The 60,948-nt window shown below is 40.6% G+C and overlaps 1 protein-coding gene across 1 annotated transcript; it reads right to left on the reverse strand.

Moving 5' to 3' along the window:
• Positions 1-49,551: 49,551 nt before the first annotated feature.
• On the reverse strand, positions 49,552-55,204 carry LOC127657177 (gap junction delta-2 protein-like). Its single transcript, XM_052145851.1, has 2 exons — positions 54,912-55,204; positions 49,552-53,467 (listed from the first exon to the last, which is right to left on the reverse strand). The coding sequence occupies exons 1-2, from the start codon at positions 54,980-54,982 to the stop codon at positions 52,609-52,611; spliced, it is 930 nt and encodes a 309-aa protein (XP_052001811.1). The 5' UTR covers positions 54,983-55,204; the 3' UTR covers positions 49,552-52,608.
• Between the last annotated feature and the right edge of the window lie 5,744 nt (positions 55,205-60,948).

A 60,948-nucleotide genomic window follows, 5' to 3' on the forward strand; every position in this document is an offset into this window, starting at 1 on the left:
AGTGATCAGACTTACGATTTACACATGGCATACGATAAAACTAAAGAACAAAATCTACTTAAATTGCATAAGCAAAACATAATGATTTGTCATTATACCGACTTTTAAGCTGCACTACCAAAACGTCCTTCTTGGACCATATTTTAACATAATTCCTATGTTCAACTCATTTCAGAGGATTTGTATACTTTGCCCAAGGCTAAATTATAAAATGAAATGAATGGAAAATTCTGGAATCTTTTACTCATTGCTTTATCATTAAATTGTTGTTGTTGTTGCCACTGGACACAAACAGAATGTCAGAATGTCTTAGCTGTGGCTCAAATAATGAGAAAATCCCCATAAAAATGAGTAACAGATCCAAATTTCAGTCTCCAGTCCAATCTGCCGCAACACGTAAATCCTGCACTCGTTCAAACATTTAACGCTTAAACGCATGCCTCGGTCTTTAGAGTTATATATATATATATATATATATATATATATATATATATATATATATATATATATATATATATATATGTTTAAGTTTACTATAACAGGATATATATTTCTTTATGTATTACAAGAGAAGTTAGTACTATATTCATACAAATAAACACTATATGATGTTGATTTTCTGTGCAACAATGAATTATCAACAATGGTGAATTATCAGTATTTTATATGCCTATACACATACATAATATACAGGTTATTTCTTACTCAAGGTGGCACTGATGTTTCAGGGATTGACATGATTTACATCTGGCATTACAATTTGATGAAGTAACTATATAGCAAGTGTAACACGTGAACAATATGATATGACGCTTGTCATTTGGGTGTAGAACTGAAATTATGTATGTTGTGCATCTATTGAGACTCAACAAATGCTTTAGAAAATACACATAAGCTACACATAAGTTACACATACATCACACATGTGTAGCTCAATATGTGATTGACAGCCAGTTGCATCTCATGAAATTTCAGTGTGAAAATAATGAATCATGTTCTTAATTTGTCCTGATGTGCTGCATTATCTCTTTAATAAAACATCAAAATATATAAAAATATATTTGTATTGTTTTCTAATTGTCTTGAAAATATTGTAAGAGTGTTTGGGGAAATTAACATGCATTTAAGAGGTAAAACTGGCAATTCTCAACAAGTTACAACAGCGATGTGATCAGTGATGTCAAATGCCATTGACGCTCACGTGTCATGTGACCAATTGCAACATTCTAATATTTGGATCACTGATATATATAGAGAACTGGATTGCTCATGACGTCATAACAGTGAAGCCACAGCGCCGCCATATTACTATGCCAAAACATTCCAATGTCCCTAATGACTTATTAGGAAAACATTAGTCATTCAATCACCAATTTTATATCTGAAATCTGCATGTATGTCCCTACAATGCAAACGTCCTACACATGTAATTATTTATTTATTTAAAGTTGGCAATTTGTCCTGTTTCTTGAACGCCAGAGCGAGTTATGTGTATCTATATCAAACAGTATCCACCTGAGGCGAGATACAAACAGACATTTTCAGACTTATTTATTGTGATCATTGATGTGTTTGTTCAGAAATGTGTTTCATCAAAAAGTGCCTTTTTGGCATGGTCACTTGAATAAGAGCGCGCACTCTCCCTCTATCACACGTGCAGCCAGTGTGCAGAGGGAGACACGCAGGTTCAAATGGCATATGAGCACATATTTATGGCATGTATGCTTACATAAAGTACTTCAATATGAATTAAAGAAAATCCCAGACATTTAAGGCCATTTAGAACTCCTAAAGCCATTTCAAAGTCCCTTTCGGGGTAAGGATGTATTGTCACCCTAAACAAGCAGATATTTCAACTTTCCCTACTTACATTACAACTTGTGGACCGTATTCCCGCTTCCCTTGATGATCGTTGTGCTGCACTGATAGACTGAACATGTCATGGCATCATGACTGGGCATGTGAATGCTCGAAGTGTCCTTGGGCAAGACACTGAACCCCAAGTTGTTCCCAATGGCATGCTAGCACCTTGCATGGCAGCTCTGCCGTCATTTGTGTGTGAATGGGTGAATGGGTCACAGTGTAAAGCACTTTAAATACCGCTAAGGTTAAAAAAGCACTATATAATTGCAGACCATTCACCGTTGGGGAGTTTTTTGGGGTCAACTCCGATTCCCGACTCCGGCTGACTCCTCCACTCCATTTATTTTCAATCAGGATAGTGTCAAAATTCAGGGCCGTCACCAAGGGTGACCAATAGTTGGCAGTGCCTTCCCATGTGACATATTTTCACACTCCAAAATTGCTTGTCAGTCATGAGCGGAAAATCAGTGGAAATATAAAAATAATAAGAATTAATTTTCACTGATCTGTAGCTCAATCCACTTCTTTGTAGGGTATCCAGGTCAGGTTTGGGGAATGTACAATTAATTTTAAATAATCGTAATCAATCATTAATCATACGGTGTGAACCAGATAACAATACATACAAAAATGCCCCAAAAAGGGCTTATATAGTCCAAGAGTCTGCTTCAAATATATATAGATAATTAAACACCACGAATTATAATTAATTAGGAATATACATTATATGCAGACAGGCTATATTAATTTTAATAACACCTTAATGGAATTGACCCGTGGGCTACCGCAATCAGTCAGTTTGTCCAGCGAACTGCTTTGCTAAATACTCCTGATCAATTCTCCAGAAGGTTTATTCTTAGTTATACGCTAACTCATCAAAGCACGTTAACTTACTTTGATAATATCAGCTCGTAGCTTTAGATCGCACATTAAAGAGGCTTTGTTCTATGACCAACACACACAGACAACCAAGCGTATAATTGGGTTTAATACAAAGAACTAGGATATATCACAAACTTAACAAACATTTAACATATAATAAACATAAAATAAACAAAATAAACACAGTAAGGGAAAGTAAAGAATTATTAGAGGTATGGCAAACTTATTTCAACAATTAACCCTTTGGAGCCAGAGAGGAAATTACACACTGTGATGCATTTGAATTTCAATGGAATAATACTTGCAAAATGGACCTATGTGAGACCCCTCCGTTTTGGGCGCGAGTTGGTTTCTTTGTTCTGCCAAGGCTCTTCATTTGCATACTTATGACCGAGTCCTGGATGTGGTTTGAATCACTCAAACGATGGTAACACATAGCAGAATACGTTTTAATGTGACCATATATATATATATATATATATATATATATATATATATATATATATATATATATATATATATATTCGGCTAGGACAAGTCGTAAGGTTTAATTTGATACCAAGAAACGTGTATTTAGTACACTTAAAAGTGGATATACACTCTTAGGCTATTAAATATACGGCCTCAGAGTTTAAACTACACAACAAAACAAATTTCAACTGGTTTTGATCTAACATCAGAAATACACAACATACAGGGATTACACATATTTCTTTAAAACTAGACATTTCTAGGTTTTAAATGAAAGGCACACACATTTTTACGTTCAAAGTCTCACATGGCTTTTCTCACATGGTAAAACACGAGGATTTGGGGGTGTCACATGGAAGGGAGGTTTGTCAATAGTTCATTGTACTTCACAGACTAGTTGGCGCTATTTCAGTGATTAGAGGAGCTTTAACAGTGGGTTCTTTGTGTTTGGAATCGCTAAGTCCATGATTATCCATTCATATGCCATTCATAAGTATTTGTTGCCCCTCGTCGACCTGGGCAGAGGTCCTACCCAGTCAATTTGGAGGTCTGATCATGGGAATGTGACTCTCCTGCGTTGCAGTGGAGCTATGTGGTTTGGGTTTGCCGGTTGAAACTGGCAGCAAACCAGGCATTCTCTGACATATTCTGTCACATGTTCCTGCATGCGGGGCCAGTATGCCACTTGCTTCAGTGTCTCATAAGTGGCTCTGGCGCCGTGGTGTCCGGCACATGGTGCGTCGTGGGCATAACTTAGCATGACCCCCCATAGGCACTGTGGCACCACAAGCCTTGGCGCTGTGATGTCATCAGGTGCATACCACAAAATGTTGTGTATCACAAGCAGCATGTGCTTTATGCCATGCAGCCGTCTGAGGCACGGGTTGTCAGTGAGGTCAGATGGCGCTAGAGGGTGGTTGGTGGGGTCTAAGAGGTGGTTCAGGAAAGTCTGTATGGATGTGTAAGAGGCTTGCATGTCCGCTATGTCGTTGTTTGACATTTGCAGAGCCAGCGTTAGAGGCTGTGAGGGTGGCACTGTTGCAGGAAAAGTTATTTTGCTACGGGTTATCACTGCAACGTTCAAGGTGGGTGGGAGGGTTGGAGGTGACCATAGAGTACCGTGCAGTGCGCCAGTCTTGGCAAGTGCATCGGTTTGGTCATTCAAGTCTTTGTCAAGGCCTGGCTGCCTTGAGTGTCCTTTCACCTTCTTCCAGTAGACAATCATGTTGTGATTTCTTGTGATGTCATCACATTCTTGGAACAGGTGTTGGTGTTTGATAGGCTTGCCGTTCGAAGTTTTAAAGCCATTTTGTTTCCAGTTTGGAAGGTGGCATGTGAAACTGAGTCTGGCGTAGTTGGAGTCTGTGCAGATCAGGAGTTCTCTGATGTTATGGGTCGATGCGATTTGCAGAGTTATGAGAATGGCTGCAACCTCTGCATACTGTGATGACTGCGGGCCCAGCTTGAAGTGTTGTGGTGGGCACGGCAGGTCATTTACCCATAATACACCTGCTCCTGCTTGACGAATGCCCTCTTGGTTGTAGGAACATCCATCGACGTAGGCTGTGGGCATACCTTGGCACGCATTTTCTACAGTACCTGTGACAGGTTAGTTGTTGTTGTTGGGGTTCTTCCACATCCACCGTTGCAGCTGGTGTGTTATCAGAGCAGTTCTGGCAGGCAGCCAGGCCGTTACCCAGCGTCGACTTGTGCTTCTGCGCATATCGTGCCTCAACATTGCACCCCTGGAGGGCCATTAACCACGTGGCTATGCGTGAATTGGTGACCACGCCATCTCGGATTCGCTGGCTGTTGAGGAACATGACAGGCTGGTGGTAAGTCTCTATGATAACTTTCTGGGCTCCAATGTAGTTGGAGAATCTCTGGATGGCCCATACAGTGCAGAGCAGAGCTTTTTCACAGTCTGAGAATTTACTCTCGGGTGGAAGAAGTGTCTTGCTGGCATATGCGATTACTCTTTTGTCTTGGGCATGCTTTGTTCAGGAAAATGTTGAACTCAGCAGGTGAGTTGGCATAGCCGAACGGGCACCAGTTGAAAGTGAATTGTCTGTTGCCGAACGTGAAAGCTAGCTTGTGCTGATCTTCTGGATGCACTGGTATGGTCCAGAATCCAGAGGCCACATCGAGTGTAGAGAAGATGGTGGCTCCTCTGATTCTGGGCATTTCCTGCTCCAGCTGAGTCATGGGCCATCGTGACAGTGGCACCTGTTGATTCAGTTTCCTGTAGTCAATGGTGGGTCGCCACTTGCCGTTTGGTTTGAGGACGGGCCAGATGGGGGCAGAATAGGTGCTGTTGCATGGACGGATGACACCTTTTTCAAGCATGGATTCGATGATCTCTTGCACCGGTTCGTGTGACGCGATGGGGATCTTGTACTGCCTGACAAAAGTGGGAGGAGCATTAGGGTGCATTGGGATGCGCACGGTGTGGAGCTTGGTGAGACCACAATCTAAATAGTCTTTGGCAAATGATGCTTTGAACTTGTAAAGGACTCGTCTGAGTTCTTGTCGATCTGCATCATTATTAATTGCGTCAGCGTCTTTTAGAATTTGCTGAACTTGAGACTCAAATCCTGGATACGGCTCCTCTGTCGGTGTGTCGTCTGTCGTGTTGGCAGGCAAAGGTGCGGCAGTGTCATCAATCTCGCAGGCAGGCTGTTTGGAGACTGTGTATACTGCAAGGTGTTGGTCCTTTGTCAGTTCTGTTCTGCATACCTGGTCTTTGTCCACTGGCATAACTGAAGTTATGGAGATGATCTTGAAGGGGGTTGTGAGCACTGTGTTGTCTGTGTGCCCTTCGGGTATCATTGAAGCTGGGATGGGCCCAATGATTGGTAGTGTTAGTTCAAAGTCATGAAAGTCGTGGCTCACTAGCCATCCTGCCCGGTAGGCTTTTGGAATTGTGATGTCCATTGCCGTGCAGTTGTTGAAGAGGATGTAAACAGCACGGGATGACACTTCAGTGAGGGGCGTTCAACGCATTCGGGTGAAGGTTGAAAGAAACCCAGCGTGTGGTTTAGGATTTGACCACAGCGCATGTTGAGCCGAACAGCGACCCCTTTGGTGTAGGCTGGTACTACAGTTTCCTGTTCGTTGACCAAGGTGCAGACCTCTGGAATGGTCTGGCCTGACCGGAGGTTGGCAGTGTTGGTTGGAATCACAGGAGGCTGTAAAGTCAGTGGGGCCCACACGACCTCATTAATAATGTCTACATGAGCGTTGAGGCGAATCAGAATGTCTGCTCCAATGTAGACATCATGGGGCAGTTCTGGAAGGACCAGGAAGTAGTGGGTCAGACTTCGGTAGTTCCACTTCAAGTTCAAAGCGCAGATCCTTTTGGCAGTCACCATTGTTGATGGGCATGAGTTCAAAGGAAAGCGGGTGCGCTTGCTGGCAGATGGAAGGTTTGGTGTGTCTTCAATGAGAGCATTGTATAGTGAGAGACTGATGGCTGAGTTGTCTGCCCATAGTGCAAGTATGATGTCAGTGGCAGTTACACCATTCAAGTGCAGGTCAGCTGTGACCTTGGGGCAGAAGGAATCAAAGTCTTGGGTGAGCTGAAATGTGCAGAGTAGCTAACTTGAATCTCGCTCTGGTGCTGATGCTGTGTCCCTGTGGCTGGCTGTGAGAGTTCCCGTGACCTCTGTGACCTGTCAGTCTGGTTCAGGTGTTCGGGGTGGCTGAAGAGGGAGAGGTTCACGCACGTGAGCCCAAATCTTCAGCTGTCTGAAGTCCAGCAGGGGCTCGAAGCGGTCTAGCAGATCTTTGCCGATGAGGAGGGGATATGTGTCCATTGGTGAGATGTACACAGGGTGTACCAGGCTCATGGGACCAATCGTTAGGTGAATGGGAGCTACCTGTTCAAGCCGGATGTCATTTTGGCTGTATGACTGGACATTTAGCACGCAATTCTGAGATTTTAGAGTTCGATTTTTTCTCTTAGCTTCAAATTTGAGTCTTTCAAAAAGTTCAGCTGATATCAAAGTGAGGTCTGCTCCAGTGTCTACCAGGGCTTCGAGTCTCACCTCATGTTCCACAGTGATGGTGAGATAGAGTTTTCGTGCTACCCCTTTTTCGATCAGATTCCCCAGGAGTTTTGGTGTTGGGGCTTGTGTGGTGATCGATAAGCAGTTAGGGTCGGTCTCGGGTGACTCGGTGCAGAGACACACAACCAAAACAGCACTTTCTGGTATCTTAGGGGCTTGGTCACTGGTGTGACGGATTGGGTTGTCCGCTGCAGGATGTGTGGTTGTCAACTCCAGTGAGTGGGTGTCGCTGTCACTTGGTGATGTGATAGCTGGTTCGGTAGTCTGTGTCCGAAGAGCGGTGCTCTGGGTGCTTGGTTCCGTAGGAGGGCAGTCAGGAAGGGTGTTGGGCTCATGCCTTAGGCTTAGTCATGAGGAGTCTGACCTGTTCTCTTTGTCTTTCTTGTGAGGTGTTCTATGAAGAAGCTCTTTCAGAACCTTCAGGATCTCTGCGGTCTCCGCCGTGGCCTCACTGTTTTTCTGTGGGGTAGGCTAGGACTTGGACTTGCCGGAGGCATGCCGAGAGGGGTTCCGCTGTGGGCTGTCTGGGCTTGACGTTCTCGTCGACGGGGTTCGGTTCTGTCTGGGCTGTCGGTTGTCTTCCCATGTGGCTCCACCCTTTTGGTTGTGGGATGGCCGTGGGCTGTCGTAGAATCTTCCAGAGCGCCCGCTCTGGTGCTTAGGACGAGCACCATCACGGTTGTGCTGCCCTCTCCTGTCATGGAACGGTCTTGCCTCAGGGTAAAAAGGTCTGTTACTGTGATGCTGTTGGACGCCCTCTAGTGCCAGCTCTGAGCACTGATCAGTGACAGGGCAAATGGTGGGATTTTTCAAAGTCTTTTCAGAAGCAATCTTCTGCTTGGTGAAAGCTTTATGGGCTAAGTCTCGCAGCTGTTGGGTAGTCATGCTACGAGGGCAGGCCAGGACCCCTAAGTGATGGCTCACCGTGGGATGCAGGTTCCGGAGGAAAAGAGTTTTGAAGTTGAAATCTTCTTCCATACCAGGTTCGTTCCATGCTCTGAAGTAGCCATGCCGTGGTTAGTGACCAGGCTTGTGTGGGTGGGCTCCCACCCTTTTGTTGCTCACGGGGGTTCTTGGAGGCTGGCTGGTGACATGTTGAACGGTGGGCTTTCACCCCCCTTTTCAGCTCTGAGCTCTTGGCTGAAAAGCTTGAGCCCACTGGTCAGGGGAAACTCTGTGGTGTGCGTTTCCCTTTACTGTTCACTTTGCAGTCTATAAGAATGTTTCAGTTCTCTGTGAACAGTGTCAAGTTCATATTGGAGATGGTCTCTGTGCTGAATAAGTTCATGGATTTCAGCTCGGCCCATGTTCAGGTGCTTTTCACAGGCTTTGGCTTTAGCATCTCTGTCTTTTAGTGCAGTCTCTGCTCTTGCAAGGAGAGACTCGCCTTGTTGCAGCTTTTCGTCGAGTTCCTCTCTGGCTTTTCTCTCCGACTGTTCTCTTTGGTCTGTGTCTCGGAGAAGGTTTTCCAGGGCATTTTGAAGTCTTTCTACTTCCTTTTTCTGTTCTGGGTCCATTTCATCCTCTTCCTTTCGCTGTTCCTCGGTCTCGAGGCGTAGCTGATCTAGACGACTCTGAGTTTTGGCTTGGTTCCTACGGGCCAAGGAGTTTTAGCGCTGCGGCCTCCTGCTCCAGGTCGAGGTTGCTTTTCTCATTTATCCGTGCCTGGGCGACGAGATTGTGGGCAAGACTTCCGATGATCTTGGTCCATTCTTTGTGGTTGTAGCTCTGTGTTGGATCGTGGGCCATCAGGCTGTCCAATTCGGCGTCCAGTTGCTCTCGACCTAGGGGCTGTAGGTCCCTGGCGTCCTTGGGTAGGACGGTGTTCGTCATTGCGCTCAACCAGGCCTCAAGGTGATCCCAGTGGGCTGCGGGACTGGACGAACGGGACATACTGGCTTACTGTAGGCGAGAGAAAAGAACAGCACACACAAAGAGGCCAATGCAAGTATGCGTAGGGTTAGCGAGCTACAATGAGGTGGCTATTATAAGCCGTAATTTTGACTAACTGGGGTAGACAGTTAGACAGTTAGGTGGGCCGAATTTCACGGGTCAGTGCAGGTCTAAATAAAGGATTTGACAAGGCCGCTGCCCACAAGGGTCATCTGATGATGCGGGCTGCCTGTTTGTCTCTTTATTCAGTTTTCCTTGATGGCTCTTGTAGGCTCTGTCTTAATGTGAACTGGAAGTACACACTATGACAGGACAGAACAGGAGAATAAAGTAGAACACAATTAATGTTAGGAATAGATAGGCAGGAGAAAAAGGGCCTAAGTCTACCACCACTGCTAGGGTTTATGATAGGACCAACAGGGTGGGGCGCTATCGAGGTATAAACCCTAGGGAGATGGTGTGGCTTAGGGGAGAGAAAGACAAGAAATGGGCCAAACGCTTAAATGACCGGGGGAATGTCTACTATTATGTGGCCTATACTGGTGGATGGATTTTACCTTCTTTTAGTTTACCTGGGGTGAATCGAGGTCACTCTGCTGGGGACCAGCGCGTGGTCAGTCTTTCCAACGGTTCCAAACACTTGACCGCAGTGTCCCCGGGCCCTCCGTTACTATCACGGTGCGCCCTCTCAAACAACTTGACTTTAAACACAACCGGCAACACCAAGGTGTCAACTGTCAGGCGGCACAACAAGATTGGATTTTCCCTAGAACCCTCGTAAGAGTGGCCCCTCTTCAGGCCCTGGTTTAGGTAATTATTCCAAACTTGCCGTGTGTGTCGACTGACGGGGTTGACTTTCCTTTGGAGTGCCAAATTGCTGATGTCGTTGCGTGCCGCACCAATGAAAAGAGACAGAAGAGTCCGAGATTCACATACGGCCAGCGTCGGTAACGCCGGTCGGATAAACCAGCTCGCTGGGAACCAACCGGAGATGACTGTCGAATCACCACGGCACACTAGGGAATTCTACCTACAAATACAGAACAGGATTTAGCAAGTGAAAGTCCTAAAGTGAATTAAGGCTTTCTTGTTTAAACCAAATTGAGTAATTATGTGTGTAGAAATAACAGGCAAAAGCTTTACCAAATAATGATAAATAAAGAGGAAGTTTGATAATGATGTTAATTATCAAAACAATCCAACCACAAGAAAAGAAGTAAACAAGGCAGGATGAACAAACAAACTTAATTTAAATTAAATTTAAACTTGTTAAACTCAATTTAAATAAGCGTGAAAAGAGATGTCAAGTAACATCTAAGATAGTAAGGATACAGTCGTAATAAAGTATCAAAGAGGGAAAAAAAAAGAAAAAAGAAAAATAAAAAAAATAATATTAATAATAATTAACAATAATTAATAACATTAATTAATAATAATTGAAATGAGAAACTTAATTCAAATTTACATTCGAAATTCGTTTGTTTCAAACCAAATTTGAATAAGTGTAAGAAAAGTTAGAGATCAGAATTATATCCGATGATAATCACGATTGCTGTAAGATATCAGTGATAGCATCTGAAATAAACCCAACTGGAAATTAACCACTTCAAAACAGAACGCAAGGAGGAAGGAAGTGATAAACCGACTTAGCAGGGGAGGCCCCAAAGGCATGCTCCCCCCCAAGTGGGATATCAGCAGCTGTACTGAGACACTTAATTCAATTTTAAGTTCAGAAATGATTTTTTTTTTCAACGAAAATTCAACCAAGTGTATTCAGTCAGAGGCAGGAAACTTTGGCTAAAACCAAATACTTGTAGTAACAAATTCAACGAATGAAAATGTTTATAACAGTAAACAAAACAAAAACCATAGCCAACAGAGGGAATGAAAGTAGCTGTTCAGATAATTCAGCAAAGGAAAATAAATGGAGACCTATTTCGAGAATGTCCACACGATGGCGTACTTGTGCTCGCACAAAATGACGTCATGGGGTGGGAGTAATTTGCGAAGGAAAATTAAATAAATATATATGACCTGTCTGCTAATGTCCACACGATGGCGTACTTGCGCACGCGCAAGATGACGTCATGGGGTGGGAGTAACTTGAGAACTAATCAAGCACTTACAGGCTGCCCTCTAGTGTTGGTCAGCGGTATTACACCCTATATTTCAGTGTGATTTCAAATCCGAGAGAGAGTTCTCACGCTTGGATTTCCTGCAAAATCACAATTATTCAATTGAAACCTCGGCGGGTCTGTTTTTTCTTTTTTTTTGGTGCTATGCTTCACATAAACGGCGTGGCAGATTTTTTTCCTGCACTACAAGTAAATGTGGACAACAGGAATTGTACGTCTGTTATTCGGCTCCCATATACATCAGAAATATAGCACTTATTCAAAATGTATTAGGTTTTCGATTGATTAGCTACGTCAATGTAAACCAGGAGTTAATTTTATAACGTTTATAATCTCAGGCCTTACTAAGATGAGAAAAGGAGCATCGCTTAGCCCATCTTTTTATCACCCCAAAAGAAGAACGTCGTTCTGAACAGGGGATTTTGTAATATTAAAATATAGCGCGTCTTTACAGAAGCAATTTTAATATTATGAACTGCAGTTTACTTTATCACTCAACAGTGGCAACAAATGTTTAGACATTATTTAGCAACTTGTTAATCGTGCTGAACTGGGACGGGCTTTTTTTTTTTGCCTTTCAGTTCGGCGCGCTCGCGTACAAAATTAACAACAAAAATACATAAAATTGACAATGCATTAGTTCACAAAACAAAGCTTAAAATGTGCCCGCATTCTCCACCATTACGTAGGGTATCCAGATCAGGTTTGGGGAATGTACAATTAATTTTAAATGATCGTAATCAATGATTAATCATACGGTGTGAACCAGATAACAATACATACAAAAATGCCCCAAAAAGGGCTTATATAGTCCAAGAGTCTGCTTCAAATATATATAGATAATTAAACACCACGAATTATAATTAATTAGGAATATACATTATATGCAGACAGGCTATATTAATTTTTAATAACACCTTAATGGAATTGACCCGTGGGCTATCAAGAATCAGTCAGTTCGTCCAGCTTAACTGCTTTGCTAAATACTCCTGATCAATTCTCTTGAAGGTTTATTCTTAGTTATACGCTTACTCATCAAAGCACGTTAACTTACTTTGATAATATCAGCTCGTAGCTTTAGATCGCACATTAAAGAGGCTTTGTTCTATGACCAACACACACAGACAACCAAGCGTATAATTGGGTTTAATACAAAGAACTAGGATATATCACAAACTTAACAAACATTTAACATATAATAAACATAAAATAAACAAAATAAACACAGTAAGGGAAAGTAAAGAATTATTAGAGGTATGGCAAACTTATTTCAACAATTAACCCTTTGGAGCCAGAGAGGAAATTACACACTGTGATGCATTTGAATTTCAATGGAATAATACTTGCAAAATGGACCTATGTGTGGCTGAGCAAGGCTGCGTGGATGTCGCGTCTCCGTGGCGTCCTTGAGATGGGCTTTTCTGTCTGTGTTTCCAGAGCGTGGATTTGAAACTCACTTGGAGAGAGAGTTGAAGGGTTGTTCCGAGAAGTTCGAAGCGTCTTAGGAGTAACTGTTGAATAGTTGACGAGTGTTCCGGAGGGTTGCAGAAGATCGGGGGAAGAGAGAAGTTGAAGTAAGAGGAAAGAGATGTAAGGTGAAGTGGGGGCAGCAAAAGAGAGAGTTGAAATGTTCAGCAGAAGAGCGTGAGTCAAAGTTGGAGCTTGACTTTTAAGGCAGGGAGGTCACACCTCCTTTGGGAGAAGTGACCCAATGAGACCCCTCCGTTTTGGGCGCGAGTTGGTTTCTTTGTTCTGCCAAGGCTCTTCATTTGCATACTTATGACCAAGTCCTGGATGTGGTTTGAATCACTCAAACGATGGTAACACATAGCAGAATACATTTTAATGTGACCATATATATATATATATATATATATATATTCGGCTAGGACAAGTCGTAAGGTTTAATTTGATACCAAGAAACGTGTATTTAGTACACTTAAAAGTGGATATACACTCTTAGGCTATTAAATATACGGCCTCAGAGTTTAAACTACACAACAAAACAAATTTCAACTGGTTTTGATCTAACATCAGAAATACACAACATACAGGGATTACACATATTTCTTTAAAACTAGACATTTCTAGGTTTTAAATGAAAGGCACACACATTTTTACGTTCAAAGTCTCACATGGCTTTTCTCACATGGTAAAACACGAGGATTTGGGGGTGTCACATGGAAGGGAGGTTTGTCAATAGTTCATTGTACTTCACAGACTAGTTGGCGCTATTTCAGTGATTAGAGGAGCTTTAACAGTGGGTAATTTGTGTTTGGAATCGCTGAGTCCATGATTATCCATTCATACGCTACATCTTACTGCAAATTTTTCTGTAACTGCTGGTCAATTTCTCTTACCCAAACCCTAATTGTTAGTGGAACAGGAGAAGCTGACTCTACAAAGCTTTCATGCCGATGGAAAAACAAACCAAGCACATATTCTTTATCAATTCACTTCAATAATTATCAATAGGCATAGTATGGAGACATAATCAAACAAGAAAATAACCATTGTTTTTAAATTGAACATACACTATGACGAACATCCGTTGATGCTTTTTAAACACCTCAACGGATTAATAAGCAGTGGGTTTAATTAAAATATTTTGGTGTGGTTATTGCTTGAAAAATATCTCTAGCTTACCTGTACATTTTATATAATAGTGTTTCCAGTATGGTTGCTCCAGTATTATATGTTCTAGCGATAGCCCTGTGAAGATTGCAGTCTTTATCGCACATTAAATGTAGTTTATATATTCACTTAAGAGTTTTTAAAATGTGTAAACTCCTTCTATTATAACAGCACACTTTTATTATGACTGTTCAAATTTACCACATGTGCTATTCACAAAAAACTTTCCGTCTTTGTCTGTTTTGCTAGTACTATTCACTCATCAGCACCAAATGCCTTTAAACTCTGTGACGTCCTCTGCCGGAAATGACCTCTACACGACTGCACTGAATATGCAGGATTCTAGTTTGAAAACATGGTCGGTTGATTATTTTGTATCTGAATTCTGAACGTATGCGTTTGGTAATGTTGGTAATGTTTTCCATTTTTCAGTGGAGTAATTGAGTCATCTCAGTCAGCACTTTCATACGTCTGCGTGTCCTGAACTCATACGAACTGAAACTGTAATCTTAAGGCTCTATTCACACAGCCTATCAATATGGAAATGTATACATAATGATACAACTTCTCATTAAAGGAAATTGCCAGAGCAAAATTTACCAGCATTTTCAAAAGGGTCTTGTCCACACTTGACCTCTAACTGGAGGTCTGGAAAAGGCTGTATGTATGAAAGGGGCTAATAATGTTGTAAAAGTTTCGATCACACACCCACCAATGAGTGTCCCACCAACCAACAGGTATTTTTAGGGGATGTGATTGGTTCTTAAGAGCACTAATTCATTCATTTGAGCCAATCACAATATCCAGTTTGTAAAGTTACTGAGTCGAACAAAATAATCTATTCCCCTATTAGAGTCGATTCAATACTAGGACGAGTCAGAGTCGAAGAATCGACTGTTTGGAGTTTGAAATTGCCTTCAGCGATTAAAAACCTCAAGTTTCAGTTTTTATAGTGCTATTTTTATTATTTGTGGAATCAATTATTGTGACTACTTTTATCTGCTTGTTACATGTTTTACAGTATACTGTTCAGAATTGGTTATGTTTAGGGGTAGGGGTGGCGTCAGGTGTCCCAAAATATCTATATAATAGTGTAATAAAAATAAAATAATAGTGACTGTAAATGTACATCTTTCATATTGTTGAAAAAGTGGTAAGATTTAGGGGTTAACTTAAGGGACGTAAAACATCATATAAAATCTATTTATAATTTAACAAAACATATTGCCGTTAATCTGCATCAATCCTTAGACATGTATCAGCAAAGAACATCTTCCATTCTAATGCTATGAACTAAGAAGCATTTACTTCACAGTATCACAATGTGTGTGTTTGCTAATGTTGCTTTATTATATGCCATGTTTTTTTCATGCAGGATGGCAGCAGTGGTGATGCACAGCTTTGTGTAGCACCCCGTTATGCTGCGGTAAAAAATGCACAAATCAATTTTCTGGACTGGATTTATAAAGGCATTACCATCTGTATAACTCAGCAGGGTTCACATATTTACGTGACTGTGGCAATGAAGGGCAGAGTATGTGTGCTTTAAAAGGGGGTTGGGAGTCGTGGTTTAAAGGCACAGTGCACTTAAGGTGATCTGATTTATATTAAAGATGATGCCACACAAATGACTTGTGAATCTTGTGCTGCATTTCCTTAATATGGACGGAAAAACTCACCCTGATTAATGACTAATAAATATTCATTACAATTACACAGAGTACAACAGAGCAGATTGTTTTGAAGATATTTTTCATTCTTACTATTTAGACAAAACTGCCTGTCTGGGTATTCTGTGCAAGCAGAACATTCATTGAGCAGTGTACATTCTGTTGTGAAATACATACGTCTGTTCTGCTGCAGACACTGAGATGAGATGTGCATGTGTGCTTGTCTGCATTGTTCACTTCATGTCTTGTTTATTCTAAGCATTTAACCCATAAAGGACATACACAAAATACAATGGCTATAGTTCACCACTATTGTACTACATGCATAACTGTGGTCTCTTTTGAAATTACACACTTCAAAAGTTTGTTGTTCAAAAGTCATAATGAATAAAAGCTCAAATGTATTGTAAAAGTGATTAGCAATTTTTTAAATATTAAATAATATGTAACACTGACCTGGTTCCATATAAGCCACTTGTCTGATAATGTTCTATTTCAAACTTTAAAACTGAGTGTTATAGAACATTTTCCAAGACCATGTCATGTGATTATGGTCACATATAGCATTAGCCATTAGCAATAGCGTCATGAATGCAGAATGTAAACACATTAAACATTACACGTTATCCAGTCTCTTACTTCCACTCATAATAAAGTTGTTATAACGGAGACTTTTACTGATCTCAAGTGGTTTCCTTTCACAGAATGATGTAGAAAGCAGATTATTTATAGAATATCTGATAGCACCTATACAACCATATTTAGAAAAAGAACCGACCTTCTGTGCCTCTAGCTCTGTGGAGGATTACAGCTCACCATATGAGAGTATTAGAGTGTGTCAGGGCTTCAAATCGTATAATTTTGTGGAAAATGAACATAAATGAAGAAATAACTCTTGCAGTAACATTTCTATTGTGAAACAGTGGCTAAATATCAAAGCTGGAGTTTTAGACCTTTCTAATGACGTATAGTTTTTCACGATTAAATAAGTATTGTATGGTAACAACATACAGTTAAGGTAAACAAAACTGATCGTGAGGCCATCTTTGATCCCTGCGTGGCAAGAGATGTATGTGGAATAAAAAAAAATTCCATTTGACTTTCTAGAGACGACACAAATAAAAAAACATTTTTAAAAAAAGTGTGTGTGTGTGTGTGTGTGTGTGTGTGTGTGTGTGTGTGTGTGTGTGTGTATATATACACTGGCAGCCAAAAGTTTGGAATAATGTACAGATTTTGCTGCTTCGGGAGGAAATTGGTACTTAAATTCACCAAAGTGACATTCAACTGATCACAAAGTATAGTCAGAACATTACTGATGTAAATAACAGCACCATCACTATTTGAAAAAGTCCTTTTTTAATCAAATCTAGACAGCAGCATCACTCCAACACCTTATCCTTGAGTAATCATGATAAATTAATCATTTGGTACTAGAAAATCACTTACCATTTGTAACGTTTTCCCACTAAGGAAGGGACAGGAAACAGCATCAGCTTCAAGGGTAAGCTTTCTTTTAATGTGTATTTTGGTCTTTTACAACAAATGACATCACAGTTAATTCTTGGCATTGGTCTCGGGCTCTCTCTCTCGATGTTCTGTGGCTGCTGCTTTTTATCCGCTCTCCTCACGCTACTGCAATTAGACACAGGTGTTAGGCTTAATTTAGCTCAGGTGTAAGCGCCCTTACCGCTTTTCTCTCCCGGACAGGCGCTTGACCACGCCCCCGCTGCCACATACCCCCACCGCCCGACTCAGGCCGGGGCGTCATCCGGCCTGCCTACCACTCCCCCCCATTCCTGGAGAGGGAGTCAGCGGCAGCCATCTGCACCCCCGGTCTGTGGACCACCTTGAACTTAAAAGGCTGGAGGGCCAGATACCAACGGGTGATCCGGGCGTTAGTATATTTCATGCGGTGGAGCCACTGCAGTGGGGCATGATCTGAGCAGAGGGTGAAGGCCCACCCCAGCAGGTAGTATCGGAGCATGAGGACCGCCCACTTGATGGCCAGACACTCCTTCTCTACGGTGCTGTACTTGGTCTCCCTCAAGGAGAGCTTCCGGCTAATGTACAGCACCGGGCGTTCCTCCCCCTCCACCACCTGCGAGAGTACGGCCCCCAGCCCTCTGTCTGAAGCGTCCATCTGCAAAACAAAAGGGAGAGAGAAGTCAGGTGCATCCAAAAGCGGCCCCCCACAAAGTGCAGCTTTAATCTGTGTAAATGCCTGTTGGCACTGCTCCGACCATTGGACCGGATCTGGAGCCCCCTTTTTAGTGAGGTCAGTCAGCGGGCTGGTGACATCCAAATAATTAGGCACAAACCTTCTGTAATAGCCAGCCAGCCCCAGGAACTGCCTCACCCCCTTTTTGGTCTTGGGTCTTGGGCAAGTCGCAATCGCCGTGGTCTTGTCAATTTGACCCAAGTGGAACCCCAGATACCGTACCTCCACACACCCAACCGCGCACTTTTTCGGGTTTGCTGTGAGCCCCGCCCGCCGCAGCGACCTCAGGACGGCCCTCAGATGTTGCATGTGCCGCTGCCAATCATTGCTATAAATGATTATATCGTCTAGATAGGCAGCGGCGTAAGCAGTGTGCGGTCTGAGGATCCTATCCATGAGACGCTGAAACGTGGCTGGTGTCCCGAACAAACTGAAAGGAAGCGTCACGAATTGGTGTAATCCGAACGGCGTGGTGAAGGCCGTTTTTTCACGGGATATTGGTGTCAAGGGGATCTGCCAATAACCCTTCTTTAGATCCAAGGTCGAATAAAACCGAGCAGTACCTAACCGATCGAGCAGTTCATCAACCCGGGGCATTGGGTACACGTCAAATTTAGACACCGCGTTGACTTTTCTATAATCCACACAGAAACGTATAGACCTGTCGCTCTTGGGAACAAGGACGACCGGGCTAGACCAATCGCTGTGGGACTCTTCTATTACTCCCATCTCAAGCATCGCGTCCAATTCTTCCCGAACTATTTTCTTCTTATGTTCGGGCAAGCGATAGGGGCGGCAACGTACCACCACGCCTGGCTCAGTCTCGATGTGGTGTTGTATGATGTTTGTGCGGCCCGGTATAGGAGAAAACATGTCTGCAAATTCCTTTTGTAGTTCAGAAACCTCTGCGAGTTGGTGCGGTGAGAGGTGGTCTCTACAAGGAACTGGGGTGTTAGGATTGTAGGCTTTGTTTACCTCCGGTCCGAGCTCCGCCCTCTCCGGAACTACCGTTGCCAACATCACGGAGGCCACCTCTTCTCTCCACAATTTCAGGAGGTTGAGGTGATATATTTGACGTGCGCCCCCTCTATCGGTACGTTTAACCTCATAATCGAGATCCCCTACTCGTCGTGTGACCTCAAAGGGTCCTTGCCACTTGGCGAGCAATTTCGAGCTCGATGTTGGGAGTAATACAAGCACCTTATCTCCCAGTGCAAATTCCCGTAGCTGAGTACCCCTGTCATACAGCCGGCGTTGGCGTTCTTGAGCCTGGAGCAAATTCTCCTGTGTTAATTGCCCCAGTGTGTGGAGTTTTGCTCGAAGATCAAGAACGTATTGAATTTAATTTTTACTATTAGAAGGTCCCTCCTCCCAAGCTTCACGGATGACGTCAAGGACCCCGTGTGGGCGTCGCCCGTACAGCAGCTCAAATGGGGAAAACCCCGTGGAGGATTGCGGAACCTCTCGTACTGCGAATAACAGGGGGTTCAGCCACTTATCACAATTCCTAGCGTCTTCATGCACGAATTTACGAATCATATTTTTGAGCGTTTTATTAAATCGTTCCACCAGTCCATCTGTCTGAGGATGGTACACGCTAGTGCGAATCGACTTAATGCCCAGTAGTTCGTAAAGTTTGCGAAGTGTTCATGACATAAAAGTAGTGCCTTGGTCAGTGAGGATTTCTTTCGGACCCCACCCGGAGATTATCTTGAAGAGTGCCCCGGCAACACTACGTGCTGAGATGTTGCTCAGAGGCACTGCTTCCGGATATCGCGTTGCGTAATCCACCAGGACTAACACAAAGCGATGTCCGCGTGCCGTCCGTTCTAATGGCCCGACGAGGTCCATTCCAATTCTCTCGAAGGGGACCTCAATCAATGGAAGGGGGCGCAAAGGCGCTTTTGGGGTGGCCGGTGGGTTTACCAGCTGACATTCGCGGCACGCCGCACACCACCTGCGGACGTCGCCGCCAATGTCCGGCCAATAGAAACGGGCTATTAGACGGAGAAGTTTCTTCCTTTCCCCTAGGTGACCGGCCATTGGATTATAGTGAGCCGCCTGGAAAATCATTTCCCGGCGGCTCCGTGAAATCAACAATTGTGTCACCTCCTCCTTCGTTTGAGTGTCCTGCGTCACTCTGTATAACCGATCTTTAATAACTGCAAAATATGGATATGAAATAGCGACGCCCGGCCGGAGTTGTTGACCATAGATTACTCTCACTTGGTCAAACGCGTGCTTAAGGGTTTCATCCCGCGACTGCTCCAAGGGGAAGACCCCCTCCGAGAATTCCCTGAGAGGAGGGGCGACAACCTCGCCCCTTCCCTCGTCATTCGGAGCAGCTGAGGATGGTCCCTGCTCCGCCTCCCCTGCCAAAGCATCGCACATCACACATCTCTTCACTTTCATGCAGGACCCATCCGCACAAATTCCCTCTAATACATTTCTAAAATTCGGCCAATCAGTACCCAAGATTAGCGGATGGGTGAGGCGGGAACTAACTGCTGCCTCCACACTATGTTTTCCTCCCCGGAATTTGATCGCCAAAGTCACCATGGGATACTTGTGAACATCCCCATGCACACACCTCACCCTCACCCGTTTAGCTGAGCCCAAAGCCACGGGTTGAACCAAGCGTTGGTGGATGGTGGTCTGGTTACAGCCTGTATCCAACAATGCCTGGTATGTACCCCCCTGGATCCTTACCGGAATCCGGTACGCTCCAGCCTGATCAGGGGCAGCCTGCGGGACATCGGAGACCCGCACCACCGTCCCCACCTCCATCAGCGGACACTGATCCCGGAAGTGTCTCCGCATCTCCAGCAGGCTGGCCCAGGCGCCACGGCCGCACCTGTGCTGGCGGGCGCCCCCACCTGAGGAGGAGAGCGGCTGGAGGACGGGGAAGGTGTAGGCGGATTCTCCAACGGCCGGGAAGTTGGTCTCGGGTATCCTCCACGCCTGCGCAGGGCAGGAACGGGCCCTGGGGAGAGAGCAGAGCGAGAAGGCACAGGGGAGGGGAAAAAAACAGGGGAAGACACAGGGGAAGGGGAGAGAGATAGAGAGCTCATCCGCTCTCGGAATCGCCGCCATGTGGTCCTCCGCAAGACGAACGGCTTCCTCCAGCGATGCCGGGCGGTGGCACTGGACCCACTCCGCCGTTCTCCTGGGCAAGCGCTGAACAAACTGCTCCAGTACCACCTGATCGACAAGTCCGTCGACGTTGCGGTCCCCCGCAAGCAGCCACCTCCGACAGGCATCACGGAGCCGCTGGGCGAACGCAAACGGGCGGTCGGACTTATCCAGTTTCATAGACCAGAAGAGCTGGCGATTTTCTTCCGGGCTCCGACCAACCCGTTGCAGGATGGCTATCCTCAAGTCTGTATATGCCAGGAGGTTTGTTGCTGGCAGTTGTTGCACCACGAGTTGTGCTTCCCCGGACAGGAGAGGGACTAGGCGGGCTGGTCTTGTGGCCAACCCCAAATTTCCGCTGAACGTTGAAATAAATCAAGGAACGCCTCTGGATCATCTGCCGGCCCCATCTTCTGCAACGCGGGCGGGGGCAGTGTGGCGCGGGTGTCCGGGGTCGCGGCTACGGCTGGAGCGGCCTCCTGGCTGAGGAGGCACGGATGGCGAGCCGGTCCTCTGCTTGAGCCCGCATGATCTCGAAAACCGACGATCCTGGTCTTGCCGGAGCTCAAGCAGGGATTGATGGTGGCTCTGATGGAGTGTAGCGAGGGACTGGAGGACTTCCGCCAGCTGGGAGGACTCTATGGGGCGACTCTGTTCAATAGCTTGGACAAAAAAAATATTCCTTCTTTTCCCAGGTTTCGGCTCCAGTGTAACGTTTTCCCACTAAGGAAGGGACAGGAAACAGCATCAGCTTCAAGGGTAAGCTTTCTTTTAATGTGTATTTTGGTCTTTTACAACAAATGACATCACAGTTAATTCTTGGCATTGGTCTCGGGCTCTCTCTCTCGATGTTCTGTGGCTGCTGCTTTTTATCTGCTCTCCTCACCCTACTGCAATTAGACACAGGTGTTCGGCTTAATTTAGCTCAGGTGTAAGCGCCCTTACCGCTTTTCTCTCCCGGACGGGCGCTTGACCACGCCCCCGCTGCCACACCATTATATCAAACACAGATGAAAGATATTTGGTTCATTAAATGAAGCTCAACATTGTCTTTGTGTTTGTTTTTGAGTTGCCGCAGTATGCAATAGACTGACATGTCTTTCTCTAGTTTGAGAAATAGACTCCTCACATGTCCTCAGCTGACAGCTTCATTGAATTCTACCCGCTCAACACCAGTTTCATGAACAACAGTAAAGAGAAGTCTCAGGGGTGCAGCCTTATGGGAAGAATTGCAAAGAAAAAGCCACTTTTGAAACAGAAAAACAAAAAGAAAATGGTCAAGTGAGCAAAGAAACAGACATTGGACAACAGATAATTGGAAAAGAGTGTTATGGATCTTAACCCCATTGAGCTTTTGTGGGATCAGCTATCTGGACAAACTGACAGCTAGAATGTCAAGGATCTGCAAAGCTTTCATTGCTGCACATGGAGGATTTTTTTGATGAGAACTCTTTGAAGTAGTTTAAGAAGTTCTGAACATGTTTTTCAAATTGTAATAGTAATTGTTCATGTTATTAATGTTCTGACTATACAGTGTGATCAGTTGAATACCACTTTGGTGAATAAAAGTACCAATTTCTATCCATAAGAGCAAAATCTGGACATTATTCCAAACTTTTGCCCGCCAGAGTATAAAATGAATAGGGAAGATGCAGGAACAACATACCACGTAAAACTGCCTTTATATGCTACTAATGGATGTTTTTAATATTATGACATGCTTGATTTAAACATTGGGCCTATCTGTCTGCACATGACACATTTTTAATTTGTAATTATAGGTGCAATAAATGTTAATGTGTAATGATATGCACATTACACGCGTATAAAGATGCACGGCGTACGCGTATAAAGATGTAAGGCTTACCTACCATCTGTTTGTGTGTGTTTACATCAAGTCTTTATATTGCATTATGTTATCATTTATTCATATCAGATCTATAATGCAAATAACATTAGTAATATTTTTCTGTTTATATATGCAGCTACACATATAAGCCAAACCTTCTTGGTGCATGTCTGTGCTGTATAAATTAAGAACGTTCAGTAAACATTTAAAAACCTTTTTCTTCATATTTATGAAAATAATTATTAATTGTTCTAAAATAATAGAATCGTGACCACATTTTAGATTTCATTATGCATTGTAATCGTTAGATATAGAATAATCATTTAATTGAAGACAGTACAGCCCTAATAACCAATTAAACAGCAGAACATGCAGTATTGTGGATTTGAATAAAAAATTTGACATCACTAACCTGGCAAACTCGGGCAAATCAGGTGATTATTTAGTCCTCAAAAGTGCTCAGTGTATCAACCCAGAACCATGTGAGCATGACTCTGTTCCCAGGCTTCAACTCGAGGAAGTTCCATCAAACCAACCAATAAGATTTGTGTTGTGTTGATTGAGAAAGCATTTTCCAATTTTGTGTGCTATATGAGTCAGAAGGTTAGAGCACAGACTCTGGGCAGTTACACCAGAGTCCAGAGCTAGAGAAGAACTGCAAGAACAGAACAGAAGAGATGATGAGATTTTGCTTAGATCACTGATGTTACACCGGCAGGATGTCCTTTAGAACCGTGTTGCATGGAGATCTGATCTTGCCTGACCTGGCTGCCTGTATGCAGATATGCCTGTATGCAATCAGCTGTACTGATCAACTAACTGTCAGTGGACAGGACTAAGTACTGTAACTTTTCAGGTGCACACAGAGAACAGAGGATGAGCGTACGTTGTCATAGTGAACAACTGCTGACAGTGTAAGAGCCTGACATTTGCTCTGTCTGATTCTACACACTGTCAACATTACCAGTGACATACTGTAGCAACAGAGCCATGATAACCAGCAATGTGAAAGAGGGGAGTGCAGATGAAGCAAAACTTAAATATGTGTGTCTTTGTGTGTGGTAAGGGTTATCATTTCAAGGTATGTGATTTCCAAATAATGAACAATATCGAAACTAATTAGCATGCTATACATTTTATAGTTTGTCTCTAATTTGTTTAGTTTTTTCAATGTTTATTTTCATGTACATTTCTGTGATTTAAAAATTATACATCTGTAACTGAATATTGTATGTGGATATTCTGTAATTTTAATAGGCCTATGTATATTCTGGACTGTATTGAAATCTATGTATATTTGTATATAGAGTGGTGGTGGTGTAGTGGGCTAAAGCACTATACTGTTAAACAGAAGGTTTACCAGAAGCCACCACCATTGTGTCCTTGAGCAAGGCACTTAACTTGATGTTGCTCTGGAAGGACTGTCCCTGTAATAAGGGCTCTGTAAATCGCTTTGGATAAAAGCGTCTGCCGAATGCATAAATGTAAATGTAAATGTGTATGGCTACAATATAGAATATGAATATCACAAATAAGTGCAAGACCTTTTCCATCCAGAACCAGAGCCATTATTAACTAATAGTCAGATCTAGCACCACAACTAAAGGTGGAGCCACCACGCCTACTCTTGTTACTCTTGAAATGTCTTCAAAACATTAAAATGGTATTTGATTCGGACTTAACCCGGAGTCCAGTTGGTCCCTTTTCAAAAATATACAGTGAAAAGCTGTACATCACTCACTCGATATTGTGTCGATGTAGTGACACTAGGGCTCGAACTTGGGAGCCCCAATCACCTCTGATATTTGAGAGAGTTGGCAAGTGGAATTTGCATGCCTCCGGACATACGGGTATAAAAGGAGACAGCTTGCATCCACTCATTCAGATTTGTTCTTAGGAGCCGATAAGTGAGAAAGCTTTCCACTGGCATTCCTTTCACCTCTGCGCGTGTCTAAAAGCTGTTGGATATACGGCACATTTTGCAGTGGGTTCTCCCTTTTTGCACAGATAAGTGCAGAGAACACACCTGGGCACTTCGGCAGCCACACTAAAAGTGTTTACTTTCTCTAAAAGTGTAAGCACTGATAGAAAGCGTCTTTTTAAAGATGCCTTCCGTTTATGTGCAGTTCCTGGGTGTAGTCGTTATCTTTCTTCCTCTGAATCGCTGTCTAATGAGAATGCGTTGTAATCACGCTGAGAGAGCATTCGTGGATAGTTCATGTTCTCACTGTGCGAACATGACCATGGCAAAGTTGCGAACGCTGCTTTCTTTCTTTCTTAGAGGGAAAGCCACTCCAGCCACTCCCCGCCCTGGTCCTTCTGTTTACATGCACAAGGTCACGGTGGCTAACTCTGAGGGCTATTTGGGGGCTTCAATGGGAGCATTTCCGCCGGGTAAATCCCCACGGACCTCCCATTCCCCAGCACGCTCAGACAAGTTCATGGATGGGTCAGGCGGCTCGCTCCAGGGCACGCTTAATGTTTCATTCAGGGCTCGAGAAGAAGATGAGGTATCGACCACAGCATCGGAGAGTGGGCTTTTGCAGTCCGCCGCTGAGGACTCGGCCGGGCTCCCACCATCTGGTGCGATCACCCAGTCAAAGGTTGATGCGGAGCTGATGGCCATGCTTGCCCAGGCTGCCATGTTTCATCCCGTGTGTTAGCAGGTACGAACAGGTAAATATGCGAGCAGCTGGCTGGTTGTATCGCATGCACTCAGCGCCTTTCCCCTCCCTGAGGGCATAACGTGTGCTTTTTTGTCCACATGAGTTTGTCCAAATTCGGCAGAGGAATTCCATGCCTGGCCCAGTACTCGTGAAGTATGCCCTGTCAGGTCAGTCCCTATACTTGGAATAGGTGCTCCATATATGGTGGTTCCCTGTCGATAATCCGAAAAGGTCGAAACAGCTGATGGGACCTATTCCCATCGTCTTGTCCCCTCTTGGAGTACGAGGGACTATGCGATTTATGTGGGGTATTGGGAAGGTTATGATGGGGCTGTGTGCACTTGTTACTAGGCACACGGTAGCCTGCCTGCATCTGCACCGCTGATCCACGTAACACAGTTCAGCTGGTTGTGGCGTTTGTATAGGAACCCCTAGTGTCACTACATCGACACAATGTCGAGTGAGTGACAGATAGGGAATGTATTGGTTCCATTCCCTGATGGAGGAAACAAGATCTTGTGTCCCTCCTGCCACAACACTGACTAACCCGCTGAAATGGCCAGGACTATGTCTCGGCTCCTCAGCACAAACCTGAATGAGTGTATGCAAGCCGTCTCCTTTTATACCCGTATGTCCAGGGGAGTGGCATGCAAATTCCACTCACCAATTCTAATTGGCCTTTTCTCAAATATCAGAGGTGAATGAGGCTCTCAAGTTCGACCCCTAGTGTCACTACATCAAATCAACTTCTCGTTCCCTCCTTCAGGGAACGGAGGTTACAACAGTAACCAAGATGTTCTATTGAGTCGGTTCTTTTCAGCAAATTGGCCAAACAGGTTAGCAAAAAGATCTGAATCGATTGGCTATGATTTGTTCATTGGATAAAGTGGATATTCTCCTACAGTTAATAAAAGACTGCTTTTTTGATAGGTAACTTTGAGAAACTTCCATTGGTGCTGTGTCTTGTTAATAAAGGGGCTGTTCACACATAAAGTTTTGTTGCGTACACCCATGCTATTTTTCAGTTGTTTTTCTATGTAAACATGCTAAACAGATGTCTTTGACCATTGCATTATTTATCTCTGTCTTTTTGGCATCTCATGCAGCAGTGCCACATTTTGTTTTTCTCGAGACACTTGTGTTATACTCTTTTGTCTGATAGTACACGTACAACACCCAGATGTCTATTTGATGTGTAATTACATCTGGAAGATGTCTATTTTACATTGTTTGCTCATCTGCGATATTTCTATAAGATGTAGGTCATTAAGTATGTCTCAGATGTCAAGAAGTCTTTTCGCAAATTAGATGTTTACGATTTAGAATGATTGGAAATCTGATCTTTTTAAGATATTTCGCAGATGTTAGATACTTTCCAGATGAAAAGACATCTCAGAGATGTAAGTGTGCTAACTGGGTTCGTGCTTAGCCATTAGTTACTTGAGTGCTACACATACTGAAGAAAATGTAAAAATATTTCTCTCAATGTCATCAAAATTTAATGGTTTCTGGAGGGGGGAAAAAACGGTTTATGTGCATACCTGTCACTCATACCTGAAATGAAATCTTGCTGGCAAAAGTAAGCAGAAATGCTTACTTGACTTACAATGAATTAAATATAGTAGTGCAATTGAGGAAATTGTTCAATTGAATGTAAATATTTATATCAGTTCCTGTATAAACATTGTCTTATGTAATACATTATTGTTTGGTTTTTAGGCCCATTCATTATTGTACAGTAAAACTGCATTTAATTAAGCAGAAATGTTAAAATAATACATTAGGTTTATTTGATATGCGCCTATAGATCTTTAAACTATTTAATACATTCATATAAAACACTTGTCTTAGACTCAGCCTTTACTGGACACCGTCTTGACACGGACTTGGCCCTCTCCAGTCTTGGTCTTGACTCAAACTCAACCTAATCTGGCCTTGGACTGGACTTGTCTACCTTCACTGCCTACAAGTACATGAGCATTGCATCAAACCCAATTCTGATCCCAGTTTCGGTATCGGGACATCCCTATTTTTTGTTTTTTTTAACCATCAAATAGAAAAAACAAATGTAAGGAAAGCAAAATTGAATGGATTCCAGGCTTCCTTTTCCAACACAAACACATGACCTGTGAGCAGAACAGTGCAGTTTTACAGATATACACACTATTTAACCAGTAAAGCGCACAAGCTCCTCTCAGTGCGAGGTGATTCTGTGACTGTAGTCGTGAAGCAGCAGGTCACTAATCCACAGGGATTTACCTCTATTGGGGCTTTCTGCTATTTTTAACCTGCAGGAGAATGAAGACTGTAAACCACCCTCAGTCAAATCTATCACACTCCTCCCTCATACACCACCTGAGAAGGCTCGAAGGTTTATGATCATATACTGTAAACTGAGATGCACTTGTGTATTGTGTGTAGAGAAAAAGTATATACTTCATCTTCAACGTACATCAGACTTTTTCAGGTATGATGAACACAAGAAGAGAAAATATGGGGTTTTCTTAAAGGAATAGCACACATAAAGTGAAGATTTTGTAATTAATTGCTAACCCTTCTTCCATGGAAGAAAAATAGGCGATGTTCAAATTAATTAAAGAATATCGTATGCTGTTTAATGATGTACCATCACAAACTACTGTGGTCAATCATTACATTGATGTTGGTGAATGCATGCCCATCAAACCATATCGTGTAAATCCACACAAGCGCTAGGTTATGAAAATCGAGGCAGAGTACTTGTTGAGTCACGGCTTTGCAGCATCAAGTCAGAGTCCGTGGAGCTCACTGTGCTTGCTTGTACCTAAACCTGATGGCTCGTGGCAATTTTGTACTGATTTCCATTAGCTAGTTCTGTTACCAAATTAGATCTGTGAACAGGATACTGGCAAGTTCCTTTGACACCCCGTGCCTCGGAAATCTCAGCATTTGTGACCCCTGATTGTTTCCTTCAGTATACGTCCATGGCTTTTGGCATGAGAAATGCACCAGCAACATTTCAGCGGCTGATGTTGAAGGTACTATCAGGTGTGTGAAACTGTGAAGTCTATTTAGACGACATAGTTATTTACTCTGCAACTTGGGAGGAACATATGCAAACACTTGAGTTGGTGTTTAAGCGATTGCTGGAAGCTCATCTTACCATAAACTTAGCCAAATGTGAATTTGCTAAGGCAAGAGTGACCTACCTTGGCAAACTAGTTGGTCAGGGCCAGGTGAGGCCTGTGCAAGCTAATGTAGAGGCTATTGTGGAGTTTCCAAAGCCAAGTAATAAGCAGCAGCTACGTCGTTTTCTGGGAATGACTGGATATTACCGTGGTTTTTGTAAGAACTTTGCTACTGTTGTCACACCCTTAACTGATCTTCTTAAAGTGGAACGAAAATTTGTGTGGGATACAGCGTGTGAAACTGCATTTATTTCTGCTAAAGATCTGTTATGTTATGCTCCTATGTTGTCTGCTCCAAATTTTGACATGCCTTTTGAGCTACAGGTGGATGCTAGTGGGGTTGGTGCTGGAGCAGTACTGCTGCAAGAAGACAAGGCGGGAATTAAACACCCAGTATGCTACTTATCGAAGAAGTTTACATTTAAATTTTTTTACATTACAGATCTTTAGCAGAATTAAATGCAGTTTCACACGCTGTATCCCACACAAATTTTCGTTCCACTTTAAGAAGATCAGTTAAGGGTGTGACAACAGTAGCAAAGTTCTTACAAAAACGAAACTCCACAATACTTCTCGAAGAAGTTCACCAAGTGTCAAAAAAAAATTATAGTACCATCGAAAAAGAAGCCCTAGCCTTGTTGTTGGCACTGAAAAATGTTGAGGTCTACCTGTGTGATGGTAATATGGCTCCTATTATTGTATATACTGACCACAACCCTCTAGTTTTCCTGTCCCGTATGGCAAACTCAAACCAGAGACTAATGAGATGGTCACTGATTCTGCAAGAGTTTGTGCTTGATATAAGGTATTAAAAAGGAGCAGATAATGTAGTAGTAGATGCTTTGTCAAGAGCCCATATTGATGACTAACACACTTATGAAAAAGGTGTGAATTGTTTTTTTACAAACTAGGATTTTATTTGGCAAGTTTATAGTTTGTAATTGCGGGTGGGGGTGTTACATCCAGAGACGTATTCAAATGGTTGGTTTTAACTGTGTTTTTTTTAACGTGTTTTTGTATGCTTTTTCCTGTGTTTCTTCCTCTTTTTTTCCTTTGGCTCCTCCTACTCCATCTCAGGTAGCTGATTGTCTTCAGCTGTGCCTGCTTACCAGCCCAGACAGAGGTAGCATAAAAGCAGAGAAGAAACTGCCAGAGGGAGAGAAATGTTCCCACAAGATCTTTCTCCAGAGCATTGTCTTTGTCCTGCCCAGCTTGTTGTAGCAGATTGTAAATTAGTTGTTGAACATGATAACTGCCTAACTTTCTACTTTGGGTATTGTATCTTTTTTTTTGACTGTTGTAAGTATCTAACATGTGTTATTGGATGTTTATTTGGAAGCTGTAAGGAGGTGGGTGCCATTTTTGTTGTACTCTTTTTTTTCCTGTTTTGAGACAAGGAAGGGAGCTAGAGTATTATTGTGTTAATTTTCATTGTAGTTTAATAAGAGGTTTACTACTTCAGTTAGGTTTGTTTGTTAGTTATTTTGGCTTTGCCCTCTCCTGAAGCCATTGCTTCCATTTTCTTGTTTATTCACAATGCCTTGTCCTTTATTGTCCTTATTTCTGTAACTATAAATAAAGACCTTAACAGTAATTTGTTTGATTGTGGTGCTGTGGCAGGGCTCAGGCTAATGCTCTTTAAACTTTTTTAATCTTTGTTGCGTCCGTTTATACCCCAAGACTTATTTTGGGATGTAACAATTGGGCTCATCTCGCCTCATGTAGTAAATATCCCAAGTTGGAAGTACAAACAATTGAGCAATTTTTTTTTAAAGGCCCCTACTTCCAGAGAAGTTCTTCATTCAGGGGTAAGAAGTTCTAAACAGCTGCAAATGTATACTGTTTCTGAACATTCAGACACTGGTCACACTGCTGTGGGAGGTGTTTAGAGGAGCATTTAAAAATGATTACACTACATGCAAAACCTAAACTAATGTACATTACAATGTATTATCAATCACTTTATGCCTCATTCTATGAATAGAGTTCACATGAGGTCAGTAAAAGAAGCTGTTTTATCCACTCCAAGATTATTTAAAGCAATACTATACATATGCGGTAGAACATCTGTAATTAGGCTTCAGTTAACCGTAACCATAGTGGAATAACCAGCTGAGATTGATCTCTCGGAGTAGACTATGCTCCATTTTGTTGGATTGTTCTCATTGAAGGTCGAGGTATGTATGCAACATTACTCAATGGCCATGAAATCATTTGCACTCTTGAAACATATGACTGAGATACTTGTTTGGACAAGAACATCCTTGAAGCACAAATTGAAATCGGCGTCAACCTTTTCTCATCGAGTCTGCCTGCAACCATTATTTGTCCCAGCATCAAGGCTGTGGGATTTGTTCTGGTGACTGATACACAACATATCCATATTTTGTTACAGGGAATGTACATCAGCCTTGCTCATGGGCACAATGTGATGGTTCAAGGATCACTCCTCAGGGCATCAAACCTACAATCTTTACCCCTATGCTACACTACCCCACACCTTAAAGATGTTTCACTTATTGTCTACTGGCAGCTTGTCATTGCTTTCATCCTTGGTGAACTTGTGCCCAGGATTAAAAAAACATACACTTGAAATTTGGTAATAAACATTAGTGGCCCTTATATTGCTCCAGCTGTGTTGTATATAACACAAATTTCAGTCAGTTGCTGGTTTCACCCAGGACTAATTGAAACCATTGAAACCATCTCATTCTCCCACTATTTAGTAATTATATTTTAGGATAAGATGTCGGATAGATTCTTAAAAGGTTTATAAATGTAAAATATTTACGAATCCATTATAAATATATTTGAATCCACATATCCATTATTAATATAATTGTATAAACTACTATCTATATATATATATTGGCAGGGCATTTTATGTGCTAACTGGGATTATTAATTGACTGTTTAACACATTTTTTAAAAAGGATGCAATTAATATTTTTTTTTCACTTCCTGAAACTTCCATAATGTTTTACCCAATTTCCTATTAGTATATATAAATATGCTCAACACGACAGTACATCCTACCACAAAAAGCAGATTTTGTGAAGCAGTGCACACTTATTCAAGAAGCATGACGCATGTCCCGGGAATGTGTTTACCGTAGGAGAACGGAGATTTCCCCCACAAGTGGTTAGCCAGGTGTGGGATCTCTTCACATCACTTCAGCCACCACTGATACACTGTAGATACACTAGTGAGGTTGACAAATGAATGTTTTGTGTTATTGGATTTGCTGATTGTTGAATGATATCTGATGAAGCAGAGAGGATTACAGGGATGTTGAGTAAATGCATTAGATGAAGTGCTGTAATCTTAACCCTAATCCTGTTTGGCAGTGTTCTGATTGTCTAGATCTTGTGAATCAGTAGAGATTCACATTCCCCATTTATTTTAATGATAATAAAGGACTCGTTTTTGTCACATTGACTTATGAGCATATGTTACAGGAGCAAATTGTACTTGTAAAACAAGGAAAACCCATAATGCTTGTTAGCTGTATCCTGTTCTAAGTACACTACAGTTGGTATAGATGCACTCACACATACACACAACTATAATCACACTCAGAGGCACAGTGCTGCATTAAGTACCAAAGACACCGTAAATATGGGTGAGCAGAGATGCTGGAGCTGTTGGAAGGTTGCCAGTGTTTTGGAGGTCTCTCAGGCCTGGGTTTGCCCTGCACCTCTCTCTAGACTGCCAGAGTGTTCCAGATGCACTGCTGGAGCCCAATTAACTTTAAAATTAACTGCCCAGCTATGTAATTACAAATACATAATCACTTTTCTCTTTACTATATAGGGACCTTGACACAGAGGACCAAATGCACACAAGAACTACAACGCCCAATGAACTCGATGGACCCCAATTCCGATTAACCAACCTGTTCTCATCATATTGTGTTGCCATCTCAAACATTCTCTCATGATGAATATGACAGCAGGCACTCGTAAACTACATTGATTTGAACAGGAAATCTGCAGGTTAACCAGGGGACAAATTAGGTGTGTGTCCGCAGTGGTGAGGCTTAAACAAAGCTCTATCATTCACTCAGCCCACTAGAGCTTCAATAATAATTGGGTTAAAATAAATGGGGCATGATTCTTCAAGCCTTTACAATATGGGAACCCCAGCCAACATAGATCAGTTCCTGGATATTAAAAAATGCAATAAGGAGGCTGAACTGAAAAGAGTGAGACTGCTGTTTTAAAGATGATGTACTGGCGTGGAGTTTTGGGATGTAGTGGATGTTTCTGAAGCACATGCCCAAAACATTAGGCAAAAGTTCATTTGATCAGATTATCAGTTCATAAACACTTACTTTTCACCCTGTTCCTCACACAATGCTAAACTCTTTTACTATAGCGCATGACTCGTACGGTGATACGTTTTCGTTGATGACACTTGGTTAGGTTTAGGTTTAAGGTTTAGGGTATGGAGATTAGTTTTGTTGATTTAAAATTCAATGGTGCATTAACCTTAAAAAAAAAAGAGCATTTAGCACCACACAGTGGACATTCACCTTGAAACTGCGGTAACGTGTGTACCACGTAATATCATGTGGTGATATGGAGTTAGTATTATGTGGAGTACTTTTATGGTACTTGACAGCAACAGTTCATCTTCACGTTCATTTCATTTAAAGTGCAGCATGAACGTGCAGCTAAATATCTCTTTTTGTGTTCTGCAGAAATTCATCCAGATTTAGAACAACATGAGGGTGTTGTAAATACTTCTGGGTATCTATCCCTGCTCAAACGTTCACCTGCTTTCCTCTCTGTTCCTGTTCTGCATTTCATCTGGTGTTTATCGTGTCCTCAGTTTTCGTCTGCAGTGGAGATCTCTGCCAGACTCCTGCTGAGGGTCCAGATGAGCAGATCTACAGGAGTCTGAGCTGCAGATTCAACACAGATTAACACCTCTGCATTGCTGTGCATCCTCCAAATGATGTCTAAACTGTAAAGAGTGAAACTGTGCAACTGTTCCTTTAAGGGTCCTCGTTTAGACATAAAAAAAGTACTTTCTTTGGCATGACCCAATGTAGTTAGCTCATATTAAATCATATTTTTGATATGATTTAAACCATTTACTATACATTTTACAACATGAAGCACTTTTTAGATGACCTGATAAAACATTTTTACTGTGTGTGTATATTTATGACATAGCATAATTTATTTGGACCTGTTAAATACAGCACTAAATAAATCCTTATTTGGATTACATGGGCAGCAAATGCAGATTGCACCATTAACTTGCCTGAAGTAAAGCATTCAAGGGTAACACTTTCTATGAATCCCATATTTGTAATGCATTGTAAAGAATTCATAATGTCTCATAATACACCTTATAATAAGTTATAACTTCTCATAAATAATAGTAATAATATTTATTAAAATGTTCAGAATAGCACATTACAAATAGTACTATACAGTACGCACACTGTGTACAGTATGTAAATAGAATACTCATTTGCAATATAGAACAGAACACACTGTGAGGAAGACCGTATCCCACAATGATCTGACCTTCCGTTTCCAGTGTGACAAATGAAACAGCAGTGAAATCACACAGCGCATGTCCAGTTCTCTTTTTCTTTGGTCTTACTGTAAGGACTGATCTTGTATCTGATGTATGTCTTTTACTAAGGACAGATTACAATTTAACTTCTTGTAATCAGATTATAGTTACTGACTTTCAATTACGTTCATTACATTACATATTTCAAAAAAAATATTTAGTTGTCCAGAATACATTTAAAACCTGAATTGTGTCTGTTTGGGTTTCTGGGACATTGTCTCCAAAAGAACACAGGATTTTGTTTCCAGGACAGAAGGTTCAAAAGATACGCACAAAAGAAAAGTTAACAGTATATGGAGGAAATATGGATATTATTTTTAGGTAACTGAGTGGAAAAACGAAAACTTTTGTGAACATTTTTTTTAAAGTAACTTAAGGAATTGGTAATGTGATTACTTTTCCGATGAACTAATCAGAAAAGTAATCTGATTACAATTTGAGAAAAATCCTTTAAAGTTGATTACTATTTTTGAACAACTGACCCAACACTGTATATTCAGTCCGAAACAACAGCAGCGTCCTGTTTAAAGGATTAGTTCACCCAAAAATGAAAATTCTGTCATGATTAACTCTATAACTCCTATATGACTTTTTCTCTTCAATCAGCCTGATCTCATTACTATATATAGCTTTTTATAGGTGACATTTAAGCATACATACAGGGTTTGTGGATAGACACTGAAACTGATTAGAAAAGCATCTAAAATGTAAATATTTGCTATGGTGGATGTAGACGAGATCGTTAAATAAAAGGCTTGAATTTGGGTCTATTCTTTACACAGCTATCTGAAGACTTGGATAATAGTGAATTAATAGAACTGATTACTTTTGATTGTTTATGGTGCTTTTGTGATTTATTTTATGATTTTTTTAGCCGTATCATATTCTGAAAACTCCTTTTGAAGTCCCATGGCAAACAAAATGTAATTTAAATATTTATTTAATTTTGATTGATTTTGCCCTCCATATAATACGGCACCAAAAATCACACAGAACAGAACAAAACCATTATAGTATCAAATTCGGTAATTGTGTCAACTGCATTAATAAATCAATTTTATGCCATTGAACATATAATAAACCATCTCATTGATTATAAATAGGCTACACTAAAATCAACCGCTTATTTCAATATTTAATTTAATAAGTATTTGTAAACATTTGTATGTCTCTAAAGTTGTTCATATGTAAAATAATGACAATTTATTTGCTGGCAAGTAGGGATGGGAATCGTAAGCCTTTAATGAGAGTATGGAAAGTAGGGAAACTCACTGTAGTAATCAGTGGGCATTTCCAAACCAGGATGGGAGTTTCTAAACTATCCAATGAAAGAACAGGATCGGCATTTCAGAAATGTTACCGGAACAGAACGTTTTGAAAATCAATATGTTCCGGTATTTAAAAAAAAACTTTTTACTCACCTCAATCCAGGTGGCAGAGGACAAGTCTCAGTTGCCTCCTCTTCTGAGACAGTCAATCCACGCATCTTATCACGTGACTCGTTGTGCATGACACTGTGGACACTCACAGCATGTGGAGACTCATGCTACTCGCCACGATCCACACACAACTCACCACACACCCCATTGAGAGCGAGAACCACTAATCACCACCACAAGGAGTTTACCCCATGTGACTCTACCCTCCCTAGCAACCGGGCCAATTTGGTTGCTTAGGAGACCTGACTGGAGTCACTCAGCACGCCCTGGATTCGAACTCATGACTCCAGTGATGGTAGAAGGTTCCGGTATTTTTTTTAAACTTGGCTCCCAACTAAGAGTGTCAAGCCCCAAAAAGGACAAAAAACATACAATTTGAATATTTGTCTCAGCCACTGCTTACTCATAAACGATTGGATTTGAGAGTGAATCACAAATTAAGTGTCATTTTGTTCATCACACAAAGTGTGATGGCTTCAAAAATACTTGGAATATAGTGCATGATGTGTTTACTCGTGTTTTTAGTTTTTTCGTTTTTTTTAAATCTCAGTAGCAGCAAATGCGTGTCTTGTGAGACTTTTGCAGAACAACACACATTTACATTTATGCATTTGGCAGACGCTTTTATCCAAAGCGGCTTACAGTGCACTTATTACAGGGACAATCCCCCCGGAGCAACCTGGAGTTAAGTGTCTTACTCAAGGACACAATGGTGGTGACTGTGGGCCTCGAACCAGCATCCTTCTGATTAACAGTTATGTGCTTAGACCACTACACCACCACCACACAATATGAAATGCATAATGTTTTCATGCAAATACATAGTAGTTAAAAACACCGAATACAAAGTGGGTCCAAAAGGAGTTGTGTTTTCACAATGCTTAAGTCACGGCTTTATTAATTTACCTGGATGTATGGATACAATTTTAACATATATAGTAGTTCTTATGGCAGAAAACTACAATGTTTTGCTGTAAACGGCAGCAGTGCTGACGGGGAGCTCATGAGCGTCTTAGATGTGACAGTGGTGAGGTTCATTAATCCATGTTTTCGGGGCCCATCAGTTCTGTACCAGCATTGCCTGAGAGTGAGCTCAGAGTGAGACGAGCACATGATTCAGCAGATTTACAGAAGAGATGAGTCGAGAAAATACACTTACTGACATGCTGCATTGTGGGGATGCGATCAGCACTCTTAAAGCATAGTTTTGTATGGTTATGGCAGGAAAGAAGTACTGAGAGTAACCAGGGCAAGTGTATTTGAGTAAATATGTTCAGACATTTGATTTATTTAGAAGCATATTTAGAAGGATTGACATTGAAGCCTATCAAGATCATGTCACATTTTCACAAATCAAAAGAAAGAATTCATAAATTATATTTTTTTCTTAAATAAAATGTAAGATGTGAAATTTAGTGGGGCAGAATGGGGCAAAAGGCACACTTTAGCTTTTTCTTTTTGGTCACAAAGTGTATCAAGGTGTAGCTGACACTCGCTTTAAATCTTATATTTTAGAACAGCCATGAACTGATCTTGAGTGTTTGAGCCCTCTGACTACAGAGAACACTTTATAACTCAAGGCAACACCTTGAACTCTTCATCATGTTCCTCAAATCATTCCTGAACAATGTGTGCAGTGTGGAAGGGCACATTATCCTTCTGAAAGAGGCCACTGCCATCAGGGAATACCATTGACAAGAAGGGGTGTACCTGGTCTGCAATGATGTTTAGGTAGGTGGCACGTGTCAAATTGACATCTACATGAATGTCCTTGGGCGCTCAACGCCTTGTCGCCGGTTTGTGGTTTGTCCCTCCTCGGAACACTGTCGGTAGGTACTCACCACTGTTGACCGGTGGCACCCCACAAGCCTTGCCATTTCAGAGATCCTCTGACCCAGTCATCTGGCCGTAACAATTTGGCCCTTGTCAAAGTTACACAGGTCTTTACTTCTGCTCATTTCTCCTGCATTCAACACGTTGACCACGAGAACTGATTGTTCTCTTACATCTAATCTACCCAGACCTTGACATGTTGCCTTGATAGGAGATGATCAATGTTATTCGCTTTACCTGTGAGTGGTCATAATATTTTGGCTCATCCGTGTAAAAATAGAACATTTAAGGTTAACTTTTTTCAGTGTGTGACAATAGTCAATTTTACAGTTTTGTGGACATTTACACAAAAATATTTGACCGCAAAAGGCTGTAATTGATCAATTAGATCAATATTTTCATTCATACATATATAGAGAAAAGCTGGAATCAAGGGGGATAATGTGTTTACAATAAAAAATAAAAATGGTTCTTCCTTTAAATCTTTTGTTAGCGATTTTAATTGTGTCCATCTAAAAATAAGGTATTCACATTTTTTTTTACAATATTTAAAACATTAGCATCTGATAATAAAAACATTTCAAATGGAAGCAAAGAAAAATGACAAAAGCAAGTGAATGTTTTCTCTAAATTATTCATAGTGTTTGTGGCACAGATGTGCACTGTGCCCTCTGGGATATCCAGGCAGATGAAAATCAATCATTTGCAATAGAAAAACTCTATAGACAGATATAAAATGGAAGGAAGCCTGGCAAAGGTGATCAGGGAGTTACCGTACGGCATAGTGTTACAGTAAGTACCTCCGCTGAGTATAATACGGTTGTGCTGCTGTACCGGGGCTGCGGGTGATTGATAATGCTGCCCCTGTGATGCAGCCTGCATTAATTCTAGCCTGAACTGGCGGGGAGGAGTGGGCTGATGGGACATGAATCACACCATAAAACACAATCCAATAGCATAGGAGGGCAGTCCATTCTGCACAGGCCCATAAACTGTTGCTCTGCCAAACTGGACGCCAATGAGGTCTATTAGTGCTCTTGAAACAGTTTCGTTCACCTCTGGTTATTTCTGGCTCATTAAGGAAAATGCATCGGTCTTGTATACAATGCTATAATAAATGGGTCTTGTACTAAGAAAATTGCATGGATGTAATGATTATGGCTATTTTATGATATAAAGTTAGTACATGGTAACACATTACAATGTAACAAGGTTGTATTCATTAAGTAAGGGATAATCAAAGCGGAGCAGAGTTATTTTGCGATAATGACCAGCTAACTGTACATTTTCCAACTTACTACACCGCTTACCTAACCCGGGCTACCTACCTTAACTGCACGGTTTACCTAACCCGGCCCAAACCTCACGTGAGTAGAAAGAGAGCGCAGAGTCTCCAGAAACAGAATTCACCCTCCAGTTTGCATCTGTTGGTGTTTATAATGTGAAACTGACCATCTGACCACTCATGATCCCACTTATTACAAGACTACTTAATAAATAAATATAATGGACGTGAAATATTGATTTAGCTGAAATTATATGATCTCCAGAGTCTCTAGAAACAGCTAAACTCCACCTCCATGTGTGTCAGACTTCAGTGTAATAATCATTCATCATTCTTCTTCACAGAACAGAAATGAAGATTTTTATAAGCACATTTCAGCTCTGTTTGTCCATACAATGAAAGTGAATGGGTGCCGTGAAGCTGCTGGCTGTTTGATGGTCCAAAAGGCATATTTAGGCATCATAAAAGTAATCCTCCAGTCAATCAATTAATGTCTTCTGAAGCAAATCCATAGGTTTGTGAAAGAATCAACTAAGTTAATAAATCCTTTAACTAAGGATAATAAATGCTGCTGAAGAAAACATTGTTTGTTAGTTGATGATGCTTAATGATTCATGTAAAAGTAAAGAACATTATTGTAAAGTTGTACCAGAAAATCCTCAATAATTCATATATATATTTAACGTGATCTCATGAGGACTCGTAGGTATTCTTTTGTAAAGTGGTCATTGCAGCACACGTGCTGACATATTGACAGCATGTAAAACGTAAAGCATTTCAGCATTAGAGACGTACAAATGTTTACGAATCCTTATATTGAATTAACAGAATTAAATGGTTTATTTTATTGTATTTATAATCAATGAAATGAATTATGTGTTAAACACAGTTGGTGTATTTACCTAATTTGACATGTTTTTTCTGTGTGATTTCTGTCTCATAGAATCATGTTCTACACGGGACTGTTACGTGCCTCATGCTACGTATTTTGGCAGGTTCCTAATGAAATGAACACTGGAGCAGTGTTGCCAACTATTTTCAATGGAAAGTAGCTAAAGCCTGCTCGAAAAGTAGCTAAATGTCGCCAGATGACGTCATGCGTCATTAGCATATTAATGACGTCATCGCGTCGTATTTGCATTCTGCCTAATTTGTCGGTACTGTAGCCTACTTCAGTTTATAATAACGGTTATCTCCCCTAAACCGTGCTCATACTGTTTTTATATAAGTATATAGCCGAAAAAGGGTCAAATTAAATGTTTTGAATTAAAACAAAGGAGAAGGCAGCTGATATGTGATCACTGATTGGTTCCTGCTAACACAGCGTGCACATGCGCAGCTCATTCATGTCTATGTCCGCTGGCGTGCAGTCAACGGAATGTGCTGCTCCTATTAGCCGCTCACTGAACAGAAAAGATGCAGCGGGGAAGTAAGACCTCACGCTTGCAGTACTGGCGATATTTGGAATTTGGAAAGTTGCTAAGGTTTGTCCAAAAAGTCGCTAGATTTGTCACTAGTCGCTTTTTTTAAAAAATATCGCTAAAGGGGTCTGAAAAGTCGCTAAAAATAGCGACAAAGTCGCTAAGTTGGCAACAATGCACTGGAGGCGCTACACCAACATGAGTTTTCTTCCCTTTCACACACCACAATCACAAGTAAAACAGTAGATTAACAGTTCATAAAAACAAATGTTTCGCTCTGTTAAGGTGGTCGCACACCTGACGAGAAGTGTCCCGCCGCATCGTGGCTAGGACACGGTACAGGTATCAAATGCAGGGAACGTCGATGTGGTTCAGGTTGCAGACAGTACACACAAAAGTTACCAGTCTTTTTCCTTGTTCAAGAATGAATAACGCTATGGTAAATAATCTGTTTCCTTTGATAACCATTTGGGTCGATTTTAATGGAAACTTTGCGAGTTGCGCTCCGTGGCACGGTAGAAATTTGAGCAGCCTCCAGAGTCGTAGCCGGGCGCCACCGACAGACGGCGAGTTGCTGCGGCGGTCTGCGTACCTTCATTGAAAACAATTGTTTAGAATTTTAGAACGCGCCATGTCATCCGCCAGATGCCTCTATAGTAAATATATTTACTATAACGCATGATTTGAAAGACGATACATTTAAACTACATTTCCAAGCATATTTGAATGGGATTAAGTTGCACGGTGATGCAACAGATAGAACGTTGCACTTTGAACGTGGAAGACGGGTATAAGAGTGGGTATAAGTCCAGTAAATTTTGTGAGTTGACATGCGAGACGAAAGAGTCATAGAAGCACCACAGAATGATATGGTTGCTTCAGCAATTGTGTTTTCATCTCACATTTGCTTTTATTACAATATCGGCTAGATTTAGGTTTAAGGTTTAGGGTGCTGAGGTAGGTTTTGTTCATTTAAAACTCCATAGAGTATTAACCGTATAAACCCTCATCTGTTTGGGTGAAAATGTAACTCGCTTTTAGCGCCCCACAGTGGACATTTCACCACAAAACTTCAGCAATACATGTAATGAACCACGTACTTTTTGTCACGTGTAGCCAAAGTCACATAATCATGAGATCAGGCTGTATTCAACTTGATTTAAAGTGTTATATCAATTTAACCAAAACTAAACTTTCAAATGTTAAAATGTATAGAAATTTCATAATTATTTAATAATTACTTAATCCTTTAATTTGTATTTTGTCTGCCGTGGGACACAAAAGGAGTTTACAGTGTAGACTGCAGCTAAAAAAAAAAATACAAAAATCATAAAAGTAATCATTGTGGTTTTTTTATATATATATATTGTTGAGAAGTGGTTAAGTTTGTGGTCTGGGTTTGGTTAAAGGATCTAAAATATCAATAAAATAGTAAAAATGCAACTATACAAATATATATTTTTAATATAGAGGATTCGTAAATATTTTCATGTTTCTAAAGCTCTGAAAACGTTAAAAAAAGTTTACATTTTCGAAGCTGTCAGTACATCCATATTGTACGTTAGCAGTTATCCAAATTTGCAAAAACCCAAAGCCTAAACCCTAACCCTACTCTAAAGCCTAACACTACTCTAAAGCCTAATCCTATTCTAAAGCCTAACCCTACTCTAAAGCCTAACACTACTCTAAAGCCTACTCCTACTCTAAATTCTAACACTACTCTAAAGCCTAACACTACTCTAAAGCCTAACCCTACTCTAAAGCCCAACACTACTCTAAAGTCTAACACTAATCTAAAGCCTAACTCTACTCTAAAGCCTAACCCTACTCTAAAGCCTAACCCTACTCTAAAGTCTAACCCTACTCTAAAGCCTAACCCTACTCTAAAGTCTAACCCTACTCTAAAGCCTAACCCTACTCTAAAGTCTAACCCTACTCTAAAGCCTAACCCTACTCTAAAGTCTAACCCTACTCTAAAGCCTAACACTACTCTAAAGCCTAACCCTACTCTAAAGTCTAACACTAATCTAAAGCCTAACTCTACTCTAAAGCCTAACCCTACTCTAAAGTCTAACCCCTAAGTCTAACCTACTAAAGTCTAACACTAATCTAAAGCCTAACTCTACTCTAAAGCCTAACCCTACTCTAAAGTCTAACACTAATCTAAAGCCTAACTCTACTCTAAAGCCTAACCCTACTCTAAAGTCTAACCCTACTCTAAAGTCTAACCCTACTCTAAAGTCTAACACTAATCTAAAGCCTAACTCTACTCTAAAGCCTAACCCTACTCTAAAGTCTAACACTAATCTAAAGCCTAACTCTACTCTAAAGCCTAACCCTACTCTAAAGTCTAAACCTACTCTAAAGTCTAACCCTACTCTAAAGTCTAACACTAATCTAAAGCCTAACTCTACTCTAAAGCCTAACCCTACTCTAAAGTCTAACACTAATCTAAAGCCTAACTCTACTCTAAAGCCTAACCCTACTCTAAAGTCTAACCCTACTCTAAAGCCTAACCCTACTCTAAAGTCTAACCCTACTCTAAAGCCTAACCCTACTCTAAAGTCTAACACTACTCCTGAACCAACCCATACCTCAACCTCAGTAGCGGCAAATGTGAATCATTTTTTGCAGAACAGCATGTAGTTATATAATAAGTATTTTGTATTGTATGTATTTTAATGTCAGTACATAGTAGATAAAGACACTTAATATAAAGTGGGACCTTACATTCGTAATAACATGCACTGATGAATCATGCACAATAAAATCAGGAGCGTGTGTTAGAAAGTAAATCAGTCAATTTTCTGGATAATCATTTTTAATTGGCCACTGCTTGCTCTGAATTCATCTGAATTGCATCTTCCCATTGGTACATTAGAAGAAAATGAATTCTTTCTGCCATAATGATACACTTCATTTCATTTTGCCAGATCTTGAATCAGGTCGCAGGCACATTTTACAAACATACAAACACACAACACACCTCCACACCCTCACTGATGCGTCAGTCACACCCCCGCAGCGCTGCAGAGGACATCCCTGCTCCCGCTGCAGCTGTTCCTCACCATCATGTGACTGTGACGCGCTCTTTGTAGAGAGACCAGCTTGCAGCCAGTTGAGACACACACACATCTCGATTCAGTCTCCATCTGAGCGCCACAACGACATGACCTCTATAATTAATCAGTGCTAGAATTCAAAATGAATTATAAAGAGGACAAATAATGTCATTCTGATCTAAACCTCCCTGGCCTTTCCACACTCAATTATATTTAACATATGATTTTGAACTGTAAAATGGACATTTGGTATTTAAATGCCGAATTAATCTACAGTTCTCATAACATCATGATCATTTAAAAATAATACAAGCAGAACCTGCTGGAAATATTAGCACTGAGGTTGTTAATTGATGGCATTTGTTTCTGTTGAAGCCATCAGTCCACATTTTTTCAACTTTTCATTTTATTAGAAATCATGTTTAATGGGGGAATTCCTGGTGAAGAGCTACTTTACACAAGAAAGCTCCACCAATTAGATTGTCAGGTCAAGCAAAGTGCATCAAAAGAGCTCTGCAGCGACCGCCATAACACACTGTGAATTAACTACTTACATATTTTTATATATTATGCTAGAAATTTAAAATTTGTTCTTTCTTTACTTCAATCAATTGTTTTATAATTTTCCATAGTTTTAAAGTCAATAACATAATTTGCAATGCTTTATGGGATTGCAGTTCATTCGCTCATTAAAGACGTTAAGTACACGGTCTTGTAGCATTGTCTTTTTGTCCAATATTTAAGCACTTTTTTCCTTTAAATCAAATGTGTGATGTTGTGATTCACCTTGGAGCTGGTTGGTTTGGTTCATGGCTCACAACTCTATTAAGAGGCATGTAATCCTTATGAAAGAAGCAAATAGGGAAAATACTTCCAGAACCAAGATGGCTGAAAAAGTGGGTGAGCACCTTTGCACTTTTTAGAAAATACGTTTGTCCACACAAATATACCCATATTGGCCCACCACAATATTGAGATTAGTGGTTCACTAATATGGGTGTTTCAGTGGCTTGAAAACCTCTATCCCAAAAATTCAGAAAAATGTCATACTTTGTAAAATCAGTTTGTCCTTTTACTGCAAACACAACCTCTTAATATATGTTCTCTCATCCTATTGTGGTGACATAGTTCAAAACGTAATGATGTGGTGTGGTTGGATGATGAACGTGACATTTGTTTTAGACAGAGATATATGACAATCCATCAAGAATGTCCTTTACCACTTAAATACTTTCATTGCTGTGGTTATATTTAGCTCATATTTAGATTTTTGAAAACAATTCCCATATGATGATAAAGGCCTGTTTTATTTATTTTAATGCATCCCAGATTCTCAAAATGGATCATTCAAGAAATCAGTTCCCACACTGTGGTAACCAGCAATTGTTACCTTAAGGAGCTATTTCTAATGTATTTAACCCTTAAAATGAGTTTTGTTGGTGCAACCTAATGTAGTCAAGTTGATTTGGACATGTTAAGTAATATTTTTTACTTCAAACCAGTAAATTTAGATTTTCTTTCAGTGCAGTCACCATTTTCATCAAGTCAAGTTGAAGAAGGCTCAAAGAAACAATGGAATTAACATGAAAATGTGTCTCTCTCACAAATGCACACTCATAACTGTTCATAGAGACAGAAAAGAGGAAAGGAACATCACTGAGTTCACTGAAACTACAATTGTCAAATGTCTTGTAATCAATGAGGAGACAATAATAGACATATTTGGATCTTCGCTAACATAACCTCGTGCGACCCCGCGTCCACATGCATGGACGTTGTATTTTGGCTTCACTATACGCAATGCATAAATTAAATGAATAAAAAACATCAGAATACTGTTCACGAGACTCTAGTCTCTCATTTAAGGGTTAAACATCTGGTGCACCAAGTCATGTTACACAACATGCCGTAGATTTCCATAAAGCGCTCCTACGGATGCAGCACCAACAAAAGTGCCTCTGGAAAGAAATTTCTTAAGTTTTTTCATTGTAACCTGTTTGGTTGTAAAGAGTAGAGTCTCTAGTTTCTTTTGATATGCCGCTTTAAAAAAACTCTGTCACTTTTTCACGCGTCAGCGCTAATAAACATGATGTCCACATATGTGGAAACTGGCACTGCATTTCCTCTAAAGTAGATAAAACATGTTAATCATTTTGAATAACTCTAGCACATCTGTGGGTCATTTCATTTTAATATACATTTTGTTATATTAAATTTTTTATCACTGTACAATACGGTTCTGTTCATTAACATTATTAAATGTATTCATATATTTACTGTACATTATCACATTGAGAATAAATGTATTCATCCAAAAACTGATAAATCTGTCTTTTAGAGGCTTTATAAGGAGTTATGAAAATAAGGTACATTTCAGACTGTTCTGAGATCAGTGCAGACAGACAGCACACCGGAGGTCAAGTCATCCACTAAATAGGGAGCAAGGGAGCATCCTATATCTCTCTATGCAGTTAAGTGCGTTCACACCTAAAATCTGATGAAAAGTTCAGTTTCAGGCTGCAGATGATGTTTGAATCACTCAACATGTTTGACACACATGGGACAATGATCATCTGTACATAGATTCAACATTTATAATGGAGCATTTTATTTGAACATGATTGACAGTGATTGGATGATGCTGGACATTACTTTCAATCTGAATTAATTATGATAATTACTGATGTAATGTATTAAAACATGAATAATCAACACTCCTGGACACATCATAAACAATTTTAAATTTAACAACGTAGTCTTACTGTCCACATATGTGGAAATAAATGTTTTGGACAACGATTTGCTCTAGAAAACATTTTTCTCAGCTTTTTCCACAGCAACATAATTTCAATAACAAACATGAGATCCGAGGAAGACGTCACTATTTTATTCCCTGTTGCTTCACTTGATTTATAGATATTCCAATTGCTGTGTTTGTTTCCATAACTTTCTATCGCAACCTGCAGCAGAATTGCGCTTCAATAGTGGGGTTTCCCTCTTATGTAAAACTCCAGGATTCCCTCAATGTATGAGTTGATATAAGTGAATGTGAAGGACCGTCGATATTTTACATTTGTGTTTATAAATGGGTATAGTTTATAGTGTATGTTCTTTTCCCACTGTATACCCAGAAATGTTTTGTTGACTTGTTGTTGGGCTCCATCCAAATACGCTTGTTTTTCAGTCTGTTCACGCACATGCACATCTGTTAGAACGCTGCTTATATGTTTACATGACCACAGAAGCCTCACTGGGAGAAACCTTGATGTGTAAAACGGTTTTCTCTTAATCCCTTAAACAGTGTAAGGAAATCGCCATTCTTTGCACAATGTTTCAAAACACTGCTTTCTGCAAAAGCCCTGGAATAAACCGCTTTCTTATGTGCATGGAAATGTGGTCACTGTCACAGGCAACTTAATTGAAAATCAGTAACTGTAATCAGATTACAAGATTACTAATTACTCTGTAATCGTATTACACCCAACACTGTTCACCGCTCACTCTGCTCTACTTCTTATTTCTTATCTCTAACCCCATTTTCTTTCTCGCTTGCCATTACAGTTTTCTCTTTTCCCTCGCTCGGTCTGTTTGGCCAGCAATAATCTTGTTAGACAGAGAACAGCTTTTTAAGTGATTAGGGTTGGTCATCCGGTGAGTTTTATTGGCTGCTAAATGGTGCGTTGCGTAAAGATTTATCAGGAACAATTGGTCTGGCTGCAAGGGCCATGTGCCTCACCTGCCAACACGGATAATAGGGAGAGAGAGAAAGCAACAAAATGCAGATGGCATCAAAGGAAATTATTGATTTGTGAGTTCAGCAGTCTCTATTAGGAAACAATCCGCTCAGTTTTGGTTTTCAGTGTTACATCTCAATAACAGCATTAGAGTTTATCTTTTATCAGCCATTGTGTTTGATTATGTTCACTATAGCTGTAGGGGAAATAATTATTTAGGTTAATACTGCACTGCTTCAGAGATAAAGAACCTCAATGTCATTGGTTCTAGTTCCATTATCCATGGGTGATATAAACAATTTGATGTAATCTAATCTCATCCTTTCTACTTTCAGTGCAGGCTGACCGATATCACTATGTGTGTGTGTGTGTGTGTGTGTGTGTGTGTGTGTGTGTGTTTGTTTGTGTGTGTGTGCGTGCATGTGTTTGTTCGTGTGTGTGTGTGTGTGTGTGTGTGTGTGTGTGTGTGCGTGCATGAGTGTGTGTCTGTGCGTGTGTGTTGTTTCTGTGTATGTGTGCGCATGTATGTGTGAGTGTGTGTATGTGAGTGTGTGTGTGTGCACATGTGTTTGCGTGTGTTAGCGTGTGTGTATGTGTGCGCAAGTGTGTGTCTGTGCGTGCGTGTGGTTTGTGTGTATATGTGCGCATGTATGTATGAGTGTGTGTATGTGTGTGTATGTGTGTTTGTTTGCGCGCGCGTGTGTGCGTGTGTGCGTGTGTGTGTATGTATGTGTGTATGTGGGGGGGGGGGCAGGTTTTATGTGGTTTACAAGGACTTTTTTTAGGTTACAAACTGGTAATTACAAGTGTATTGTGCTATAAATATGGTTTATGATGACATTTTTAGTGTCCCCATAATTCAAATTGCTTAAAAATAATACTAAGCAATGCTTTATTGAAAATGTAAAAATGCAGAAAGTGTTTTGTGAGGGTTTGGTTTAGGGTATAGAATCTATAATTTATGCAGAATAAAAATCATTATGTCTATGGAGAGTCCTCATAATGATAGCTGCACACACACCTGTGTGTGTGTGTGTGTGTGTGTGTGTGTGTGTGTGTGTGTGTGTGTGTGTGTGTGTGTGTGTTGTTGTTAGTGGAAGCTCTTAGAGTAATTGCTCTCACAGTAATAGAGTTACATGTGGACAGGTTAAGCCACGAGGCCGTGATCCATAACTGATACATGATGAAAATATGTTGTCATCATGTTTTGACAAAGATAAAACACTATAAAGATTTAAAGTGTGTTGCTTTATTAAGCTATTGGTCCACATGCACAATATTTTGAGGCCTTTGGCTTCATGGAATATATTACTTTCTGAAAATGTTTTCTTGTTATGTTCGTCGTTTTCTAATGTTATTTCAAGGTTCTACATTCTCAAGCCTTTCTTTCTAGAAAACACTAGCAATGCCAAGGTCATATTCAATACTCAAGGAACACACTAACCCTGATAATGACCAGTATCATCTACATTACACAAAAAAGTCACTCACTACAAATTATTACTTCCCAAAAATAACTGATTACTTCATCTGAAAAGTAATCACATTACTAATTACTTTGCTTTTAAAATACTTTCTTAAACACTTTTCACAGAAACATCCTTTTTTTCCGCTCATCAAATTGAAAATGTCTAAATTTCCTCCTTGTTCACTGTCGTACACCCTTCAGCAAACAGATACATATGAACACATGAATCATATTTTAATCATATTTAAATATGATTATTTTAGAAAGATTTATGATGGCACTTTTATGATGGCATTTTTAGGGCATATTTTTTGAACCATACAAAATATGTCATAATAAGATGCCATAAAGAGACTTCAAAGTAATCAGTTGGTTAAACACATGTTCACTCTGAATAATCAGAGAAGCGGTTATCTTTATTTTGAATATATATATGCATACTATAATTTCAAGGAATGCACTAGGCCTAGAATAAATATTTATCCTGTGTTACAAATGAGAAGTTAGTGGGCATGTTTAGCCTGAGCCCTTGTTCATTTCTGACTCTTTGTGTTACCCAAGTAATGTGCTGAAATGTAATTACCTTAACTGAAAGTCAGTGACTGTAATCTGATTACAAGAAATTTTTAAATAATGCATCGCACTGCCTTTTTGACTAACAGGTAATTTGATTACAGTAACTAATTACTGTGTATTCAGATTAGACCCACACACTGCTCATGAAAAGTCGTAATAATAATACGAGATGGCGAATTCGTAAGAAATAGTACGACCCACAACCTAAACCTAACCATGAAGTCTAGCTTTTTAACCAAATGATAACAATTAGAAGGACATATAATAATATTTGATTGCATTTTCAATGTTAATATTTGGAGGTTAATTCATAAAGTCAGTTTTTATACATGCTACACACTCTCCCAAATACAGACAATTATGACTGTGAAATTTCTTTTGCTGGTTTACTGGGAAATTAAATGAAAAAGCATGAGCCATACCACCAAAAATACATTAACAAAATGTCCATGAACAAATTAAAGATGCTTTTTAATGTGCATGTTCTTCAAATTTGAACTTTATTAATAGCTCTTGTTGTTTACTCTCAAACTCTTTGAACATCAGTTGAATTACACAATACTTTGACAAACACTAACATATATATGTATATATACTTGTTTGACCAACACCTCATTACCCAATTTAACAGTCATTAAATAGAATATTTTTCACATTTGTGCTGTTTCTGCTATATCCAAATTATTGTCTGGATAAATCAAAATAAAAAGATATTTATATATATATATACACACAAAATGTATACATTTATTAAGATTCCAAATGCCCATGTTCAGTGCTGTGCAGGTGAGAGCAGTTGTGCATTGCAGAGTTTGTGCGCAGCCCTTCCAGGACACTGCAGTTAAATGAAATCTCAGAGGGGATGCGCGTGTGTGTATGCGGCGAGTACACAAACAATCAGGCCCATCACTTCCATCAACATCTTTGTTAAGAAGTGGATTTAATTCACAGTATATCATCCATCCACGTTTCATTCAGTTTACACAAAACACAAGGATTGGAGGCTTGATGGTTTCAAAAAGGGAACAGTCTGGTGATTTTTCGGCGTTCACCTCATGCAAGACCCTCTTTATCAATATGCAAATCAATCAGGATAAACTTGCGATGCGTTTTCAAGCAGACTGCATATGAATTTCTGCATCAAACTGTCGATATCTCACTTTTTGTTGTGGTTTGAGATGAAGCTCCAGGGAAAATCTAATAATCAAAGGCCCAAAAAATACCCAAAAGAACCTTCATGGCATTCCATGCTTACTTGTTACGTCATTTCAAGACTGGCGAATGAACAAGACCTTTTTTTCCCTTTTGTAAATCAGCATAAGTTGCAATGGAGACATCTCAGCGTGCAGAATGCATCTCAAGTGTCCCTGACAAATCAAACCACTTTGCATTGGTGCATCTCACATGAACGCAGCCACAACCTTCAATGCAGCACAGGTATCATTTCACCAAGCATGCAAAATTACATTCAGACACAAACCCAATCCTTTTGTCATTTAGAAGGAGCTGTAAGAATACCACGTCTGCTGTTGCAGAAAATGCACGGGAGAGAATGAGAAAAATCAGACAGGAAGGGGAGGGGTCGGGGCGGGGAGACTGCAGTAGATATAAGGCAAGGAAGATACAGGTCTTCATGTTTTATTAAAGCTTTGCTCTTTAAGGTCCAGTACAGTCCTTCAGCTCAGTTTGCAACTAAACCTCTCGTTTGGATTTCTCTGGTCTTTACAGTTTCTCGGTAAGAACCGCAAAGTTGTAAAAGGTATCTGTGCAGTCCTGGAATGCTTATCCAAGAATAGAGGAATAACTGAGAGAGAAAGAGAATATTGCACCATACAGCCAAGCAATTAGCATTTCTTGTCTTTATGTTCCCATTTCCCCCATCCCTTCTTATATTAGGAGAAAATGCCACTCTTATGTGTCCGAGATTCCAGAGCTTTGCCAAGTCATCCCGTCAGGTGTTCAGTGGTCCTGCCCCCGGATGATCCTGGACAGTCCGTCCCAATCTTTCGCTTTATCATCAGTGACCTTCAAGATGTGTCCGCAACCTCCGGTAACGTCCCTTGTGATAGTTTGTTTTTTCTCAAGCATCAGAGGAATCCGTATGGGGAATGGGGTGATATATCAATACCCGAGCAATGCCGAGTAGATTTCAACCCTTGAAATTGTCCAGATTCTCTTAAATATATGTTCATAAACATGCAATACTTTCCCTTCAAGCTTAGAAATGCAGAGAACGCAAGAAAAGTCTCCTCTCTGGGCACACATTTGTTTGTCATACATCTACGGTGGCATCGTAATAATGAAAAATAATAAACATCTAAATGTGAAAAGCAAAACCACATCTGAATGATCATGATCAGATTTCGAACAAGGCCTTATAGCAGAAAGCACACACTTGCATCATCATAGAGCGTGGAGGAGATATGGCGGAATTTTAAATCTCAAAAAGAATCAAATCAAAGCTCATGTATTCTGACTCATCTGGGTTACAAATATTGCTGGAATTGTTTAGTGGAAAAGTCAGCACCAGAGCAGGAAGAAACATTTGCTTTGTATATAGATTGCTGTTGTGTTGTGTAGAAAAAGACCAGCACTTTATTTACTTTCTGGCCGTTTTCAAAATGAACGAAAAAAATATGCTTTTTGCCGACTAATACACTTTAAGTAAATCTGGATGCATTAAGCATCATTCAAGCAATAAATCTACTTTCATGGATATGATAATATTCATCAGAATAGATTTTATATTTATATGCATATATATTTATATACAAGTATGGCACTTGATTACACTTAAGCGAAAAGACACCTCACAAATAAACGCAGTGGGCGCTTTGGTGTTGAAATGAAGGAAATCACACACACACACACATACTGCTATCACACACACACACACACACAAAAACAATTTTGCAGTGGATTTAATCCTATAGTCTATGTTAAGGTCAATGGTGCAGTACAGGCAACCCAAAAGAAAGAAATCATATTTGAAGCAAAAGTGTTTGATGTACAGTATAATAATGATAAATCTATGTTAAGACTCTCCCCATGTGCATTGTGTCACATAAATGTGATGTCAAACACTGTTAGCATCACGTTTTTAACTTTTTAGTGCAAAACGTATTTACTCCCTTCAAGTACAGCAGAGCAGCTTCGGTCACGCTTTACATGCCAGTGTTCACGTTACAGTGTAATTACATCGGTAATTACTGAGTAATAGTGCTTATTTTGCGGAACTGTTTGTAGTAACATATAGTTATTGCAATAACATGCATTGCGGACAGTGTCACGTAAAGTGTAACCGCAGCTTACATTGGGGGAATATGCATTCAGGTATCAGTATTTGCTCTTTGTGTACATCTCAGAGTACAAACGTTGCTAAAAAGTTGCATTTACAGTTTGAACTGCTTTACAAACGTGTTTGTCATCCACAGTCGTCAATGAAGTCTTTAAAACAGTAACAAAAAAAGTCCTACCCCACTCTCGCAATTCATGACCCTTAAGTGGCGGAGGGGACTCGTCCATAATTTCGCTCTCTTTCCGCGCAATTACACGTAGGCAGAGTCGCTGGACTGAGTGCGGCCGAAATTGGGCATACTCATCCGGGGCAAATCCTTGTTCCTGATCTCATAGATGGACTTCCTCCGGGCCTGCACGCCCCTCACAGCCGTTTTGATCTTCCTCCAGCCCAAATGATTGAGCTCGGCCAGATTGAGAGCCACGCAAAAGCCGCTGACCGCGAACATGAAGACGAGGAACACTGTTTTCTCCGTGGGTCTGGACACGTAGCACTCCACCTCTTTGATGCACGGGTAGCGATCGCACTCGTACACGGCGGGCACGTTGAATCCGTACAAGAAATACTGGCCCACCAGAAAGCCGATTTCTAGAACGTTTCTGAACACTACCTGTATGATATAGAACCGGGAAATGCCTTCCTGGCGCCTCATTTTGGACTTGACGGGTTTGGTTTTCGAATTGGTCATCTCTTTCTCCTCCAAGCAGTCGGGCTCGGCCTCTTTGGTGGAGTTCTCTGTGTTTTGAAGTACTCCGTTCAAGATGGTGTTCTTGATCTTTTGATTCTTGCTCTCCTCTCGTTTCAACGAATCCTGCTCCTTGTTGTCCAGCGCGAGGAAGACGGTGGCAGTGGAATATCGCCGCTCCTTGTGCTTTGCTCCCTGATGGACCGAGTACGTGATGAAGCAAAGACTCGGCGTGCACACCATGATGATCTGAAAGACCCAATATCGGATGTGAGATATGGGGAAAGCCTTGTCGTAACACGCTTGTATACAGCCCGGCTGTAGGGCGTTACAGACAAACATGGTCTGTTCATCATCGTACACTGTTTCTCCAACTATAGCTACAATTAAGATCCGGAAGATCACCACCACAGTTAGTAGGATCCTAGAAAATGAGCAAACGCAAAATAAACATGTCAGTATATATAAGCAGTTCAATCAGTGTAGGTGTCCGGTGCTCAAAGCGAGGTGCGTTCACAACGATTGAACGCTATATTTCAGTTCAGTTTCACTGTGTCCTGTCGTATTTCACATGTGTTTATTTATTTATTGAATTATTATTTATACTGCATTTTAATGAGTTAAATAGGCAGTAACCCATGCACGGTGAGCACACTGAGAAAATGTGGTAACATCTAAATCAACTGGTTTTAATCAACTCAATAAATGTCTTTTACCATCACTAAATCAACCTGAATATATATATATATATATATATATATATATATATATATATATATATATATATATATATATATATATGTATATATATATATATTCATTTTAAGGGTTACATCAGATAGTAGTAGCTCCCTGAGGTAACAATTGCAGGTTACCACTTTTTACAGTGCAAGAAGCATTACTTTGTCTTCAAACAGGGCTTTAAATTAAGCAACAATTAAAGTACAAAATAAAACACACGCAAAATAAACATGACAATATAAATGCTGATTCACAAAGGGAGCTGTCCCAAACGAGGTGCGTTCTTAACAATTGGATCCAGTTTCATTTCACTGCTATTGCATAATGTTGCATTATATTTACCATACTATGCATTATGCAAATATATGTAGGTATGTCATTTGCTTGTTATTTATTTTTTAACATATACTGCAAGCATCACTTTGCCTCAATCATGGCGTTAAATGAAGCACCAAATAAAATACAAAATCAAAAGCACCGAATAAATGCGCCAATATACTGTATGCGACCGGATCAGTCATGAGTGAAGGGAGCTGTCCGGTGCTGAAACTGAGGTGCGTTCACATCGACAGAATGATTCATTTCAGTTACATTTCACTGTAGTATAATCTTCTCCTTTTGCATGTATTACTTTACAAATGTCATGTTTGTTTCCTCTTTTATTTTATACTGCATTGTAATGAGTGATATAGGCGGTAACGCCTGTTTGATTGTTTGTTTGTTTGATTGTATTTTTTTTATTTTTTTTTTGCACAGCTGGCAAGATGGATAAGTTTGCTTTAAACACGGCCAAAATAAAAATGCAAAATAATAAACACAAAATAATTGTGTCAATATATGTCCAGTTCGTCTGTGTTGGGAATCAGTGCGGGTTAAAGTGAAAGGAAATTCACATTTTAACTGCGTTCAATCATTTTCTATATGTCTTATGCAAATATCCGTTGCTATGTCATATATATATATATATATATATATATATATATATATATATATATATATATATATATATATATATATATATTGTGTATATGTAACGTCTTTTAGCAAGAAGGAACCCCATAATTTTGTCTTCAAACGCCTTTACAGCTTTAGATTTCGGTGTCACAGACGCCAATACTTGCTCTTACCTTCCTATCATAGTGGAGTGCTGCTGGACAGCAGCCTCCAGGAGCCTCTCTAGTATGGTCCATTCCCCCATGGCTGTTCATCCGCAGACAGGCAAGAAATCCGGGGAAAAGCGTGAATGTGTGCTGATTATTGTCCGCTGTGTTCGGGCACACTGCGCTGTGGAAGTACTGATGATGGAGGATCCACACTTCTCTTCGCCTTCAGTCTGGACTGGAGTCATGTAAGCCCTCCTATTTTCGATCTCCACAGCAAATTGATGGGTTTGGGTGGAGGGTGGCAGGATTTAACGTGCTATCAGTGCTGTGGAGAGCCTGCTGCGTCATGCATGAACAACAGAGGCTTTATTTGCCGGTGCCAAAACATTGAGATTTCATATTTGAGATATTCTCGAGATAATAAACATGGGATATGCTGTGCTTGTAGGTGTGGTTTAAGTCCATTGATGGTGAAACCTACGTTCTGAGCATCATCTCTCAAGATGAAGAGTGTGCATGTGACCTCTACCTTTTTATTGGGATTTTTATACCTGAGTCTCATAGTTGTTCCTACGTGTTTTGAACCCAAACGTCCTTGAACATATTGGAGACCTTCGGAAAAGTGTTTTATTACAGCGGATTCAAAGACACCTTTAGCCCCGCCTACTGGTTGGGCGTAGACATGCGCAGTTCTGACAAAACATCATGTACTGTACAAATAATGCACGGTACCTCAGCTAGTTTATAAAAGGTGTTAGTGCAAAGGCATTCGGTTATTAAATAATGTAAAATCGGTTGCTTTACACTGTAATACTGGTGGTAGCATCTTTTAAATGACTGTTGCCTTACAGGATAACAATGATAGCATAGGTAATCCCGTGCAATTGATGCCTTTGTGTCCCTCATTAACATAATGTATGTGTAAACAATGACTTTAACATTGAATAGCTGATACCTGTGTTTACAACATGTTAAAATTGGCAATTTTCTTCAAGGTGCACTCAGTAACTTTTGTCTTTGTGTCATCTTGGACTTACACTGACACACAGTGGTTTGGATGCAGCATCATTTAAAATCAATAGTTTTCAGATTCAGATGTTGTTGTAGAAATGTATTATTCACAGTCAGTCATGATTATTTTAATCAATGAGTGAACGTGTCAAATAACAGGACGGTTAATGAGATTAAGAGAGTAGTATTCGGCTGGTCATGTGATTCTAAAATGGCCGCCCCCATGTGCGGACCCTCTCCATGTAGAATAAAACAACTTTTATAAGTTTACTGATATGACTGGAGTCTTCATTTGAATGAAGTGCTCATGAGTTCCTACATATATTGCAAAATTACAATTCTTCTATTTTTTAATGAGGAAAAAAATTACTGAGTGCACCTTTAACACAGCAGGAATCCAGTAACTTAATTTGATGTTTAAATGTTTTTTCATGGTCTTTCTATGACTTTTGGCCTTCATCTTGGGTATTACCAAAGGCTGTTTAGCACAAGACGGAGCACTTGAATTACAATTAATGGGAGAAACTGGAACACTCAATATGGCGGATGTAGAAAAGGAAGTCCAGCCTTAAAGGGAAAAGAGCCAATCACCTATCAGATTCAGATATCGCCTGTCAGTTATCTAGAGAGCGTGCATGTGCATTAGCTGGGCCGGCCTGAAAAAAAGGTTTATTTTACTGTGATCTGAGCTAAAGAAGCACCTTTTATGAGACAGTTGTTGTCTGATTTTACTGCCGTTTTAAAATGTTCTTTGATCGTAATCCTGACAAACTGTTTTCGAGATTCCGGGTCTTTCCTCAAGTAGTCAATAAGAGAGATATATATATAACTCATAATGACATCTAGTATTGGACACATGAACTGTAAAACTGTCAACCCGGGTACTTTTAAAGGCATAGCTATAACCCCAACATATATTAAACATTTTTAAATGTTAATAATTAAAATATGTTGATAATATCAAGTTTAAATCCAAATAAAATGTAAAAAGTCACTTAATTTCTGTGGGAATTATGTTATTTCACCAGATCTAGGACAGTATCACCCATATTTAAGGGAAAAAACTTGTAAAAATGGATTTGACAGGTTTCCCAAACATTCTTACCGCCCTTGTCTCTTATTGGTTGAACAAACTGGATGTTGGACAACCGTTTTGAAATTGACACGGTGTCCCAGTGTTTATATTAACGCTGTTCCTGATGATTTCCCACTTGCTGATGTTTTCACTGGCAATGGACAAAAAAATCACTCCAGATGGACTCCTGTAATTTGAGAATAAGTTCCAGAATTTTCTGACCCACTCTTTAAATTCCATAGTGTATTTCATAAAAGCAGCCTTCCATGATACATTACACGACCAGAAATATGCAGACACTCATATGTGCTTGTTGAGCATTTAATTTCAAAACCCACCTGCATTAATCTCTTTCTTTGCTGTTATAATAGCTTCCAGTCTTCTGGTTGAGCTTTTCACTATGCTGAACATGGCTGCACGGATTTGGACACAAGAGCATCAGTGAGGTATGACACTGATGTTGGAAAAGGGCCTCTACAAACCTTTGCCACAGCACACAAAAGTGAATGTCATTGTATGGCATAGCAGTCGTCCTCACAGAAATACACTGATGAGCCAAAACATTATGACAGGTGATGCGAATAACATTGATCATCTGTTAACAAGGCCACATGTCAAGATCTGGGTAGATTAGGTAGTAAGCAAACAAACAGTTCTCACTGTAAACATGTGGAATGAAGGAGAAATGGGCTGGAGTATAGACCTGAGTAACTTTGACACGGGCCTAATTGTTATAGCCAGAAAACTGGGTCAGAGCATCTCTGAAACGGCAAGTCTTGTGAGGTGCTTCTGGTCAGCAGTGTTGAGTAGCTACTGAAAGTGGTCCGAGGAGGGACAAACCACAAACCACTGACAGGATGTTGGGCACCCAAGGACATTCATGTGGATGTCAATTGGACACATGTCGCCTACCTAAACATTATTGCAGACCAGTTACACTCTTTCATGGCAGTGGTATTCCCTGATGGCAGTGGCCTCTTTCAGAAGGATAATGTGCCCTTCCACACTGCACACATTGTTCAGGAATGGTTTGAGGAACATGTTGAAGAGTTCAAGGTGTTGCCTTGGCCTCTGCAAATTCCCCAAATATCAGTCTGACTGAGCATCTGTGGGATATGCTGGACCAACAAGTCAGATCACCGGCAGCTCCACCTCGCAACATACAGGACTTGAAGTATCTGCTGCTAATGTCTTGGTGCCAGATACCACAGGACAACTTTAGGTGTCTTTTAGAGTCCATGCATTGGCGGGTCGGCGCCGTTTTGGCGGCACGTGGAGGACCAACAGCATATTAGACAGGTGGTCATAATGTTTTGGCTCTACAGTGTAAGAGTAATAGAAAACTCATTAATTAAAAGGGGGTGTTCACATACGTTTGGTCATGTAGTTTATTCCCCTTATGGAAAAAAAACACAATGTTAAAACATTTCAGAAAAGGCTTAGCTTGTAAAAGGTTGTTTTGAATTGGTTGAGTAACTTAAAAGTAATTTGTATGTGAGTACGTTTCCCATGAAGTATTTAGCAAAGTAATCCAATAATTATTTTAGAGAAACAATGAGTAATTTGTAATGGATTCAGATTTTTGTGTAACTTACTCCAAACTCCCATGTATTGTCTCTTCTGTTTAATGACAGCATACACTGAAGATGACATACTGTAACAAAACCTGATGATCATGTCATCCAGTATGAGTAGTGAATGTTCTGAAGAGCGTCTTGTGTGCGTCAATGTGAGCAAGAAGCCAGAATTATTTCTTCTTTTGTAAAGCACACTTTGTGAATTGTTGCATGGCAGAACAACAAACTAGGATTGGTTTTAGAATATATTGTTCTTAGTCACAAGCAAAATCAGGATATTAAACCATGTACATAAACATCCCTCCTGATATAGCTCATATAGTTGAAACAGCACTACAGGAGGGTCTGTTCTGCATGTGTGAGGGGTTCATCAGTTCTTCACATATGGCAGAAGCGAAGTGAGGCTCTCAGGCCTTTTTCCATCCTTCATCTCTCAGCCAAATGAAATATTTACAGCCGAGTCCTTCCACAGCGCCTGTCAAATGTGTTCCCTGCACCACATGCTGTGAGATGGGCCTTGTGTGTGTATGGCCTGTGCTGCCAGCACAAACTTGAAATTAAAACCAGACAATTTTGGCTGGTGAAGTTTCCCCTTAGGGCTGAGAGGAGGAGGAGGAGAAGGAGATAGATAGAGAGAGAGAGACTACACACAGATAGTCTAAGTAGGTCTTGTGCTGTTATCACATAAATAACACTCTTGAAGGAAACACTATTTTTTTTTCTTTAAGGATTGGAACATTGTGTCTCAAAAGTGTGCAAGAATGAATTGACAGACAGACAGATATATAGAACTGAATGAACTGCTGTATCAGTGAATACATCTCATATCAACATCAGTTCATATTTCACCTGCTATGACACAGCATCGGCTGAGTTATTACACAACCTCAATTCTGAAAAAGTTGGGACAGTATGAAAAATAATAATAAAATCAAAAAGGAGTGATATATACATTTTATTCACCCTTTGCTATATTGAAAACACTACAAACACACATTACTATATGATATTTTACCTTGAGAATTACGTATTTATGTACAATAATTTCAAATCAGATGATTGCAACACGCTCTAAAAAGTTGTGACAGTCGAGTGTTTACCACTGTGTAACCACCATTTCTTCTAATAATACTTATTTAAGCATTTGAACACTGAAGACACACGTTTGTTAGTGTAATTTCCCCCAATCATCTATTATGTAGGTCTTTAGCTGCACAGTTGTACAGGGTCTTTGTTGCCGTATGGTGTGCTTCATAATGTGCCACACATTCTCAGTTGGAGAAAGGTCAGGACTGAAGGAAGGCCAATCTAGCACCCGCACTCTCTGCTCACACAGCCATGCACGTGAAACCCAGACAGTATGTGGTTTGAAGACGTCCTGGTGGAAAATGCAGGGACGTCCCTGAAAAAGACGGTCCTGGATGGGAATATATGTTGCTCCAAAATTTGCCATCACAGATGTGCAAGTTACCTATGCCATGGGCACTGACACACCCCTGACCCAAACAGACACTGGCTTTTGGACCTGATGTTGATAACAGCTTGAATGGTCTTTTTCCTCTTTGGCCCGGATAACACGATGACTTTGTTTTTCACAAATGTTTTAAATGTGGACTCATCGGACCAAAAAACACAGTTCCACTGTTCTACTTTCCATCTAAGATGAGACAGAGCCCAGAGAAGTCGGCAGCGCTTCTGGACAGTGATGATGTATGGCTTCTCCTTTACATAGTAAAGTCTTAACTTGCATCTGTGTGTGCAGCGGTGAGTGGTGTCGAGTAACAAAGTTTTACTAAAGTAATCCCAAGCCCATGTTCATGATATCCATTACAGATGAATGATGTTTTTTTTATGACAGTGATGTCTGAGGGATCAGAGATCGTGCACATTCAGAAATAGTTTCCGTCTTGCCCTTTACTCACCGAGATTTGACCAGATTCCTTGAATCTTTTAACTTTATTGTGCAGTAGAGGGAGAAATGCCCAGAATCCTTCCAATTTGTCTTTGGGGAACATTGTTGTCAAAGTGCTGGATTATTTGCTAAAGCATCTGTTGGTAAATTGACAAGTCTGGAATGATCCTTGCTCTTGAAGGACTAGGCTGTTTTTGGAGGCTCCTAATTTACTGATACTATTGCCTCACCTGTTTAACATCTCCGGTTTCACATTGCCTTATTTCAACACATCAAATTGTTATTAGTCTTAAATTGCCCCATCTCAAGGGAGGGAAGCTCACCTCCGATGATGTGTCTGGCAGTTTGCTCCACCCTTTGCAAGACTTTGCGGTTGTGGGCGGTGCTATTGCCGTACCAGGCGGTGATGCAGCCAGTCAGGATGCTCTCTACAGTACTAGTGTAGAACCGTGTGAGGATGTGCTGGTTCATTCCAAACTTCCTCAG

This window comes from Xyrauchen texanus, chromosome 16 (assembly GCF_025860055.1).
Source record: "Xyrauchen texanus isolate HMW12.3.18 chromosome 16, RBS_HiC_50CHRs, whole genome shotgun sequence".
NCBI classification, from domain to species: Eukaryota; Metazoa; Chordata; class Actinopteri; order Cypriniformes; family Catostomidae; genus Xyrauchen; species Xyrauchen texanus.

Bases quoted from the DNA above. Each gene is read 5' to 3' on its own strand.
- LOC127657177 (XM_052145851.1), bottom strand. From the start codon at position 54,982: ATGGGGGAATGGACCATACTAGAGAGGCTCCTGGAGGCTGCTGTCCAG. The intron at 53,468-54,911 runs GTAAGAGCAAGT...CTCATTTTCTAG, and splicing joins CACTCCACTATGATAGGAAG to GATCCTACTAACTGTGGTGG.